General features: G+C 39.1%; 2 protein-coding genes across 2 annotated transcripts; both read left to right on the forward strand.

Moving 5' to 3' along the window:
• The first annotated feature begins 1,540 nt into the window (after positions 1–1,540).
• Positions 1,541–4,912, forward strand: LOC110874159. Its single transcript, XM_022123022.2, has 7 exons — positions 1,541–1,585; positions 2,088–2,153; positions 2,355–2,576; positions 2,685–3,401; positions 3,505–4,102; positions 4,195–4,271; positions 4,694–4,912. The coding sequence occupies exons 1-7, from the start codon at positions 1,541–1,543 to the stop codon at positions 4,910–4,912; spliced, it is 1,944 nt and encodes a 647-aa protein (XP_021978714.2).
• Positions 4,913–21,579: 16,667 nt separating this feature from the next.
• On the forward strand, positions 21,580–23,377 carry LOC110875468 (disease resistance protein RUN1-like). The gene is made up of 2 exons (XM_022123666.1): positions 21,580–21,731; positions 22,255–23,377. The coding sequence occupies exons 1-2, from the start codon at positions 21,580–21,582 to the stop codon at positions 23,375–23,377; spliced, it is 1,275 nt and encodes a 424-aa protein (XP_021979358.1).
• Positions 23,378–72,089: the final 48,712 nt, after the last annotated feature.

A 72,089-nucleotide genomic window follows, 5' to 3' on the forward strand; every position in this document is an offset into this window, starting at 1 on the left:
CTTTTTAATTCCACCCTTGAGACTCACAATCCGGTACAAAAGAAGTAAATTCACATCCCTTCCGTCTATCAACTTGGGTGGCATTTCTCTCGGTTTAACAATACCGAGGAAGCTTGGCAGAAACCATATCAACACTTCATCAAAATTTGCATCATAAAACTTAACATATCCGGCCAATTCCTCGTGCATCAAGAGCAAATCCAACGGCTCTAAACAACTATCCATAATCAAGCCGTTCTCGATCACGTCATCTTCATCTTGGGAAAGGACCACCGCCCTCTCACGTAACTCTTGCTTCGATTGGCGAGGGTTATCCTTCATGCCCTCGTAGTAGATCATAAAACAAACCTTTTGCTTCCTTGAAAACACAAATTCATCCTTCTTGGTTCCCGATGTACCTTCACCGTTTGCTTTCTTCTTTTCTTCACGCTCCTTCTTAAATTCTTCTTCATAAAAATCTTCTATGTATTGTTTAAGTTTCTCCTTTTCCACCCGGTGACCGTTATCGACATCAAACCGATCATAGAATCGATTCAAGTACTCCTCTTCTAAATCAACATTTGATTTTTCTTCATACACATCGAAATTCTTAACTTGTGCACCGAACATTTTCTTCAACATACACTTGTCACCCGTGGTGACCGTCTCGATCCCTTGGAACAACAGTTGTTCCAAACTTAGAACATTCTTCTCCATTCTCGGTACGTAATTTACACACGAAATCGTTTTCTCTTTTCCATCGACCGGTATTCTCACTTCACCAATGCCATGAACAAACGAAAAATTCTTCTTTTTCTCGTTCGTGATTACCCCGAAATGCCTCTTGAACCGTTTGAACAGACTACGGTTCCCGGTCATGTGTGTCTTGAAACTTGGATCAACGACCCACATTTCGCTAAACAAACCACCGCTCGTACCATCGACTAAGTAATCATCTTCTTCCGGTAACGGGCCCAAATTGATGTATTTACTAGGGCAAATAGAGGCTATGTGCCCATATTGTTTACAAACAAAACATGTCACCCCGGCCTTCCTCGGCCGTCCAACCGGTGCCTTTCCTTTGCGGTTAACTTTCCTTCCAGCGGCTTTGTGAACCTTCTTCTTCGCATGATCCTTCCCGGACGACTTCACCGAACATTTGGTTGGCTTCCCCTGCGCAACTCTTTTCCCAAGGTTGCAGCCCCGGCCGCACTTTCCAATGTTCCCAACATTACTATTTCCGATATCTACCGCTTTTCCTTTACCGCGAGGACAAACATCATCACGATCACAACCCTTTCCGTTTCCCTGTGAGCCTTTGGCTCTGATACCAATGTTGGTATCAGAATCATCAGACACCCAGGACCATTCGGGACGGACCGGGTTGTTACCGCATACACAATCATACTTCGACCAACCGCAATAATCACAAGACTTCATCATACATAAACTAACAGAAAGAACTTGCTGAATAATAATAACTAACCGAAATAAACTTCTGAAATATGATAACAGAATTCAGCGTTACAAACAAACTAATCGTTCAAGGCTATTTATAACAATGAACCGGTACGTCTACTTGCAGTCGCGTCTTTCTGATGTAGGGGTACGAGGATGAACATAACCGCCATGTGAAACGTTGCGTCTGTTCTGCATGATAACCGCTGTCGGCGGTTATCCTTTTATCTCCTGCAACTTTCAACCAAATGGGCCTGCTGCACCAGGCTTGTTCTTGTGATCCAGATCCAACCCACATATTAACAATACCTAAGACTCTAAATGGTTCGACCCAACATAATGTTTCTGGCCTACGGCCCAACGAACATAAACAAATAAAATAGTTTTTGACCCACTACTAATTTAAACTAAACGTAAACGTAAATGCAGACCGAACAAGAAAGTCGTGATTATCTTCTTGGTCTTCAGTATAGTTTGTGAAGAGTCCAAAGATCCTACTAAACGTAGTAGAGTATGGAATGATACTGAATCTTATCATGTGTTGAGAAAAGGATATGTAAGATGCTTCTTATGTGTATCTTTAAGCTTATTATCGTTGCACAACCTCCCATTTCCACTAAAATTCTCAAATTTCATGTCTTTTCCATTAGGGTTCAGGTACAATTGAAGGTCTAGCACTCGATATGCGAAAGGTTGAGCAGGGGATGAGATCAAAGGTAAGACAAATAAAGTAAATTAGGAAGCATTAATGTCTCCTCTAATGGTTCTATTAAGCTAATGGTTATTCCCTTTACATGACATATAGGGAATTTCTCATCATGTCTTATTTCGATAGTTATGGAATTTACCTTCATTTTTAGCGCATTTAACTCAAGATCGAGGCTTCCTAATTATTTTACATCATACTAAACTTGCAGGCATTAGAGCTTAAAACAAGTTCCCTTGCAAATATGGACAAGCTGAAACTTCTCCAACTCAAAAACGTGAAACTCACTGGGTGCTACGAAAATTTTCCAGAGTTTATATGGTTGTGCTGGCATGGATGTCCTTTGCAAATAATGCCCCCTGGGTTATTGATGAGCAGCTTGGTCGCTATAGATATGAGTGATGGTCACTTGGAAAAGTTTGAAGCACCCACGGTATAAGTAATTCAATCTTTTGTTTATCACTTGGCCCTTTAGCTTCTCTGTTTAAGACCGTTCATTCAAATGTACAATCATAATTTGAACTTGTTATTCTTGGAATAGGGACTTAATTCACTCAAGTACCTAAGTCTTAAAGGTTGTGACAAACTTGTCAGCATCTGCAATCTCTACCGGCTCCCTAAACTTGACACTTTGATCCTCTGGAACTGTAGTAGTCTGACTCATCTTTGTAAATCCACAGGCGACCTTGAGTATCTTGATTTTTTGGATTTGACAGGGTGCACTAAACTTTTGAAATATGTAAAACAACCTGAAACCATGATGGTTCCACAAAAACCATTGCTTTCCTTACCCCGGTCACTAATGTTGTTGGATCTCATAAACTGTGACATGGATCATAACAATGATGTTTATGTTGCATTCCATGCCCGATCATTGTTTGTCCTGTGTTTAGCCGTTAATCCATTTGAGTACCTGCCCAGTAACATTAATCTTAAAATGCTCCGCATACTCAACTTGTATTCTTGTCCAAACCTGAAGTCTATCTCATGTATCCCAAGTACGCTATTGGAGTTGCATATAGATTGGTGTATATCACTGGAGAGAGTAACATTCCAATCGGGTCGTTTCACTCTACAGGGGTGTGCTTATGAGTGTTGTTTCAAACTGTCAGAAATTCAAGGCCTTTTTAAATTAGTGTCCGTAGCAGAAACTGAAGAAGCAGAACTTGGTCACATGCAATGGATCAAAGCATATGAAGATCATAAGGTGGAACTGGTCGGTGACGAGATTACTAAAGGCAAAATTTGGCATACTCAGGTTATCTCTCCTAAGTTCTATCAAATGAGCACACAAAAAAACAAGCCTATATCCTGCCTCCAATATTTTTAATATACAACTAACCAAATTTTATGCGATCTAGGTGTTGTATGAATATGGTATAATGAGCACCTATCTGCAAGGCATAGATTATCGAAGCATGATGACATCTGAGTATACGTCATCATCCTTATTCTTATTCTTTTGTGTGCCTTTTCATCATGAGAAGAACAGGATCCAAGGATTAAACGTAAGTTGCTTATACAGATTATCAGGATCCAAGGATAATGATGAGTTGGGTTTGTTGGCAAAAATCAGCAACAGAAGCAAGGGTCTTACATGGGTATACAACCCTCTAGTGTATTGCAAACCCAAAGTTGATGAAGATGTTGTGTGGTTAAGCTACTGGCCAATCGGAAACATATTAGATGCTGGTGATGCAGTCACTGTGGGTATAAACGCGGATGAAGCGGTGATGGTAAGCCAATGTGGTGCCAGCCTGGTGTATGTGGATGATAGTGAAGAAGATGAAGAAGAGAACTTTGGGACTAACACTATGAAAGAGGAAGAAGAGATTGGAGGAGATCTGTCTGAATTCGAGGTGACCACAGGAGGCTACTATCTTTCCCGCCGTGATTTATTTGGTCCGGAAACCTCTTATTGGTTAAAATGGTTGTTCGGTGATAACGTTCACTACACAGGTATGTTCCTCATTTAGATGTGTACGAATTTTTAGATGATATTAAACCAAAAATAGTGACAAAGACCCTAATGGCACAAATTCTCTTATCAGATTCACATGGATGGAGGAAAAGTCATCAGTCGAAGTTATCTTGGATGGTGAGAGATTTTGCAAACACCTTCCTCAGAGTATGTATATACCTTAATCTTTCTCTATGATACAAACAAAATTTATATGTTAAATCCCTTAACAAACAGTTCTCATTTGCAAAAACGTGACTAAAACATAAAGATAGGTAAAGTATGTTTACACATTACTTGGCTACTTGCATTAAGATTTTATGTTGATTTTTTTATAATATTAAAATAAATTTCTTAAGAGGTTTGGTAATATAAGTTTTAGATATACGATTTATTATAACTTTTGGTTCCATGTCACTTGATTATGCAAAACAAAAAGAAAAGGAAAAAAAAGAAAAAGATCGCATTGACCGTAAAAATAAGTATCGAGTATTTTGTTTGGTTTTTATGCATCAATGAAAGACAGAAATTATCAGTTAGCCATAATTCTACAAAACCATGGCTGTTCTAATGCCTTTGTTACATTTCAGATAATTGAGTTGGGAGTTAGCTTTAACAATCAAAGTGAAATCTACACTATAGAGAAGGCGGTATCTAGTCTTGTCGGCATTGAATCTGTGTCCACTCAAAAAGATACAGAAAGACTAATCGTCGTCGGATGCGTTGATCCTATTGAAGTTGTAAGCTGTGTGAGGGAACTTGGCAACATGGCGGTGAAGGTTTTATCTGTTAAATACAAAATTGAGTAAAATAAGTTACAAAGTCTAGTTTATAATATAACATGAATAAAGTTGGATAGATGTGGGTTCGTTCCTTATTCCGAAGAAAAGTTGTACATTTTGCATCACATGTATTAGGGAATGTGCTCAGAAACTTATATGTTTTGCTTTATGTTATGAGTGTTGACTTTCATCTTGACTCAAAGTAGTTGAGAACATTTGAAGAGTCTTACAATTTTGATTGCTACTGTAAGATTGTTAAGTTGCTTTTGAGATTGTAAAGACCTTTTAGTTGTATATAAGGTTATTGCAACTGATAATTAGGAAAATGACTAGAACTTTAACTTTTGTTATAAGATTTTACTTTTTGAATTTTGTGATCAGAAAATGCTAAAATAGTAACTTTCGCTATAATTCACATCCCTCATCATTTTTGCAGGTTTATTTTATATTATTTTTTACCTGATTCATTTTTACCTGTCACCATTTGCGATCGGTATAATCTATATAATTAGATTCTGAAAACTGGTATCGTACCATTTGCGACAAAAGTAATTAGAGCATCCTCATCGCTTAATTCTGGACTAGGTCCAGAATCCAGATTTCAACACTGGATGGCACGTGGGCATTGGAGGAGAAGGTGAGTTGCGGTCTGGTCTGGTGCACTTGACTCAATTCGAAGAGGGTGGTGGGTACCACTGGACCGTTGAGCATTTAAAAAATATCAACCGGCAAAATTTTAAAATAATAAAACAATTAATTTAAACTTTAACCAACCGGCTATATATACACACAATTTGATCGAGCACATTTGGACCCATATACATAGTTATTTGTAGTTGTGTTCTTTTTTTAAATTTAAATGTTGCATGTTGTTTTTATTAATTTTAAATGATATTTGTGTTTTTTCAACCTTTAATGTTTAATTTGTTTTATATAAAAGGATTTAATTATAACTGAAATACTAAAAGTATTATATTATGAAATAACTAAATTAGATATAGAGAGAAAAAAAATAGGTGATGAGGTACATGGTGAGGTGAATGTTTGGGTTGGGTTAGCATTTGAGGAAAAACATAGTTTTTTAGGTAAAGGTTTAGAATGTTATGGTGTGCTGAGGTAACAGGTCTGAAAATCAAACCCATCTTAGCATTAGAGATGCTCTAATAACCTTACATGTAACTTTAAACATATCCATCACTATGCCCCCCCCCCCCCCCCAAACCTCTTAATACAATTTAAACGTGTTTTGAAGACAATCAAGATTCATAACACTGACGCACAAATGTCAAGCAATTATATATAATTCACTTTGGTGGGGAAGGTGAGTTGGCAGGAGACCATGAATTCAACCCATCAATCAAGAACAAAATAACAATTGAACAAAGAACAAGAAGAGAGGGATAAACCCTAATATGCAATTGTATTAATAAATGAACAATAGAACCTGATTGTTACAAGATGCAAGATACAAGATTCCAGGATACAATAACAAATGAAAATCCTAAACTATTTATAGACTTCAATGGGTGCGAGTGTAGAGTCGTGTCCTTTCACGAATAGTCACGTCTCTAGAATATGTGGATGAGAATGAAACTTGAAGAGGTGTGTCTTTACATCCACAAGTCGCATCCCTTGATCCCTTGTATGCAGCCAATCGCGAACAAACATGTCCTCACGGACATACCCTTTCGATTAGAGGAGAAGTTGCCAACTTCCAGATTGTCAACTTTAGTCCCCATATTTTATAACTACCCTGTAACCGCCATCTAAATAACTTTAAACTAATTCATAATCAACCCTTGCACTTCTAGTCAAACTTTGATCACACAATTAAGTCCAACATTCACCCCCCCCCCCTAATTGTTGATCCAAGTTTGATTCTTGAACTTTGCATGCTTCTTCCTGGGCAAGCTTTAATCCTGGTGTCATGCGTCACACACTACACCAAAAACTTTGCGGCCTCATCCATGTCTACATATGACTGTGCAAACCATTATGTTCCCGCTATGATTCCATCAACAATCTTCAACCCTGCAAGTCCTTAGGGAATTCTAACACGAACAACGTCTCTTGCGATTGATCTTTGTGATGGCATCCTCTCTTCCTTCTCAAACCGATCCATGCACACCCCTAGTATGTATTCCTCCTTCCTGGGCAATCTCTGAACCCAATATTTTAACTGTATGCGAATCTGGGATCAACTTCTTGGGAGACTTTTAAATTGGTGATTTCCATGAACGAAGGATGGCTTCCCCTGCGCGTACTGTTCACCTTTTCCGCTGCCCGGCTGCTCTTTCCTCCATTCAGACCCGTACCAACATGCTCGGTTCCCCCGACGATTTCCTTCCTTCCCTCAGATGATTCTTCGGAACGCGAAACCCTTGCCTTGATTGAAGAATTGAATCCATGATCTTGATTCTTTGAGCCTTGGCTCTGATACCAATATAGATCCCAGGAGACCATGAATTCAACCCATCAATCAAGAACAAAATAACAATCGAACAAAGAACAAGAAGAGAGGGATAAACCCTAATATGCAATTGTATTAATAAATGAACAATAGAACCTGATTGTTACAAGATGCAAGATACAAGATTCCAGGATACAATAACAAATGAAAATCCTAAACTATTTATAGACTTCAATGGGTGCGAGTGTAGAGTCGTGTCCTTTCACGAATAGTCACGTCTCTAGAATATGTGGATGAGAATGAAACTTGAAGAGGTGTGTCTTTACATCCACAAGTCGCATCCCTTGATCCCTTGTATGCAGCCAATCGCGAACAAACATGTCCTCAGGGACTTCGATTAGAGGAGAAGTTGCCAACTTCCAGATTGTCAACTTTAATCCCCATATTTTATAACTACCCTGTAACCGCCATCTAAATAACTTTAAACTAATTCATAATCAACCCTTGCACTTCTAGTCAAACTTTGATCACACAATTAAGTCCAACAGTGGTACCCACTGGACCGTTGAGCATTTAAAAAATATCAACCGGCAAAATTTTAAAATAATAAAACAATTAATTTAAACTTTAACCAACCGGCTATATATACACAATTTGATCGAGCACATTTGGACCTATATACATAGTTATTTGTAGTTGTGTTCTTTTTTTAAATTTAAATGTTGCGTGATGTTTTTATTAATTTTAAATGATATTTGTGTTTTTTCAACCTTTAATGTTTAATTTGTTTTATATAAAAGGATTTAATTATAACTGAAATACTAAAAGTATTATATTATGAAATAACTAAATTAGATATAGAGAGAAAAAAAATAGGTGATGAGGTACATGGTGAGGTGAATGTTTGGGTTGGGTTAGCATTTGAGGAAAAACATAGTTTTTTAGGTAAAGGTTTAGAATGTTATGGTGTGCTGAGGTAACAGGTCTGAAAATCAAACCCATCTTAGCATTAGAGATGCTCTAATAACCTTACATGTAACTTTAAACATATTCATCACTATGCCCCCCCCCCCCCTCTTAATACAATTTAAACGTGTTTTGAAGACAATCAAGATTCATAACACTGACGCACAAATGTCAAGCAATTATATATAATTCACTTTGGAAAATCACATATTACTATTTTTTAACCAAGGCCAACCCGGCAGGTTAGACGACATGTAAAAAATGATTCAGGTATAGAATGGGTCTGATCAAAATATGTTTTAAACGAAATAACTTTGGGTAAAAACAAGAAGTATTAAAAAGTGACAATTTGATTTGGGTCAAAATGAGCTATCACAAAAACGTGTCTTGGGTTGAAATCTGACGTTTTAGAAAAAAAAATATAGCCAAGTGACTAGAATATTAATTTTTCAGTTATTTAAACGAGTTAAAATCAATCGCCAAACCTTCAACCCATTGGGTTGTTCTGGTTTCTAATTTCAATCTCTTGAGTTCAATTGACTAGCATATTAAATTTCTTTTTTTGGAAAAACAAAATTTTATCCCAAGCTAGCAAGAAGCTAATAAAACAAGATTACAAATTGAAATTATTCTACATGTGCCGATATAAACTTTTCATCCTAGCCGTATGTTTGAGCTAGAGAAGCAAGTTGGACATAAAGTTATCTTACACCTCCTCCCAAGACATTATTCTCCCCGAGAAAGTTATAGCATTTTGAACCAACAACAGACACCAAGAGTAGTCATTTACACTAGCCGAATGATTTTCTTGATAGCAGCCAGCAAAGGGAGATCCGACGGCACCACTAGAGTCTCTTGAAAAGTCCCTGAAATGAATATACCTACCTTGCCCCATTGGTTTACTTTAGACCAAATGATTCCAGCCAACCTGCAATTTATCAAGATATGGTCCAAAGTTCTGGCAACTCGTCACAGTCTGTACAATGAACCTCCATTACCATCCCTCTTTTCAAGAGCTCAAACTTAGAAGGAAGCCGATTTTGCAAAGCCCTCCACACCAAAAAGTTATCTTCTTTGGAACCTTGTTTACGTATATCATGTCACAAATTTGAGACCATTTTTAATTCAATCTCCCATCTTAAATCCTTAACCAAGAACGGACCTTCAGCTGACCCCATCTCCACACAACTTTTCACATCGCCCGATCTCTACCTTTTCCAAGCAATTTAGGATTGCCTTCTTCCAGTTCCACCTAACCGAGATGCTATCTGTAACTTTACACTCCTTGAAAACTTCAAGAGCAAATAGATATGGAACTTTCACCTTTTAAGGAGTGACTTGAACATCCCGAAATTTTATTGAAACTCGAGACCAAGACAAGACCACCTATAACAGTGTACAATTCGTATATGTTGTAAGGCTTAGACTATTCACACACCTAGGCTGCCTATTTGCACACTTAGGGTTTATATACGCTCCGTATAGCTCTATACGCAGCATATAGGGTTATACCTATACGCTGCGTATGGAGCTATACGCAGCGTATAAACGGCATAGATTTCAGGACCTGTCCAACAATCATTGGCACAGACAACCAGGGTTTATATACGCTGCGTATAGAGCTATATGCAGCGTATATAACCCATCAGCATTTTGTTTACTTATTTTGATGTATTTGTGGTATAAATACATACCTGGTTCCAAGGTTATATCGCTTAAAATATATAATCGTTAATGTTTGTTGATGCACTTTTGTGTCTGTAACTAGTTTTGTATTTACGATGTATCTTTTACGGTCTTTTGTCGTTTATCGAGTCTGTATTTGCCGTCGACCAAGTCGGATATCCTCCTATCCGCTTGTGTCCGACTTGTTTGTCTCCTTTTGGTATGTAATGATATATGAACGATGCATGTTGCATATAAGGGTATTTCTGTCATTATGTTTGTGTTTGTTTGTGGTTTGCAGCAAACAGATCACAAAATGCAGCCTTCGACGAAACACTCTGTTTCGTCGAACACATAACGACGAAACGGAACTTGTCCATTTCACTTTGTTTCGTCGTCATCGATGACGAAACTGAGTTGTTTCGTCGTCTGATTGGGCTTCTTCAGGCCCAAGCCCAGTCTGTTTCGTCGAGCCCATGTTGGTTTCGTCGATGCTCTTTGCCCACGCTGCTATATAAACACCCTGTGTTTCACTTTGAAACCAGAGATGAGAGAATACCCTTAAAGTTACTCTGTCAAAAATGTGTTTGTATCAGCTGTGATTCTCATCCCGTTTAATCAATTGATTGCGTTTCGTTGGTTAAACCGTGTTGTTACTTTATTATATGTTTGATTTGGCATAGTTACGTGGATTCCGCACACGTAACTTTGTTTGCTATAAACAAGGATTTGGTTTTGTTATCGATCCTCCGATTTCGGGACCTACAAGTGGTATCAGAGCATTAGGCTCTTATCCTTGTTTAAAATCAAACATAGTTCGGTTTTTATCAAGTGTTTGTGGTTGATTTTCAGAAAAAGTGTTCTTGAAAACTTATATTTTCCGGAAAAGTTCTTTAAAATCTGCTTGAATATTGTTGTTTGCTAAAGAGTTTTATCAAAAACCTTGTTAGATTGATTGTTCTCGTGATAAACCGGGTTTTTAGTGAAAGTTTTGTGCAATTTCGCGTTTCGGAAAATTTGTCGGTGACCGGAAAACTCATATTTCTGGGTTTGTTCTTCATATATTCAAGAAACCTTCAAAGTGTTCTTGAATATTCATTGCATTTAAATTTAAAAGTTAAAACTAAAAAGAATTAACATGAATTAAAAAATTGTTTGCCATACTTGGTTGGTGGTCTAAGCATGGTGTGAGTTGAAAAAGTCGTGTGCATTGTCGGATTGAGGATAAGATTTGAACTACTTCACCAACTCTCTGATTACTTTTTCGACGAAACAGTCAAACGACGAAACCAAAGTGTTTCGCCGATAGCAATCTTCGACGAAACACATTGAGTTTCGCCATAAGCCATTGACGAAACACACTGAGTTTCGTCATAAGGCATTTCGACGCAACAGAAGTTGTTTCATGGAAAGCATTTCGTCGAGTGTGTTGTCATTTTTAAACAGAAGGTTTGTAAAAGTGTCATAACATTGTGTTTTCAAGTATTTGATCAGGTACTTACTTGTATACATCAAAGATTAGTTGCACAAGTCCGTGGGATTGGAGTATGGACCCACAACCAGGTCAAGATCAAAGTTCCACAGCCGTGTGGGCAAGAAGTATGTTTCCTCAACCATCCATAAGTGCAAGTCAATGGGCACTAGTATCGAATCAAAATCAAAGCATTCAGAATCTTTTGCTTAGCGAGAGTGAAACGGGAAGCAACAATCGCCCACCAAAGTTGAATCACATGAACGACTTTCCATCATGGAAAGGTCGTTTCCACACATACGTTCAAGGGCAAAGCACCGAACTTTGGACATGTTCACTAACGCATGCAACCCTGCCCTCGAAGTAGCAGCATGAATTGCAGCGGGTTTTTCTAACATGCTTGAAGATGACAAGAAAGCCTATGACTTAGAGAAAAAGGCGTTTGCTATTCTTACACAAGCGCTTAACAAATAAATCTATCATCAATTCTCTTACTGTAAAGACACGAAAACATTATGGGATGCCTTGGTAGCGAGAGGGGAAAGAAATGCAGCTACTAGAAAGTCACGCCATGATCTGTTAAAGAAAGAGTTTGAATCATTTCAGTTCTTGGAAAATGAAACCCTAAATGATATGACTACACGTTTTTATCATTTGATTAGTGAAATGTTTGCATATGGGGTTTTGGCAACTCAACAGGAAATGGTTGCTAGGTTTGCTAATGCTTTACCCCCAAAATGGAGTTCGTTCATTGAGTTGCTAAAGCATACGGGTACTCTAGATACTATCCATATCTATGAATTCATTCAGAAGCTGGAACACAAGAATGATGAAGAAATCCGGAAAGCTAAACGAGCTCCTGCTCCTCAAAATACTGAAATGTACCTTCCAGGTTTCGAATCTTTAGCCACATCCAGTGCAGCTCAGCAACCAAAACTGCAAACGGCGTTTATGTCCAATACAAGCTCCTTTCCATTTCCTCAGTCAGCTCTTCCTCCGGTTTTCGATCTGAGGGCTTATATTCTGTAACACCTCGAAAAATTTCGTCCAATAATGTCTTGACACGTGTCATAAGGTTCCGTTATGTGAAAACATACTTTAGAGGGACTAAAAGTGACAAACAGTGAAAACTATGGAACGTAAGGGTCCAAAGTGTCAACAATGGATAAATAGACTCTATGATAACCCTACATAATGTTTATAACCTTAAACGGATGGTTCATGGATCATACGACGCGGAAATTGCACAAAAGTGAAGTATTGCAAACTATAGGGGCCAAAAGTGTCAACATGTTTAATTTATACCTCTGAGTGAACTTTTGGCAGACCCGAAGCTTTGTATAGCTAAAATATACTCACTAGAATATGTGGTAAAAATTTCATGAAGTTTTGTCAACGTATGAGAAAGTTATGGCCAAAACCGTACTTGAAGGACTAAAAGCGTCAACGTCGAATTTCAGGGCTTTTCGGTTGAGCGCAAATTGTTCCGAGGACATTTCCATGTTGGTAAAAGTCCTAAGGTTCTTAGAAACCAAGTTTGGGGGTTTACGGGTCGAGAAAAGTAGCCGAAACGTCGCGTACAAGCTCAGGGACCAATTCTGCCAAAACTGAAACTTGTTTGGCTGAACCAGGGGTCAGGCGACCCGCCTGGTAAAGCCCAAGCGGGCCGCGTGGGTCTGCCAGCGACAGAAATCGTATTTGGGGCTGATTTAGGTCCGAAATTGAGTTGTAAACAGCTGGTCTTGCCTCCCAAATGCTCCAATACGTGCCCTTGCATGCCTACATCAACAGTAGCCTACCCCAACCATCTAATTACACCATAAATCAGATCAAACATCATTGTTCTTGGCACTTGAAGTTGTGAACAAGGAGCTCTCTACATTCAAGAACTCTCTCAAGCTTTCTGGAGTTAATCTGATCATCAAGGACGAATTCTAGTGTTCACTAAACACCTATAGGACCTTTGTAAGCTTCCAATTCGTTCTCTAATCCGTTCTTGCTTTGATTATTGCTAAAAGTCAAACTGTTTGTTCATAAGCTTTGACTTTCTGATTAAACGGATTTCTTTCAGTCATTTCTCGAATTGAAACCTGATATATGTTGGTATTCATGTGGGAAACAAACCCTCAAAAGGGTACTCTCTGATTCCCACTACATGCATGCTAAATGTCGAGTCAAACCTATTTCTAAAAAGTCAACAGAAGCGATTTTGTGAAAAATGACATGAATAATGATATAGATAACATGCAATCTGTTTGATCTTCATAGAAAGCTTTATTATGAATATAAGAATGTATTTTACCACGATCAACTCGACAATCCTTAGTGTAAACCCGGATTGGAACCGAAAGTCTTAATAAACGACCTTTTCGTAAACTACCGGTTCGGATCCGTACATGCATGTGTGAGATCTGTATTTTAGAGCATTTTTGACCATTGGCATTTTAGTTAAACTTTCTGGAAATTTTATGTCATAAGTCTATGCTTAGCCGATTCGAATGCATGTTTCCAATTTATGCATAAAGTTGACTATTTTGCCCTTTTTGATTTAAAACGTGATTTTTAGAAAAGTGAAAGAGTAGAAATCTTTATTTTTATTATATAAACTTGCACCGAAAATTTCGGATCAGTTGGTGGTCCAGATTGTGAGTTATGGCCATTAGCGTAAAACTATATTATAAATTTACATAAACGGTCCTTTTCGCGTAGAACCCGTTTCTGGCCACGTTTTGATACAAAACTTTTTACCAACAGATGTAATATAATATTCTGGGAATTTTGATGATTTTTAATTAATTTTTGGCTGAACGGATCCTAGATCGCCTAGTCATTTCGGCTTATGTCGGTTTTGACCGTTTTAGCCATAAAATGAGTTTTACACATCCTTTTGACCCGAAACCTTTTCCTACTGATCTTATATGTTAAATAAATTATTTTGAGCCTTCTGGAAATATAAAAATCTCAGATTTAAATTGAAAACCCGAAAACGCCCTTAAATCGCATATTTAGCGTTTTAAGCGCATAGTAAGCGTTATATTTGTTTAAACATATAAGACCTATACCTACTGTTGTGTTTAGCATATTTTCATATAAAAACAGTAAGTATAAGTATATGAACTCAGACTTCCAGTTTTGGCACTTTTAGCCCTTGTGAAATTACTAAAATACCCCTACGGTGCATAGTTTGGTTTTAAATGATAAATTTGGTATATGGGTCATACCCTACTGATATAATATGTTATATTAAGTATATTTACTGTATGAACCAGACCCGAAACTCAGATTTCTAATTTTACTCTTTTATTATCTCTTAAAAAGACCAAAATGCCCTTCTAAGGCATAAATTGAGTTTAAAATTATTCCGGGCAATATAGAACATAACTTACTGATATTATATCATATTTAAAGCATATTATATCAGGGAACTTGCATTTGAATCATTTGTCTACCCGTATCGCCCTTTTCGCGTTCGGTTCGGTTTACGTAACTAGTTTGTGTAAATTGACCGAAACGGGTCAAACGTTATCATTTTTGTCTCAAAATCCAGAATGTATTTTGTATACCCATATTATACAAGTATTCAAACTTGTCGGGTCTAAATAACGTTCTATCCGGTCTTCGCTTAATCGTGCGCTTGAACCGTATATTTCCTTAAAACTAACCGGTCTAAGCTTATGCTTAATTAAAGACCCGTTAGTATTCTAATTGGTTATTTATACCCTCGTTCCAGACTAGAGCCTTCCGGTAAATTGTACCTACGCTTACTTAAGTGAATACGGCTGAGTTATTATAATTCTTGCTATTTAAGACAGGAGCTAGCTCAGGTAAATACTCTTAACTTATTTTCCCTATTACGGGCTTGGGATACGGTAATATAAATACCGCATGGTCAGGTATGGGATTCGAAGACCAATGTGTCGGGAGATCCAAATAACCTGTTTTAATTCGTATTGCTTGACTGAAACATTGGGGATTAATGCGACCGTGTCCTGGATATCCTTGACTCATTAAATGCAATGGCCACGACCTAAGCACGGGGTGTAGGCATACACCTGACAGATGCTTGATGCTATTAATTGATTATACCCAATAAGGGATTCCCAATAAGGGAATAGTGGTGTGTCGGTTAATCTTGAACCGGCATAGGACCGGGCCCCGCATGTAGAGCAAGTTATGTAAAACTGATAACATGAGATATAGTTTGTCCCAAGTATAAAAGATTAATCTTGCCTTGTGCAACTTAATCGAGTGTCAAAATAGTTTTGTGCCTTGTGCGCCTAAACCAATTTTCATAAACTCTTTTCAAATGAGTCAGTTGAGTGTATTTACCAGTGAAAACTGACGTATTTTCCAAAGTCTAAGTGACAGGTACAAGTACGTAATAGGCTGGAAGCTGCTCAGGGCGTTAGTAAGGAATCTTGCAAGTTCTAGGCGTCTAAAGTCTGTTGAACATTTATCTTATTTTATTTGATCCGCCTGTGGATCCGTTTCAACTACTTGTGATATTAAATATTACGTTTATGTAAAGTTGAAATGAATCTATTTCTGCTTCCGCTGTGCATTTATATATTGTGTTGTTTGACTATGATGTTATCAACTACGTCACGTTACCCCCACCGGGCCCACCGGTGACACGTGGAAATTCGGGGTGTGACAGGTTGGTATCAGAGCCAACATTGAGTGAATTAAACACTAGCCCTTAGTGTTTAATCTCAATGACACAATAGCACATTCCTTAACCTTCTGAGTCTAGACTTAACATAGGAATACTCCCGATCCTAATCTGGAATTTATTGCTTCCAATTATTTTATATATTGGATACGTCGCCAAGCGAAGGAGCCGTAATAGGAGTTCTCCACACCTGGAGCCCCGAGATGCTGAGCTTCGTACCGCGGCTAAAGTGAAATAAACACCCAAGGAGAAAGCATTCAGAAATAAAATGAAGAAGAAACTCCTTTTACTGAAGATCGTTTCCTTATTAGTCCTTATAAGGACATATTTATCTTTCAGTCCCTGCGAGGACGACATTATTCCTTCCAAGTCCCGCTTAGGGCAACTTTATACTTTTACTTTTATATAATGGAATGATTACGTTTGGACTTTCATTCTAAATAAGGAATATTAAATAAATGGAAAATATCAATTTTTATTTGATTTGCCATTTAACAAGAATCTTAGTAAGGTAAAACCTAGCTCGAATGTCTTAATAAAGGCCTGGCCAATATGGTAAAACCTGGTTGAAAAGATTCAAATCTCTGTTAACATCTGTAAACATGTTAACACTCCTGGCTAAGCGTGACCGTAAAATCACACAAGCCACTCTTTTTATAAACTATCTACAGATTATATCTGTATACAAGTCTGATAATGACTTGATGCCTACGGGTAATAAATTTGAAAATTGGGATTTATTTAAAATTCCCTGTAAGTAAAATAATCATCCCTTAAGGATGAAGTGCCACGAGCGATAATACACTGTCCGATTGCGACATCGACAGTTGTGAATCTTTTTGAGATTCCCTGTCCTAAGGGGGTGAGCTATGCTCAAACGCCCTCTAGACGATAATCTGGTCGTCATGTCATTATTATGACCGCTGAATGACATTTGATTTAAATTAAGTACTAATCCTGTCGTTATGTCATTATTATGACCGCTGAATGACAGTTGATATAAATTAAGTGCTAATCCTGCCGTCATGTCATCATTATGACCACTGAACGACAGTTGATTAAATTAATGACACTGATCATGGCGTCATGTCATTACTTTGACCGCTGAACGTATCATCAGTACAATGACTATATGTCTTAACATCTTACGAGATGTTAATTGATAGGCCCACGGGCCAGAAATTTTAATAAATACAGGGGTAGCTATGACTCCCTGTCAGAAAAAGGTAATGAACTAGGTTCAAACCTCAAGGCTTTGATTCTCTGAAATCCTAGCTTATAATTTATAAATGTCCTTGTGACTAGGCCTTTGTGCCACCTCAATATCCGTAATGTTTTATAACTAGGATAAATTGTAATGCCTCGATTCTCAGAAATCATGGGTTATAAATTAAACTTGTCCACGTGACTAAGCCTTTTGTGCTATTACTAAATGCCTCGATCCCAGACGATCATGGCTCATAAATTAAACTTGTCTTCTCGACTAGGCCATTTGTGCCATTACTATCTTATAAATTAGGATTCTTAATAAAAATCCTGAATAAAATAAACTTTATTCCTTTTCTGTTAAGTGTATGTATTAAAGGAGAATCTTAAAAGGTTTGACCTAGCTTGAATGTCATTGAAGACCTTGCTAAGATGGTAAAACCTGTTTAGAAGAGACTCAGGTCCTTGTTAAAACACCTGAAAACTTGTTAACACTCCCGACAACAGTGATGCGATAAAATCACGATGGTCACCTCTATATTAGGAACTTCCAAATTCCTTAATTAGCCTATATGATGGATAGGAATCATGGCTAATAAACGTCGAACATGATATACACATCTAAACATCCACCTGGGATGTATACCTATGGGCAAAGATGCATACATGAAAACGATAGTTTTATTTCATACCTATGGGCTAGCTTGGTTGACGGCATATGAAATATCATGTCGGGTGATGGTTAGGTATTGAAGAGCACCGACTAGCGAGCGATAGAGGGTAGGATCATGAAAGGGAGAACCGGTGGAGTTGAAGATGTCTTTGGTTGTGAGTAGAGTGGAGACGGGTTTTGAGTCCAAGAGGCCGGCTTTGGTTAAAATATCAAAGGCATATTTTGATTGAGTTAAGAACAAACCGATTTTGGTGTGGGTGGCCTCTAGACCGAGGAAAAAATTTAGTGGACCAAGGTCTTTAATTTGGAACTCCTTGTGAAGGTCTTCGGTAAAAGAGTGAATGAAAGTTTCATTGTTACCGGTGACGTTTATGTCATCAACATAAACAAGAAGGTAAACAAGGGTGCCATTGTGATGATATATGAACAAAGAGGGGTCTGCCCTGCTACATTGAAAGCCGAGAGTGATGAGAAAAGCACTTAGTCGATGAAACCAAGCGCGTGGAGCTTGTTTTAGGCCGTAGAGGGCACGATTCAGTTTACACACATGGGATGGATGGGTGGTACTTACAAAGCCGGGAGGTTGTTCCATGAAAACAACTTCATTGAGATGACCATTTAAAAAAGCATTGTTCACATCTAGTTGCCTTAGAGTCCATTGTTGAGAAGTGGCAAGACTTAGGACCACTCGAATTGTTGATGATTTAACTACCGGGCTGAATGTATGTGAGAGTCGATACCCGGTACTTGAGGGAATCCTTGTGCCACTAGACGGGCTTTGTACCGGTCAACTGAACCATCAGATTTGTATTTGACACGATAGATCCACTTTGAACCGATAACATTTGTGTTTGATGGACGGGTAACAAGGCTCCAAGTGTTGTTGTTATGCAACGCTTTTAATTCTTCATGCATCGCATGATTCCATTTGGGATCTTTGAGAGCGGTTTTGATGCCTTTGGGTGGATGAGATGTGTGAAGAGATTTTTGAAGTTTGTTTGTGGAGAGGTGAGAGAGATTAGCATAATGCTTAGGTTTAAAAATGTTATTTTTGGATCGAGTCATCATAGGATGCTGATTTTTGGGCTGAGGTGAAGGAGGAATAGATGTCGAGTGGTGTGTGGCGGATTGGGTGGGATTTGGGCTCGGGGGTGGACTGGGAAGTTCCGAAGAGTTGGACAGGTTTGGTGTCAGTGGAGGAGTGGAAGGGAGTGGGGTCGATGATGGGCTGGAGACTGGAATGGGTTGGTTAGCGGCTGTTTCAGAGGTGGTGTTTGCAGTGGGCTGGACGGGTAATGGGCTTGGGATGGTTTGGTCAATGGGCTGGACTGTTTGAGGAAGGAAGGTGGGACAGTGGCTACACGGTTGGTGGGAGGGAGATGTGGAAGAATTGTGTTGTGGTGTAGTTGATGAGATGATGGGTGGTGTCGGTAAAGTGTCATCAAAATTGGTCATTGGAAGGATGTTTGTGTCGGATGAAGAAAGACTTTCTTTGAAGGGAAGAATGTCTTCATCAAATTTTGCATGGCGAGTAGTGTAGATGCGCCCATTTGTTGGATCTAGACACCTAAAACCTTTGTATTTAGGATATCTCCAAGAAAAATGCAAGGTGTACTACGCGGGAGGAGTTTATTTTTATTGTAGTCCCGAAGGTATGGGAAAACTCGACATCCAAAAATTCGTAGGTTTGAGTAAATTGGTGGTTGATGAAATAAAATTTCATATGGTGATTTGTTGTTAAGTATGGTAGTGGGAAGGCGGTTTATGATATAGATAGCAGAAGTGAAAGCATCGACCCAAAGTTTTGGTGGGGCATTGGCGTCGAACATCATGGCTAAACCGGTTTCGGTTAGATGCCGATGTTTGCGCTCCGTTCTACTGTTTTGTTCCGGTGTGTAAGGGCCAGACAAACGGCGATGTATGCCATGTTGTAAAAAAAATTGTTGCACCCATTGATTTGTGAACTCGGTGCCACCATCGGTTTGGAAAACTTCAACTTTGCACGAAAATTGATTTTGTACAAAATTTAGAAAAGCGATTAGGGTATTATAAAAATCCGATTTGGCTTTCAAGGGGTAGAATCAAGTAAAACGGGAATGGTCATCGACAAATATTGCATAATATAGATAACCATCCGTTGACGTTGACATGACGGGTGCGGGTCCCCAAAGGTCACAATGGATGAGGTCTAAGACATGTTGGTCACGTTTTGTGCTTTCATGAAAAGGTAAATGCTTCTCTTTAGACATTTCACAAGAAGTACATAAACCGTGTTTAGGCAATAATGAGGTAACAAAAACATGACCTCGTTTATTTAGGTTCGAAATAGTATCGAAAGACACATGTCCTAAACGACTTTGCCATTTATTAAAGGAGGCACGAAGGTGTGAAGCGGAAAGAGCGGCAACGAGCGACTTGTGACCTTGGGTGAGAATGTAGAAGCCATTCTCACAGATGCCTCTAGCTAGAACTTGACTCGTTTTTCGTCCTGTATATAAAAATAATTATTAGAAAATAATACGTCAACAGGTGAGTCGTTTGTAAGTCTACTAATTGAAAGTAGATTTTTGGTGAGATTAGGAACAACAATGACGTTTTGTAAAGTTATATCATTGTTTAAGTTTGAGTTACCGACATGTGTAACGGGTAATGATTGACTATTACAAAATGTTACATGTAAGTTACCATATTGTGGTTGAAAATTATTTAAACCGTTTTCATGACGAAGCATGTAGGTCGTGGCACCTGAGTCGGCAGTTCAATCCGGGATGTCCGAGCCAATGGTGCATTGAGCATTGAAGATGTGGGCTAGATTGGCATGAAGAGGAAGTTGTTTTTGAGCAAAAGAAACAAGGCTCGGACATGTGGTGGCATCATGCCCTTCTTTTCGGCATAATTGGCACATAGGAGGTCTTTTAGTATAGCTTCTTCCTCGGCCCCGAGATGACGAAAACCTGCCACATCCACGAGAGGAGCTGGTGGAACGGCTGCGAGTGGACTGATTGGCATAGAAAGCAGCTTCAGGAGGAGTGTTTCCATGGAGTTGTTGGACAAAAATCTCCTGATTTTCAGCATTTGCGAGAAGGTCACGGAAAGTCGGGGCTGGATGAATTGTTCTTTTGGAGGTAGAAAAGTTCTCATAGGAGGCACCAAGACCACATAGGAACCAGTGGCCTTTATCCTCGTCGCTTACGGGGTGCCCGATAGCGGCGAGTTGATCCGCAATGGCTTTAAATTTTTGGCCAAATTCGGATACGGTTGAGGTTCCATTTTGAAGGGTTCGAAGAGCATCTTTAAGATTGTGAATTCGCTCAACGGAACAGTGGCTGTATGCGTTGGCTAGGGCTTTCCAGACGGAGTGAGCCGTGGTGTGTCCGATGGTTTCGGACATTGCTTCTTCGGTAAGTGTTGAGTTTATCAGCAATAGAGCTTTCTGATCAGCAGCTTTCCAGATCGTGTATGCAGGGTTCACGACTTTTTGGTCATCTTTTGTGATTGTTTCGGCTGGACAGGAAGTTGTGCCATCGACATGGCTGAGGAGATCGACATGGCAACGATCTGTTTTTCCCAGGTTAGGTAATTTTGAGAGGAGAGTTTTATGTTGACAAGGTGGGTCAAGGAGTGAAGAGGAATGGCAGATGAGTCTGTAGCCATGGTGCTGATCAGAAGAAAAAGAGAAAGAGGAATGGCAGATGACTCGGACAGAGAAGAAAAAAAAGAAAGAATAGAGAAGGATGCGGACAGAATGAAGGAAGAAAGAGGAGGGGTGGGTGAGGATCTCAGGCTGATCCCATGAGTTTGATGAGTAATTAATAATTATGGCTTAAAGTTTGCATTTGAGGGGTCTAAGTAATAAAGTGTCATGTGATCATGCACAGTACACATAACTTTGATCATGCACACATTTGCCATAATAGACTAATAGATGTCTCTTGTTATAGTTTAATAATAAACATTCCATCTTTCACTTGTTAGGAAGAAATAGCTTAATATGTTATTTAGCCATTTTCTCTCTTATGCATATAATTTGATATATATTTTTCCTTTAACATGGTGTCTAAACTTGCTCCAAAGTTGTATTTGATTCGGTTTTGTTGTAATTGAAATTTTTTTAGTAAGAGTAGAGGACAATACCCTGACAAATCTAATTGATTTTAGGACTTAATCATACTCTAGTACATTTTTTAAGTGTAGTACTAGGGATTTTTAGTGCTCTAAATACAGTTACATGGATATAATATTACTGCATTTGCTACAATTTCTTTTTTAGTTTACTGAATGTGCTATAATTTTGCGTTTTCTTCAGTTCCAGGTCTGAGACAAACTTTATCGCAGAAGTGGTTGAGACAGTTGAGTGTAAACTAAATTTGAGACAACAGAGTACTCCTGCCCATTTAACTGGAATGGAGGCTCGTGTTGAAGTCATAAATTTGTGGTTGAAAAATGAGCAATACAATGCTATAGCAATTTGTGGTATGGGAGGTAGTGGGAAGACAACAGTTGCCCAATATATTTATAACTTAAATAAGAAAGATTTTGAAAGCAGCAGTTTTATTCCAGAGATTGGAAAACAAGCTGATGGGTTGCTTGTGGTACAGAAACAACTACTCAAAGATGTTTCGGGTGGAAAGAAAATAAGGATATCCAACACTTATGAGGGTACACATAAGATGGAGTTGGTCCTACAAATGAAGCGGGTGCTTATTGTTCTTGATGACATTGATAAAAACGAACAGTTAAGCATTTTACTTGGCACAAAGGCGTTGCATACAAAAAGCAAGATCCTAATAACAACAAGGCTACTAGATATAACGCCGTTATTTGGGTCCATTTCTTGGAGGTGTCAGGTGCACAAAATTAAATTGTTAGATGATCTTGAATCATTAGAACTTTTAAGCTGGTATGCGTTTCGAACCAAAACACCCATGAAAGGTTTCAAGGAGCTTGCAAAACAACTAGCTCAGTATTGTGGAGGTAATCCGCTTGCTCTTAAAGTATTAGGTTCTTCTCTGTTTGTTAGTGATGAAGACCCATGGAGAAGAGATACCATGAAAGATATTTGGAGAAGTAGAATGAATTCACTTAATTCATCCAAAGGAGATCTTGATTGTAACATCCAAAGTGTATTACGGAGGAGCTTTGACTCCTTGCCACTTCGCAGTCACAAAGAGTTGTCTCTTCATATTGCTTGTTTCTTTGTCGGTGAAGACAACTTTGTCATAAAATTGATAATGGAGGATGAATTGTATGCTAAATCTGGGATCTTGACCCTTATTGATAGATGCCTTCTTACCGTTTCAGATGCATCAACTGCTTCAAGATATGGGAAGAAGTATATGTTGGTATCAGAATCATCAGACACCCAGGACCATTCGGGACGGACCGGGTTGTTACCGCATACACAATCATACTTCGACCAACCGCAATAATCACAAGACTTCATCATACATAAACTAACAGAAAGAACTTGCTGAATAATAATAACTAACCGAAATAAACTTCTGAAATATGATAACAGAATTCAGCGTTACAAACAAACTAATCGTTCAAGGCTATTTATAACAATGAACCGGTACGTCTACTTGCAGTCGCGTCTTTCTGATGTAGGGGTACGAGGATGAACATAACCGCCATGTGAAACGTTGCGTCTGTTCTGCATGATAACCGCTGTCGGCGGTTATCCTTTTATCTCCTGCAACTTTCAACCAAATGGGCCTGCTGCACCAGGCTTGTTCTTGTGATCCAGATCCAACCCACATATTAACAATACCTAAGACTCTAAATGGTTCGACCCAACATAATGTTTCTGGCCTACGGCCCAACGAACATAAACAAATAAAATAGTTTTTGACCCACTACTAATTTAAACTACACGTAAACGTAAATGCAGACCGAACAAGAAAGTCGTGATTATCTTCTTGGTCTTCAATCTCCCCCTTAAGCACGAGCTTTCTTGACCCGCAACATTCTTCAAGCATCTTCATCATCGGTGACCACGAACGTGATCACCAAATCCGCATCATCTTCCATCTTGGCCTCCTTGTCTTGAGCATCCTTGTTTCCATCTTTCTCTTTAGCCTTTGCGTTCGTATCACCCTTTTCCTTCATGTAATTAAAGTACCATTCAGATAGCTCGATGTAGTGAACATACGAGACCTTCATCTCAAACCCGTCATCCTTCTCGTATCCATACTCTAATGCAACTTCAGCCCACGAGTCATCTTCCATAACCTTTTTAATTCCACCCTTGAGACTCACAATCCGGTACAAAAGAAGTAAATTCACATCCCTTCCGTCTATCAACTTGGGTGGCATTTCTCTCGGTTTAACAATACCGAGGAAGCTTGGCAGAAACCATATCAACACTTCATCAAAATTTGCATCATAAAACTTAACATATCCGGCCAATTCCTCGTGCATCAAGAGCAAATCCAACGGCTCTAAACAACTATCCATAATCAAGCCGTTCTCGATCACGTCATCTTCATCTTGGGAAAGGACCACCGCCCTCTCACGTAACTCTTGCTTCGATTGGCGAGGGTTATCCTTCATGCCCTCGTAGTAGATCATAAAACAAACCTTTTGCTTCCTTGAAAACACAAATTCATCCTTCTTGGTTCCCGATGTACCTTCACCGTTTGCTTTCTTCTTTTCTTCACGCTCCTTCTTAAATTCTTCTTCATAAAAATCTTCTATGTATTGTTTAAGTTTCTCCTTTTCCACCCGGTGACCGTTATCGACATCAAACCGATCATAGAATCGATTCAAGTACTCCTCTTCTAAATCAACATTTGATTTTTCTTCATACACATCGAAATTCTTAACTTGTGCACCGAACATTTTCTTCAACATACACTTGTCACCCGTGGTGACCGTCTCGATCCCTTGGAACAACAGTTGTTCCAAACTTAGAACATTCTTCTCCATTCTCGGTACGTAATTTACACACGAAATCGTTTTCTCTTTTCCATCGACCGGTATTCTCACTTCACCAATGCCATGAACAAACGAAAAATTCTTCTTTTTCTCGTTCGTGATTACCCCGAAATGCCTCTTGAACCGTTTGAACAGACTACGGTTCCCGGTCATGTGTGTCTTGAAACTTGGATCAACGACCCACATTTCGCTAAACAAACCACCGCTCGTACCATCGACTAAGTAATCATCTTCTTCCGGTAACGGGCCCAAATTGATGTATTTACTAGGGCAAATAGAGGCTATGTGCCCATATTGTTTACAAACAAAACATGTCACCCCGGCCTTCCTCGGCCGTCCAACCGGTGCCTTTCCTTTGCGGTTAACTTTCCTTCCAGCGGCTTTGTGAACCTTCTTCTTCGCATGATCCTTCCCGGACGACTTCACCGAACATTTGGTTGGCTTCCCCTGCGCAACTCTTTTCCCAAGGTTGCAGCCCCGGCCGCACTTTCCAATGTTCCCAACATTACTATTTCCGATATCTACCGCTTTTCCTTTACCGCGAGGACAAACATCATCACGATCACAACCCTTTCCGTTTCCCTGTGAGCCTTTGGCTCTGATACCAATGTTGGTATCAGAATCATCAGACACCCAGGACCATTCGGGACGGACCGGGTTGTTACCGCATACACAATCATACTTCGACCAACCGCAATAATCACAAGACTTCATCATACATAAACTAACAGAAAGAACTTGCTGAATAATAATAACTAACCGAAATAAACTTCTGAAATATGATAACAGAATTCAGCGTTACAAACAAACTAATCGTTCAAGGCTATTTATAACAATGAACCGGTACGTCTACTTGCAGTCGCGTCTTTCTGATGTAGGGGTACGAGGATGAACATAACCGCCATGTGAAACGTTGCGTCTGTTCTGCATGATAACCGCTGTCGGCGGTTATCCTTTTATCTCCTGCAACTTTCAACCAAATGGGCCTGCTGCACCAGGCTTGTTCTTGTGATCCAGATCCAACCCACATATTAACAATACCTAAGACTCTAAATGGTTCGACCCAACATAATGTTTCTGGCCTACGGCCCAACGAACATAAACAAATAAAATAGTTTTTGACCCACTACTAATTTAAACTAAACGTAAACGTAAATGCAGACCGAACAAGAAAGTCGTGATTATCTTCTTGGTCTTCAGTATAGTTTGTGAAGAGTCCAAAGATCCTACTAAACGTAGTAGAGTATGGAATGATACTGAATCTTATCATGTGTTGAGAAAAGGATATGTAAGATGCTTCTTATGTGTATCTTTAAGCTTATTATCGTTGCACAACCTCCCATTTCCACTAAAATTCTCAAATTTCATGTCTTTTCCATTAGGGTTCAGATACAATTGAAGGTCTAGCACTCGATATGCGAAAGGTTGAGCAGGGGATGAGATCAAAGGTAAGACAAATAAAGTAAATTAGGAAGCATTAATGTCTCCTCTAATGGTTCTATTAAGCTAATGGTTATTCCCTTTACATGACATATAGGGAATTTCTCATCATGTCTTATTTCGATAGTTATGGAATTTACCTTCATTTTTAGCGCATTTAACTCAAGATCGAGGCTTCCTAATTATTTTACATCATACTAAACTTGCAGGCATTAGAGCTTAAAACAAGTTCCCTTGCAAATATGGACAAGCTGAAACTTCTCCAACTCAAAAACGTGAAACTCACTGGGTGCTACGAAAATTTTCCAGAGTTTATATGGTTGTGCTGGCATGGATGTCCTTTGCAAATAATGCCCCCTGGGTTATTGATGAGCAGCTTGGTCGCTATAGATATGAGTGATGGTCACTTGGAAAAGTTTGAAGCACCCACGGTATAAGTAATTCAATCTTTTGTTTATCACTTGGCCCTTTAGCTTCTCTGTTTAAGACCGTTCATTCAAATGTACAATCATAATTTGAACTTGTTATTCTTGGAATAGGGACTTAATTCACTCAAGTACCTAAGTCTTAAAGGTTGTGACAAACTTGTCAGCATCTGCAATCTCTACCTGTTGGTGCACTTGTGTCTGTACTTTGTCTGTATTCGGTCTGTATGTAACGATGTCCTGATTTGTGTTGTAAGTTGACCAAGTCAACCATCCTCCGGTTTGACTTGGACAACAGATTGTATGTTGAAAGATGTTCTGATCGAAGGATAGCTCCTCGAAGGATGGTGTTAATCCTTCGAGGTGCACGAAAGATATGGTTCGACTGATTAGACCTCGAAGGATGATCCTTCGAGGTCAATGCTCATCTTTCGAACATGTTGTGATCGATAGATGATCCTTCGGACCATCTATCGAATCCTTCGAGCAGACCTGCTGAGTTGGGTATATATACCCATGCATGTGTTGAGTGTGAGTTAGTTCTGTCATTTTTACACATCCGAGAGATAGAGAGCTTTGAGAGCATTCTGTCCAGAACTCACACACACACACTTTGAGAGTTTATAGAACATTTCTGTAAACATTGAGCTTGTAACCGAACCCTCATTGCATTAATACAAGTTGTGTTAATCGGTGAACTTGTGTGTTTGTTTCTCTACTTGCTACTAACTCGGTTTGCTTGCTAGCTTGGATTCCGCACTCGCTAGTAGGTTTGTATAACAAGGTTTAGGTTCGTAATCCTCCGCGAAAAGGGACCTACAAGTGGTATCAGAGCCTCGCTCTTTACCTTGTTTAAAACCGGGTTTTTACAAGTTTTGGTGTGTTGAAACACTTGGTTTTGCACCTGTTTTTACTTGTTTTCTTGCATTCTCTTTGAGTAAAAACGTGTCTAAACTAACCGGGAGTGTTTAAAGTTGGGTTGGGTAACTTGAAAACTTGTTTTTGAGTGATTTGGTGAATTCCGGCAATATTCCGGTTAAAGTTCCGGTCACCGGTTTCTGGGTTAAGTTTACCATTTTGGGTAAGTTCTTGTTTGAAAATCTTGGTTGGTGGGAAAGTTGTCAGCCTGCCATACCTTTTGCCGAAAGTTGACTTACCAACCCATCACCTTTTCACCAACCCGTCACATCTGTGTCAGTGTGTCAGTGCATATTCGAACGATATCCTTCGACTTCGAAAGATATCCTTCGACATCGAAAGACCATCCTTCGATCAGTGACAGCTCGATAGATAAACATCTTTCGAGTAGTCCTTCGAAGTTCGAAACACATCATTCGATTAGGGAATCTTTTCGAAAGATAGTTGTTTTGTCTCGAAAGATAAGGATCTTTCAAGTGTGAATCTTTCGAGATTTTGAGTCTTTCGAAGCCAGTGCTCGAAAGTCAACAGTGATCCTTCGAACACTGTTGATCATTCGAACAAGTGTGATCCTTCGGAAGTTAGCTATTCGAAAGATAAGGGTCCGAAAGATAGGGATTTGACTCGAAAGATAAGGATCTTTCAAAAGGGAATCCTTCGAGTTCTTGAATCTTTCGAAATTATTGTTCAAGACTCAACAGTAGTCTTTCGAGTACTGTTGATCCTTCGAACAATAGTTGATCTTTCGATTGTGGTCTGTTTATTGTTAACAAGTTTCTGTGATTTCAGATCTTTCGAACAGGATCGTTCGGCTGTGTGATCTCTCGGATTATTCACTTAGAATTTATTTTTCTTGTCAAAGATGAATCCGAGTTGGTGGAATCCTGCCCCAGACAATGGTAAATATACAAGTTCAGGAGTTACTCCTTCATGGTGGGGTACACCGGCTCCTGATAGTGGAAAATACACCTGTACAAGTCTATCACCATCATGGGCCGAATCTCCAGTATCTACATCTTCACAAGCAAATGCTTTACCATCAAATCAATGGGCATTAGTAACGGGTCAAACTCCGAGTGTACAAAGTATCTTATTAAGCGAAAGCGAAACAGGAAGTTTGAATCGACCCCCAAAACTGATGAGTCTGAATGAATATCCAGGATGGGCTGAGAGGTTTAAAACATATGTTCTTGGTCAAAATACGGAACTGTGGATACGTTTCACCACAGATTTCGATCAAGCCATAGAGGTTGCTGCTTCAGAGACTGCGTCATTTGCTGATCTTCCCGAAGATAAAAAGAAAACGTATGATCTGGAAAAGAAAGCATACGCCATTCTCACCCAGGCTTTGAGCAAGGATATTGATCACCAGTTTGTCAGCTTCAAGACAACTAAGAAGTTGTGGGACGGGTTGAAAACAAGAGGAGTAGGGAATGAAGCAACACGTCAGCTGCGTCATGACCTACTCAAGAAAGAATTTGACAGCTTCGCTTGCATGGATAAGGAGTCTCTGGGAGACATGACAAGTCGCTTCTATCACCTGCTTACTGAGTTGAACAATTTTGGAGTTACAACAACTCAAGCAGAGGTGGTGAAGAAGTTTGCTGATGCCTTACCTCCTCAATGGAGTAGTTTCTTGGAAATTCTTAAGTATAACGGAGCGTTGAGAACTACAACTTTTAACGACTTCGTGCAGCTTTTGGAAAACAAGGATCAGGAGGAAACCTTGAAGGCGAAGAGAGTTCCATTGCCACAGAATCCAGAAGTGTATTATGGAACTTCCAGCTCTTCGTCTGCAAGAACTGGTTCACATGCTCCAATTCAAACGGCGTTTGTCACAAGTACAGATTGTTTTGGCAATCCAATACAAGTCCCTGTTAAGCCGCCTCCCACCACAGACATATTTGGAAATCCAATCCAACCACCTCCACCTCCTCCTGCTCAACAACAACGTGCATGTTATGGAGGAACATCATCTGCTGGTCAACAATCAAAGCCAAATACAGTACAGCTCGACACTTCAAGCTTTTCCAAAGTCAGTGTAGAAGTAGCCAAGGAACACATGGAGCTACTTAACACAATAGTGAGCGCGTACTGTGGGTTGATAGAAGGTCAGATTGGTAACATTAATCTGACACAGGAAGACTATCGGCAGATAGATAAAGAAGAGATGGACTTGATGGATATCAAGTGGGCCTTTGCTAGTGCTGTGAGAAGAGCAAAGGATTGGATGGAAAGTACTGGCAGAACCAGCTTGGAAAGTAAGAGAGACACCAAGTATGGGTTCGATAAACAAGCAGTAAGGTGCTTCAACTGTGGTGAACGGGGTCACTTCAAGAGGGAATGTGCAAAGCCAGCACAGCATGGAAACCAGAACCCCTTCAGAAACCAGGGCAACCAGCAGAACCAGAACAGAAATAATGAACGTACATTAGTGCCTGTCAACAATCAAGCCAACCGGGCACTTGTAGTTCAGATGGATGAAGGTTGTGACTGGTCAATCCAGTTTGGTGGTGATGCTCCTAATGGTACAGCTTGCTTTGCTAGAGTTGTGAAGGATGTAGTTAACACCAGTGGTGGAGAATCTTCCGCCAGTGGTGGGGAATCTTCTGAGGATGAAGACTCTTCTGGGTACAGCAGGAGTGTTGATGAAGATTCATCTGGGTCAGGCGATGAGAATGTGGGTGAGACGTCTGGTGTCTCGAATGATGTTGACTTTGATGAACTTTTGGAGGAAGCTGCAGCAGAAACTCAAAGAAGATCTGTTCTGATGGATCAAGCTGCTTGTACTTCGTCTTCTCTCCATTCAGCCTTTATGGCTAATGTCGACAGTTCTTCAAGTCAGGTATGTGTCGATGAACCCATTGCTGTAAACTGTGATAACTGTGATAGCTTGCAGGCTAAATGTGCTGAGTTAGAGGCAAACATGTCTGAGTTGCAAGCCAAACATGATGCTATACAAGCTAGTTTGTTTGACTTGCAAGACAAACATGGTTCCTTGAATGCTGAGTGGTGTGCATTGCAAAGCAAACACGAGGCTTTGCAAGAAAAATATGATGTGACATTCATCCACAATCAGAAGTTGACTGTGGATCTTTCAAAATGCACAGAAGCCAATATGTTTTATGAAAACCATGAAAAAGAATTTAAGTCAATGATTGAGACTTTAAAGAAAGATAAAACTGAATTGACTAAAATGGTTTCCAGAAAACAAACGGACATTAATTTGTATATATCTCGCCTTGAGATGATGCAAAAGGAAATGGCTTGTGTCAAAACTGAAAGTGATGCGATCCAGCTTAAGCTAGACAGTTATTTGAGCTCTAGCTATGTGTTGGATCACATCATTGACGTTCAGAAAGAAAAACGGGATGTCACATGCATAGGATACAAAAAATGCCCACCACCAGTCAGACACAATTATGATGCCATGCCTGATGAGGAGGATAGAGTGTTCTTCGAACCATCTGTTCCTCTTGATGTGAAGGAGTTTGCAGCAGGACTCGGATACCAGAAAGAAGTATCCTCAGATTCGGATGTGTCAGCAGATACATCTGTAACTGCTGAACAGAAACAGGATCCTCCAGTTGAGGTTGAGGATGCTGATTCTTCAGATGATGAATCTGATGATGCTGCTCCAGCAAAGTCTGATGCGGTAGTCAAAAATGAGGACATACCTCTTGAGAATCACATTCTATGTGATCCCCCTGCCACACCCGCTAAGACTGTTGCAACTGAGTCCTCGTCTGAGAAGGAGTCGGAGAGTGTGACCTTGCTGTACACTTTGGTTGGTGATGATAAAATTTACTCAGACAAAGATTTTCCTATTAAGAACGTTAATCAATCCTTAATCGATAAAGTCTTTGAAAATTCGACAAGTAAGTTTTTGGGAAAGAAAGGACCACATGTTACAGTTACACAGTGTCCTCCAATCCCAAAGGCTGAAGTTCGAAAACAATTTGGCAACAAGAAATTACCAGCAATGCCAAAACAGCAAAATCACACCAAGCCCAAAGGAAAGGCACCGGCTCAAGTCCAGAAGAAGCCGAATCAAAAGAAGAAGAAAAATGTTAACTTTGTGAAATCGACGGGAACGGACAAAATTGAAACGTTTGAAAATAAATCTAACTTAGATTTTGTCAAGAAAGCTACTGTTTTGAAAAGAAATGAACAAAACAGTTCACAGCCTAGTACCTCGGGTTCACAAAGTTCAACATCATCGGCTAAGAGAACACATGATTCTTCGAGGTATGTTGAACGAAGATCATGTTTTGAGTGTGGAACCATTGGGCATATAATTCGGAATTGCCCTTATCTTCATAAGCAAAAAGGAAAGGTTGATGATCCCCGTGGCAAGACTGACCGTAAGCCATCTGCTTCCACAAAACAAGATCCCCGACTTGTAAAAGAAAGGGAGAAGAAGCAGAAACGCCAACAGGTCAAAAGGATTGAAAAAGCAATTAAAACCGATGCGGTTCAAAAACAATCTGTTGCTGTAAAACCAGAAAATTCTAAAACTTCAAACAATCAAGAAGTTAAAATTTTAAAGAAAAACACTGGTGAAACCAAACAGACATGGAAACCTAAATCGGTTACTGAATCAGGGGGACCATCACAATTTACAAACCATCAAAGACAAGAAGTTATTGTCATTGATGAAAATGGAAGACCCAAGACCACAATGGCTTGGGTCCCTCTCTCCAACTAATCTCTGAATGAGTGTGCAGGAAGTTCCAGGAGGAACTATTGATAGTCTTAGGATTGTTGATAGTGGGATGTCCTTGCACAAGATAGGCGACAAAAAAAAAAAATTGTTGCCTTTGATGGAGAGGGAGGAAAGAAAAAGAAAATGTGGCTGAATGAAGTTGCAAAATTCGACCAAATGAAGAACGTGCCGAAAATTTGGTCATTCTGGTTTTTGATCGGGTCCTCAGGAACGAATGAAGTGAAATGTGTGTCGATGCCTTGGAGTGCATTGAACATCCGCACACCATTTCTGAAAGAGAAAGTCAAAGACCTTCGCTGGTGAAATGTGGAAGACCAGCCGGACCCGGAGGTTTATGAGCTTGTTGCTGTCAAGAGACTTTTCAGTAGTTGCAAATTCGATCTTGAAGTCCACACCGTGTGGATATCCAGTTGGGAGAGTGCTTAGATTCCTTACAATGCACGGAACAGTTGCAGGATACGCCTTTAAATTCTTAATCTCTCCTATACTTGTCGATATTTTAACTGCTTTGTGAATTGTTATTATCTCGTACAGCACTCTTTGACCTGACACGTTGATCTCGGATATCACCTCACAAGTGATTGTTTCAATATGAAACTCATCAATGTTGTCATGGTCCGCACTGCTTACCGACATGCCAATTCACTTTTCCAAAATTTGTTAAATCTTTTCTGATAAAACTTAATTTTGGTAAACGGCATCAAGGTCAAGCACAAGAGTAAACCAACATCGGAAAGTCATTTTTGTAAATATCTTTGTGTTTTTAAATTTATCTTAGTTTATTGATTTTAGGGGGAGTAAATCCAAAAATCAGAAAATCCAAAAACATCGAAAAATTTCAAAAACACAAAAACAATAGAAAAACAAAAATGAGTTTCCTGGCGAGCAAAAGAGAAAGTGATAGTACATCAGTGGTCTATCCAACCTCTTTAAACCTTAAATGAAAAACGATAAGCAGCTCTATATAAGATGTATCGGTAGGCTCACAATCATTTTAAAGTGTGCAGGGTGATATAAATCTTAATCGACTGAAGACCAGGTGGGAACCATTCATTGGCATATGGTCTTAGTACCGAAATTTCGTTTGATAGATTGCCGAGGTTCTGAGATATTCGGTCTTTATGCTGCTTATCATCTGGGTATCATGGTTGTATCTTTTACCGATAAATAACGGGGACGCAAGTCTAGATCTTCCATGATACTATACATACGTGTACATATTGCATACTGCATTCGACCTCAATAAGTGATAAACAATCACATGTCCAAAACAAATAAGTGATAAAATATCACATTTATCCGGGTGTCAAGTTCGTCTCTCTGCTGTACGGAAGTACTGACCTGTTCACGGACTTGCACCTGTGCCCTCATGCATACGAAAATCAAGTTCCTCATCAATAAGTGATTATATCACAAAGGGCTTGTTTTCAAATCAAAATAAGTGAGTATCTCACAATTTATACGGTCAAACAGATGATAATCGGTATACTCACCGGTAAGATGAACTCTCGTGCATACCTTGATACGGGAATGTGTCGTGATGTGGATGAACACCGGTCGGTAAGTATAAATCATAAATTAACGTATCCTCTAAACATGATTACATCTGATAAGTTGAGCTTAAGTGGACAACAATACCGATAATTGTTATAGGATGCTTATCTTAATATTAACTAACTGAACAACAAGAGTGTTTTGGCATGACCGTACACTACACTGATATGATTCTCTTACCCTCGAAACTCGCAAAAAGAATGTTTGTATATATTCATTTATTTACTGCTTAACTTTTATTGTTTTCTTTTAAACAGTTTCGTCGTTTGGTGCATATCAGCACGACATTAGCGGTGATGTCGTTTGATAACACTCAAAGGATTTTAAATTGTTGTCTTTTACTTTCAAAAATACCAAAAAGATTTTAGGTGTGTTTTAATATAAACTTTATAAAAGCCAAAAAGATTTTCTTTCTACTTTATTTTCGATCGTACGATGTTGGAACTCGAGTCTTCGTTACCTGAAACCTGAACGAAAACCGAATTGACTAAATCTTCATAAACGGTCAAAAATTTGCAGATTTTGAAAGTTAGAATTTAAAATTGATAAATTTATTAAACTTTCAAACTGTCGGACGGTGTTTGATTGTGACATGGTCATTCGTGTGTCATTTGTTTATACTATATTCCAAGCAGTTGTTCTCATTATGCGTTTAGATTTCTTGCATGTGCAGATTCTAAAGGCTAGGAGAACATGGTCGATCACAAGCATTGGAATGAAGACACGACGAGAAGGCGCTCAAAAGATGAAGATGTTCGAGTTGCCGCTGGCCATCATCAACACCACAAGGATCTCACTTCATAAAGATAAAGTCTTTTCACGAGCATAACTCAAGGGGGAGCTTATGTTAAGGGGGAGTTTGTCAACACACTTCCTACATGATTCGGGTAGTTTGTTGATACACTCTCTGCTTTCAAGACATGAAGACTTTGAAGATCCTCCGACATTGAAGACTTGTAAGGACGTCAGAGTTTTGGGAACTCGAAGACCAAAGGCCGTCGAAGTTCAAGACGAGTCTACATTTATTGGAAGACAAAGACAAAGCTACAGCCAAGGGGGAGTTTGTTGGTGCACTTGTGTCTGTACTTTGTCTGTATTCGGTCTGTATGTAACGATGTCCTGATTTGTGTTGTAAGTTGACCAAGTCAACCATCCTCCGGTTTGACTTGGACAACAGATTGTATGTTGAAAGATGTTCTGATCGAAGGATAGCTCCTCGAAGGATGGTGTTAATCCTTCGAGGTGCACGAAAGATATGGTTCGACTGATTAGACCTCGAAGGATGATCCTTCGAGGTCAATGCTCATCTTTCGAACATGTTGTGATCGATAGATGATCCTTCGGACCATCTATCGAATCCTTCGAGCAGACCTGCTGAGTTGGGTATATATACCCATGCATGTGTTGAGTGTGAGTTAGTTCTGTCATTTTTACACATCCGAGAGATAGAGAGCTTTGAGAGCATTCTGTCCAGAACTCACACACACACACTTTGAGAGTTTATAGAACATTTCTGTAAACATTGAGCTTGTAACCGAACCCTCATTGCATTAATACAAGTTGTGTTAATCGGTGAACTTGTGTGTTTGTTTCTCTACTTGCTACTAACTCGGTTTGCTTGCTAGCTTGGATTCCGCACTCGCTAGTAGGTTTGTATAACAAGGTTTAGGTTCGTAATCCTCCGCGAAAAGGGACCTACACTACCGGCTCCCTAAACTTGACACTTTGATCCTCTGGAACTGTAGTAGTCTGACTCATCTTTGTAAATCCACAGGCGACCTTGAGTATCTTGATTTTTTGGATTTGACAGGGTGCACTAAACTTTTGAAATATGTAAAACAACCTGAAACCATGATGGTTCCACAAAAACCATTGCTTTCCTTACCCCGGTCACTAATGTTGTTGGATCTCATAAACTGTGACATGGATCATAACAATGATGTTTATGTTGCATTCCATGCCCGATCATTGTTTGTCCTGTGTTTAGCCGTTAATCCATTTGAGTACCTGCCCAGTAACATTAATCTTAAAATGCTCCGCATACTCAACTTGTATTCTTGTCCAAACCTGAAGTCTATCTCATGTATCCCAAGTACGCTATTGGAGTTGCATATAGATTGGTGTATATCACTGGAGAGAGTAACATTCCAATCGGGTCGTTTCACTCTACAGGGGTGTGCTTATGAGTGTTGTTTCAAACTGTCAGAAATTCAAGGCCTTTTTAAATTAGTGTCCGTAGCAGAAACTGAAGAAGCAGAACTTGGTCACATGCAATGGATCAAAGCATATGAAGATCATAAGGTGGAACTGGTCGGTGACGAGATTACTAAAGGCAAAATTTGGCATACTCAGGTTATCTCTCCTAAGTTCTATCAAATGAGCACACAAAAAAACAAGCCTATATCCTGCCTCCAATATTTTTAATATACAACTAACCAAATTTTATGCGATCTAGGTGTTGTATGAATATGGTATAATGAGCACCTATCTGCAAGGCATAGATTATCGAAGCATGATGACATCTGAGTATACGTCATCATCCTTATTCTTATTCTTTTGTGTGCCTTTTCATCATGAGAAGAACAGGATCCAAGGATTAAACGTAAGTTGCTTATACAGATTATCAGGATCCAAGGATAATGATGAGTTGGGTTTGTTGGCAAAAATCAGCAACAGAAGCAAGGGTCTTACATGGGTATACAACCCTCTAGTGTATTGCAAACCCAAAGTTGATGAAGATGTTGTGTGGTTAAGCTACTGGCCAATCGGAAACATATTAGATGCTGGTGATGCAGTCACTGTGGGTATAAACGCGGATGAAGCGGTGATGGTAAGCCAATGTGGTGCCAGCCTGGTGTATGTGGATGATAGTGAAGAAGATGAAGAAGAGAACTTTGGGACTAACACTATGAAAGAGGAAGAAGAGATTGGAGGAGATCTGTCTGAATTCGAGGTGACCACAGGAGGCTACTATCTTTCCCGCCGTGATTTATTTGGTCCGGAAACCTCTTATTGGTTAAAATGGTTGTTCGGTGATAACGTTCACTACACAGGTATGTTCCTCATTTAGATGTGTACGAATTTTTAGATGATATTAAACCAAAAATAGTGACAAAGACCCTAATGGCACAAATTCTCTTATCAGATTCACATGGATGGAGGAAAAGTCATCAGTCGAAGTTATCTTGGATGGTGAGAGATTTTGCAAACACCTTCCTCAGAGTATGTATATACCTTAATCTTTCTCTATGATACAAACAAAATTTATATGTTAAATCCCTTAACAAACAGTTCTCATTTGCAAAAACGTGACTAAAACATAAAGATAGGTAAAGTATGTTTACACATTACTTGGCTACTTGCATTAAGATTTTATGTTGATTTTTTTATAATATTAAAATAAATTTCTTAAGAGGTTTGGTAATATAAGTTTTAGATATACGATTTATTATAACTTTTGGTTCCATGTCACTTGATTATGCAAAACAAAAAGAAAAGGAAAAAAAAGAAAAAGATCGCATTGACCGTAAAAATAAGTATCGAGTATTTTGTTTGGTTTTTATGCATCAATGAAAGACAGAAATTATCAGTTAGCCATAATTCTACAAAACCATGGCTGTTCTAATGCCTTTGTTACATTTCAGATAATTGAGTTGGGAGTTAGCTTTAACAATCAAAGTGAAATCTACACTATAGAGAAGGCGGTATCTAGTCTTGTCGGCATTGAATCTGTGTCCACTCAAAAAGATACAGAAAGACTAATCGTCGTCGGATGCGTTGATCCTATTGAAGTTGTAAGCTGTGTGAGGGAACTTGGCAACATGGCGGTGAAGGTTTTATCTGTTAAATACAAAATTGAGTAAAATAAGTTACAAAGTCTAGTTTATAATATAACATGAATAAAGTTGGATAGATGTGGGTTCGTTCCTGATTCCGAAGAAAAGTTGTACATTTTGCATCACATGTATTAGGGAATGTGCTCAGAAACTTATATGTTTTGCTTTATGTTATGAGTGTTGACTTTCATCTTGACTCAAAGTAGTTGAGAACATTTGAAGAGTCTTACAATTTTGATTGCTACTGTAAGATTGTTAAGTTGCTTTTGAGATTGTAAAGACCTTTTAGTTGTATATAAGGTTATTGCAACTGATAATTAGGAAAATGACTAGAACTTTAACTTTTGTTATAAGATTTTACTTTTTGAATTTTGTGATCAGAAAATGCTAAAATAGTAACTTTCGCTATAATTCACATCCCTCATCATTTTTGCAGGTTTATTTTATATTATTTTTTACCTGATTCATTTTTACCTGTCACCATTTGCGATCGGTATAATCTATATAATTAGATTCTGAAAACTGGTATCGTACCATTTGCGACAAAAGTAATTAGAGCATCCTCATCGCTTAATTCTGGACTAGGTCCAGAATCCAGATTTCAACACTGGATGGCACGTGGGCATTGGAGGAGAAGGTGAGTTGCGGTCTGGTCTGGTGCACTTGACTCAATTCGAAGAGGGTGGTGGGTACCACTGGACCGTTGAGCATTTAAAAAATATCAACCGGCAAAATTTTAAAATAATAAAACAATTAATTTAAACTTTAACCAACCGGCTATATATACACACAATTTGATCGAGCACATTTGGACCCATATACATAGTTATTTGTAGTTGTGTTCTTTTTTTAAATTTAAATGTTGCATGTTGTTTTTATTAATTTTAAATGATATTTGTGTTTTTTCAACCTTTAATGTTTAATTTGTTTTATATAAAAGGATTTAATTATAACTGAAATACTAAAAGTATTATATTATGAAATAACTAAATTAGATATAGAGAGAAAAAAAATAGGTGATGAGGTACATGGTGAGGTGAATGTTTGGGTTGGGTTAGCATTTGAGGAAAAACATAGTTTTTTAGGTAAAGGTTTAGAATGTTATGGTGTGCTGAGGTAACAGGTCTGAAAATCAAACCCATCTTAGCATTAGAGATGCTCTAATAACCTTACATGTAACTTTAAACATATCCATCACTATGCCCCCCCCCCCCCCAAACCTCTTAATACAATTTAAACGTGTTTTGAAGACAATCAAGATTCATAACACTGACGCACAAATGTCAAGCAATTATATATAATTCACTTTGGTGGGGAAGGTGAGTTGGCAGGAGACCATGAATTCAACCCATCAATCAAGAACAAAATAACAATTGAACAAAGAACAAGAAGAGAGGGATAAACCCTAATATGCAATTGTATTAATAAATGAACAATAGAACCTGATTGTTACAAGATGCAAGATACAAGATTCCAGGATACAATAACAAATGAAAATCCTAAACTATTTATAGACTTCAATGGGTGCGAGTGTAGAGTCGTGTCCTTTCACGAATAGTCACATCCACAAGTCGCATCCCTTGATCCCTTGTATGCAGCCAATCGCGAACAAACATATCCTCACGGACATACCCTTTCGATTAGAGGAGAAGTTGCCAACTTCCAGATTGTCAACTTTAGTCCCCATATTTTATAACTACCCTGTAACCGCCATCTAAATAACTTTAAACTAATTCATAATCAACCCTTGCACTTCTACTCAAACTTTGATCACACAATTAAGTCCAACATTCACCCCCCCCCCTAATTGTTGATCCAAGTTTGATTCTTGAACTTTGCATGCTTCTTCCTGGGCAAGCTTTAATCCTGGTGTCATGCGTCACACACTACACCAAAAACTTTGCGGCCTCATCCATGTCTACATATGACTGTGCAAACCATTATGTTCCCGCTATGATTCCATCAACAATCTTCAACCCTGCAAGTCCTTAGGGAATTCTAACACGAACACCGTCTCTTGCGATTGATCTTTGTGATGGCATCCTCTCTTCCTTCTCAAACCGATCCATGCACACCCCTAGTATGTATTCCTCCTTCCTGGGCAATCTCTGAACCCAATATTTTAACTGTATGCGAATCTAGGATCAACTTCTTGGGAGACTTTTAAATTGGTGATTTCCATGAACGAAGGATGGCTTCCCCTGCGCGTACTGTTCACCTTTTCCGCTGCCCGGCTGCTCTTTCCTCCATTCAGACCCGTACCAACATGCTCGGTTCCCCCGACGATTTCCTTCCTTCCCTCAGATGATTCTTCGGAACGCGAAACCCTTGCCTTGATTGAAGAATTGAATCCATGATCTTGATTCTTTGAGCCTTGGCTCTGATACCAATATAGATCCCAGGAGACCATGAATTCAACCCATCAATCAAGAACAAAATAACAATCGAACAAAGAACAAGAAGAGAGGGATAAACCCTAATATGCAATTGTATTAATAAATGAACAATAGAACCTGATTGTTACAAGATGCAAGATACAAGATTCCAGGATACAATAACAAATGAAAATCCTAAACTATTTATAGACTTCAATGGGTGCGAGTGTAGAGTCGTGTCCTTTCACGAATAGTGTTGGTGCACTTGTGTCTGTACTTTGTCTGTATTCGGTCTGTATATAAACGATGTCCTAAGTCAGTCTGTAAGTTGACCAAGTCAACTATCCTCCTAGTTTGACTTGGACAACATGATGTTGTCTGGATCGAAGGATAGCCTCGAAGGACACAACTGATCCTTCGAGGTGCTCGAAAGATATGGTTCGACCATGGTTCGACCATTAGACCTCGAAGGATGATCCTTCGAGGTCCATACTGATCATTCGAGCTTGTTGTCATCGAAAGATGATCCTTCGGACCATCTTTCGGATCCTTCGACCCAGACCTGCTGAGCTGGGTATATATACCCATGCATGTGTTGAGTGTTAGATAGTTCAGACAGATGCACACTTAGAGAGTTAGAGAAACTCTGCTGGAAAACACACACACATACACACTTTAGAGAGTTTGCAAACAGATTGTAAACCTTGTGCTTGTAACCGTAAACCTTCATACGTATTAATACAGTGGTGTTAATCGGTGAACTTTGTGTGTTCTTGTGTTTGTTCTTGCTTCATCCCGGTTTGCCTACTAGCTTGGATTCCGCACTTGCTAGTGGGTTAGTATAACAAGGTTTAGGTTTGTTCTCGATCCTCCGAGAAAAAGGGACCTACAAGTGGTATCAGAGCCTCGCTCTTTACCTTGTTTAAAACCGGTTTGTTCAAGTTCTTTGGTGTGTTTGGACACTAGGTTTAGCACCCGTTTTGGTTGTTTTTCTTGCTTTTCTAAACTGAAAAACGGCTTCTAAACCTTCGGGAGTGTTCGGGGTCGGTTTGGGTAACATAAAAATAGTTTTTGCGAAACTTTGATTTTTCCGGCCGTGTTCCGATCATCTTTCCGGTGACTGGACTTGGGGATAAGGTTGCCATTTTGGGTAAACTTTTTGAAAGTCAAAAAGTTGGTGAAAAAGTTGTTGACAGAACCATCCTTTCTGCCGAAAGTTGGCTCACCAACCACATCAACTTTTCACCAACCTGTCGTACTTTGTGTCAGTGTGTCAGAGCTGTCGAAAGATATCCTTCGACATCGAAAGATATCCTTCGACATCTTTCGATCAAAGGCAGCTCGAAAGATAAGCATCCTTCGAGTAGTCTTTCGAAGTTTAAGGGTTATCCTTCGTTGTTGGAATCTTCTCGAAAGATAAGGATCGTTCGTGTTGGTGAATCTTTCGAGATTAGTGTTCGAAAGATAAGGATCTTTCATTGTGAATCTTTCGAGACCTGTGTTCGAAACATAAGGAGAATCTTTCGAAATCATCTTTCGAAAGATAAGGATCCTTCGTGTGATCAATCTTTCGAAGTCAATCCTTCGAAGTCTGTGTTCGAAACTCAACAAGGATCTTTCGAACCTTGTTGATCATTCGAACAAGTATTGATCTTTCGAACAGGTTGCATCTTTCGATTCTTGTCTGTTTTTAAACTTAACAGTTTGTGTTTGTGAAGGATCTCACTTATATTTGATCACAATGAGTTGCACAAGTCCTTGGGATTGGAGTACGGATCCACAACCAGATCTGAAACAGATGTCGATGGCTGAATATATGACGAGTGCCATACCTAAACAACAACAGTCAATAAGTTCATGTCAATGGGCTTTGGTATCCAATCAAAGTCAAAGTCTTCAAAATCTTCTGATTAGTGAGAGTGAAACAGGCAGTAACAATCGTCCACCAAAGCTGAACCACATGAACGATTTTCCGTCATGGAAAGGCCGCTTTCACACATATGTTCAAGGACAAAGCACCGACCTTTGGATGTGTTTTGTCAATGCATTCAATGAAAGTCTTGAAAGTAGAGCATCCACTTCAGAAGGTTACGCCAACATGCTTGAAAATGACAAGAAGGCTTATGAATTGGAGAAAAAGGCCTATGCCATACTTACTCAAGCACTCAACAAAGACATCTACCATCAGTTTTCATATTGCAAGACCACGAAAGCATTGTGGGATGCCTTAGTTGCTAGAGGAGAAGGCAATGCAGCTGCTCGAAAGTCTAGGCATGATTTGTTGAAGAAAGAATTCGAATCTTTCCAGTTTTTGGAAAACGAGACTCTGAATGATATGACCACACGTTTCTATCATTTGATTAGTGAAATGTGTGCTTATGGGGTGGCAGCTACTCAACAAGATATGGTGAATAGGTTTGCTGACGCCCTACCCCCAAAATGGAGTTCGTTTATTGAGTTGTTGAAGCATACTAAAGCTCTAGATGAGATTAACATCTATGAGTTCATTCAGAAGCTGGAACATAAAAATGATGAAGAAATTAGGAAAGCAAGGCGTGCTCCAGCTCCTCAGAATACAGAAATGTATTTGCCTGGTTTTGGTCCTTCAGCTAGTTCTAGTTCTGTTCAGCAACCGAAGCTTCAAACTGCTTTTGTGTCCAATACGAGTTCCTTTCCATTTCCACAATCAACAGCTGCTCCACCACAACCTCAATTCGATCCGAGGTCCTACATTCCTGTTCCAACACAGCCACAACCACAACCACAACCTCAACAACAGCAAGCTCACTATACAAGCAATCCTCAACCTCAACCTCAAAGTCATCACACAATCCGAGTCGACAACTCAAATCTTTCACACCTTAGTATTGAAGTTGCTAAGGAACATATGGAAATTATCAACACCATGGTCAGTGCTTACTGTGGTTTGGTAGCTGGTCAGCTTGGAAACATCAATATGACCAATGAAGATTATGATCAGATCGACAAGGAAGAAATGGAGTTGATGGATATTAAATGGGCTTTTGCTAGTGCGGTTAGAAGGGCAAAAGATTTCATGGCGAGAACTGGAAGAACTTCGTTGGAAGGAAAGAAAAACACGAAGTATGGGTTTGATATTAATGCCGTCACGTGCTTTAATTGTGGCGAGAAAGGGCACTTTAAACGTGAGTGCACTCGACCAACAAAACACGGCAATCATAACCCTTTCAGAAACCAGACAAATGTGAATGCCCAACAAGAAAACCGTGAGAGGAGGATGGTGGCAGTGAACAACAATCAGGGACAGCCTGGAGCTACCAATCACAATCGGGCTTTGGCTGTTCAAGCTGATGAAGGATGTGACTGGTCAGTGCAGTTTGGTGAAGGTGATCAAGGAAGTGGAACTGCATTGTATGCTAAGGTCATCGAGCAGGTTCATAAAGAAGAATCCTCTGGGAGCGATGACAGTTCTGGTTATTCTGGTAGTTCGGATGAAGAAGGCTCTGTTTCTGGGGATAATCACTCAGAGCCTGATCAGGAGGAAGAAGGTGAAGATATTCAGGATCTTCTGAATGAAGCTGATGAGCTTAAATGTCAGAAATCAATTCTGATTAGGAAGGCTGCTGCTACATCAACGGAAATGGAAAAGCTATTTTCTGAAGATGGAGCTTTTTCTTTTCAATCTGCCTTTATGGCAAACGGCTCAGCCTCTACTAGTCAGGTAACATCTGAACCTCCTGCTCCTAGTATTTGTAAATCATGTGCAGAGATGAAGCTTGAATCAGAAAAGCTTCATAGTCATAACCAGAATTTGGTTGTTGAACTGTCAAAATGCCAAGAGGCAAACATGGCTTTAACCCGGAATGAAAAAGAATTTAAATCTGTAATAGAAACATTAAAGAAAAATGTGTCCGAGGTTAACAAAGTAGTTTACCACAAACAAGTAAGTATAAATGAATACATTAACCTTGTGGAAGAAACTAAGAAGCAATTAGCCATTGCCCAATGCAAACATGATGCGATCAAACAGAAATTGGATAGTTATTCTAACTCCCGATTTGTGCTTGATCACATCATAGACGTTCAACAACTGAAAGGTAACGTGAAAGGTGTAGGATATAAGGCATGTCCACCTCCTGTGATGGACAACTATACCAAGATGCCCGATGAAGAGGAAATGCCTCGGTATGAACCCAGTGTGCCTTTGAACTTTGAGGAATTTTCTACTGGCCTAGGGTTCAAATCGGACAGTTCTTCAAACACAGCCCCTAAGGAACAAGAAACTTCACCATCCATGAAACAAAGTCCTCCAATTATCGAGGACTATGAGACATCGGATGATGAATCAGAAGTGGCTGTAAGTGATCAGGATAAATCACTTAGCAAGATGAAAGGAGTAGATATTCCACGAGAGAATCACATCCTTTGTGATCCTGATACTCCTGAGGCTTCATCAGTCGAGAAACAAGTGATAGATCCTGTCAAGGTTGAAAAGAAGGAGGTGTCTACTGTTAAAAGCAGTAATGTGTTGTATACCTTGGTTGGAGATAGTAAAATCTATTCAGATCACGTTTTTCCAATTAAAAATGTAAATAAATCTTTGATTGATAAAGTCTTTGAAGACAATACAAACAAATTTTTGGGAAAAACGCTACCAGGAATTGTGGTAACACAATGTGATCCAATTCCTAAGGCTGAGATTAGGAAACAGTTTGGCAATCAAAAATCTCCAACCACTCAACAACCGACTGCTTCTAAGGGTAAACAACAACAACGAGCTCCAAAGCCAAAGGCTAAGGTTGAATCAAAAGGAGCTCGTTACACGAAGAAAGGAAAAGATGTAAAATTTGTAGCATCAAGAGGTACAGATAAAATTGAGACTTTTGAAAACAAATCAAACACTGATTTTGTACAACAAGTCAAAATTTTGAAACGTAACAGTGATAACAATTACACCCAACATACAAACGGGTGTGATGAAAGAGCAAGTACCTCAGGTTCTACAAGTTCAACATCTGGTGGTCGATCAAGTTCTCCTAAGTCTGTTGAAAGGAGAACTTGTTTCAAATGTGGAGAAATTGGGCACATTATCAGAAATTGCCCAAATGCTCCAAAGAAGAAGTTGGTTGAAAAGGCTCCACCTGAAGCAGTTCACCCTCAACGTCGGTCAGTTTCACCTAAACTAGATAAACGAAATGTAAAAGAACAAGAAACTAAACAACAACGTAAAAACATGAAAACTGTTGAAAAAGCTTTAAAATCTGAAGTTAAAACAGTTCAAAAGGAACCAAGAGTGTCACAACCTGTAAAACCAGAATCTTCAAAAACTGGTAGGCAACGACAAACTTGGTTACCTAAGTCGGGTGACAATTCAGGGGGAGCAGTTGTTCTTGAAAACCATCAAGAGATAGAGCTTACGTATCGTGATGCCAAGGGACGACCCAAGACCACTAAGGCTTGGGTCCCCATTCTCAACTGATGTGTTTATTTGACATGTGCAGGATGTTCTAGGAGGAACTATTAATAGTCATTGGATTGTTGATAGTGGAGCATCCAGGCACATGACTGGCGACTTACGGCTCCTATATGACGTGAGAAATATTAGAGGAGGGTATGTTGCTTTTGCGGGTGATAAAGGCGGGTACATCACTGGAGAAGGAAGTATCTCCAATGGCATCGTGTGCTTTGATAAGATCAATTATGTGAAGCAAATTGATCACAATCTTCTCAGTGTGTCGCAAATCTGCGATAAAAAGTTCTCAGTGATTTTTGATGATGCTGGCTGTTATGTGCTGAAGCCTGGATTCAAAATTCCACAAGAATGGATTCTCTTATCGGCTCCGAGAGTTAATGATCTTTATATTCTCGACATGAGCCAAGCGATTACAACATCTGCACAAGTTACTTGTTTTGTCTCAAAAGCCACAGAAAAGGAGTCTATATCTTGGCACAGAAGAATGGGACACATTCACTTGAGAAAGATGAACCATTTGGTGAAAAATAATCTTGTGAATGGTGTGCCTGTAAGAAGTTTTCATTTGCAAGATATCTGTGTCTCGTGCCAAAAGGGGAAGCAAACAAAGAAGTCTCACCCCTTGAAGAAAATCAACACTGTCAGCATGCCTCTCGAACGTCTTCATATGGACCTTTTTGGACCTATGAAGCACAAGACAACGTTTGGTGATGCCTATTGTTTAGTAGTTACTGATGACTACTCTAGATTTTCTTGGGTATCCTTTATGGCACACAAGAGTGAAACTCCTGGCATCCTCAAGGATCTTCTTACAATGTTGGAGAATCTCTATACGTTGAAAGTGAAAAGGATCCGAAGCGACAATGGAACTGAATTTAAGAATCAAGTTATGGATGAGTTTTGTACTTCTAAAGGCATTCTTCATGAGTACAGTTCTCGTTATACTCCACAACAAAATGGTGTCGCTGAGAGGAAGAATCGGACTATTATTGAAACTGCAAGAACAATGTTAGTAGAGTCGGAACTCCATATTCAATTCTGGGGAGAGGCTGTATCGGCTGCTTGCTACACGTTGAACAGAGTTCTTACAGTTAAGAGACATGGCAAGACTTGTTTCGAACTCCTTCAGAGAAGGAAACCGGATCTTTCTTACCTTGAACCATTTGGTGCTCCTTGTACTATGATTGAACCGGATGGAAAGTTTGGTGCAAGAGCTATCGAGGGTTTCTTCCTTGGATATGCTACTCCGAATTTTCGTGTTTGGAATCTAGCTACTAAAAAGATTGAGCTATGGAGCGAAGTTAGGGTTCAAAGGTACACGAGTCCTGTTAGGGCTCCGGGTGATCCGTGGATGTTCGATTATGATGGGCTATTTGACTCCTTCAATCTGCCAACCTTTGACGAAGAATCAGCAGCGGCTCGGATGTTGTTGGAAAGTGACAACGCTGCTGTCTCGCCATTGGTTAGACCTATTGTTGTTGATCCTCAAGCTTCTACGTCAGTCAACAATATGGTTCAAAATGAGGTTTATGAAGATGCTGCTGATTATAATGACTCTTCTGAAGATGATGAATATCATGATGCAGCCGAAGGATCTTCAGCTCCAGTTGCTCCTGTTCAAGGTGCTTCTGTAGATACACCTCATACGCAGAATGTAGATACTGCTGAAGGAAATGCATCAACCTCTAGTCACATTCCTGGTGTGGAGTTGGTTGTTGATCTTAATCTGAACAATTTGGGTATCAATGCTCGTGTGCCAGATAATCCTGAAATGAGGATTCACGATACCCATCCCCAGCAGAATATCATAGGAGATGTCCATCGCGGTGTGCAGACGCGTAATCAGCTGAGAAACAACCGGAATGCTGGCTTGTATTCAGCTATAAGAGAATCTGGTCAATAGAATGACTGGTCCTTCGCGTGTTACGTGTCACAAGAAGAACCAAAGTCGTGGAAAGACGCTTTGAAAGATAGTGCCTGGGTGGAAGCCATGCAGGAAGAATTACAGCAATTTCACAAGCTTGGTGTTTGGAAGCTTGTTGAAAAGCCTGAGAATTACAAGAAGATTGGCACTCGATGGGTCTTCAAATGCAAGAAAGACGACCGTGGAGTGGTTATTCGGAACAAAGCTCGTTTAGTCGTTCAAGGTTTTCGTCAGATAGAAGGGATCGACTACAACGAAGTCTATGCACCAGTTGCACGTCTGGAAGCTATTCGGATCTTTCTGGCTTATGCCTCATTCAAAGGATTCAAGGTTTACCAGATGGACGTCAAAAGTGCATTTCTACATGGTGTGGTTGAAGAAGAGGTATATGTCGAACAGCCTCCAGGTTTTGAAGATCCTGTTCATCCCGATCGGGTTTGGTTGCTCAACAAAGCTCTCTATGGTCTTCATCAAGCGCCACGAGCTTGGTATGCAACCTTATCTACATATTTGCTGGAGAACGGTTTTCGAAGAGGTCTTATCGATTGTACTCTCTTCATCAAAGAACAAGATGGAGATCTTCTTCTGGTACAGGTATATGTTGATGATATTATTTTTGGTTCTACTAATGATGTTTTGTGTAGGAATTTCGAGCGCATCATGCAGGATAAGTTCGAGATGAGTGCTATGGGGGAAATGAATTTCTTTTTGGGCCTACAAGTGCAACAAACGGAGTCTGGGATATTCATCCATCAGACTAAATATGTTGGAGACATCTTGAGCCGGTTCCAGATGTCCGATGCAACGCCCATTGGTACCCCACTGCCAACTAATCACGGAATAACTCCTGACTTGAAGGGTGAACCAGTTAGCCCTTCATACTATCGCGCGATGATCGGATCCCTTATGTACCTCACAGCATCAAGGCCAGATATAATGTACCCAACGTGCCTGCTTGCCAGATACCAAGTTAATCCGAAGGCCTCACATCTTGCAGCTGTAAAAAGGATTTTTCGTTATTTGAAGGCTTACCCCGACACCGGTCTGTGGTATCCTAGGGATAATAACTTTGACTTGGTCGCATTCAGTGATTCTGATTTTGGCGGATGTAAAATCGACGGCAAATCCACAACGGCTGGATGTCAGTTTTTAGGAAATCGCCTAGTCACATGGCAGTGCAAGAAGCAGACGTGTGTAGCTACATCAACATGCGAAGCCGAATACATTGCTGCCTCAAGTTGTTGTTCACAAGTTCTTTGGATCCAACAACAATTGCGGGACTACGGTTTTGAATTTCTAACTACTCCTATATACGTTGATAATTCTGCTGCTTTAGATATCACTAGAAATCCTGTGCAGCATTCAAAGACCAAACACATCGAAATCAAATATCACTTTATACGTGATTGCTTTGAGAAAAGGCTAATCGATGTTGTTAAGGTCCACACCGATGACCAACGTGCCGACTTATTTACCAAAGCTTTTGACAAATCTAGATTTGACTTCTTATTATTGGTAAACGGCATTAAGGTCAAGCAAGAGTAAACCAACATCGGAAAATCATTTTTGTAAATATCTTTGTGTGTTTTTAAATTTATCTTAGTTTGTTGATTTTAGGGGGAGTAAATTCAAAAATCGGAAAATACAAAAACATTGAAAAATTTCAAAAACACATAAACAATAGAAAATCAAAAATGAGTTTCCTGGCGAGCAAAAGAGAAAATGATAGTACATCAGTGGTCTATCCAAACCTCTTTAAACCTTAAATGCAAAACGATAAGCAGCTCTATATAAGATGTATCGGTAGGCTCACAATCATTTTAAAGTGTGCAGGGTGATATAAATCTTAATCGACTGAAGATCAGGTGGGAACCATTCATTGGCATATGGTCTTAGTACCGAAATTTCGTTTGATAGATTGCCGAGGTTCTGAGATATTCGGTCTTTATGCTGCTTATCATCTGGGTATCATGGTAGTATCTTTTACCGAAAAATAACGGGGACGCAAGTCTAGATCTTCCATGATACTATACATACGTGTACATATTGCATACTGCATTCGACCTCAATAAGTGATAAACAATCACATGTCCAAAACAAATAAGTGATAATATATCACATTTATCCGGGTGTCAAGTTCGTCTCTCTGCTGTACGGAAGTACTGACCTGTTCACGGACTTGCATCTGTGCCCTCATGCATACGAAAATCAAGTACCTCATCAATAAGTGATTATATCACAAAGGGCTTGTTTTTAAATCAAAATAAGTGAGTATCTCACATTTTATACGGTCAAACAGATGATAATCGGTATACTCACCGGTAAGATGAACTCTCGTGCATACCTTGATACGGGAATGTGTCGTGATGTGGATGAACACCGGTCGGTAAGTATAAATCATACATTAACATATCCTCTAAACATGATTACATCTGATAAGTTGAGCTTAAGTGGACAACAATACCGATAATTGTTATAGGATGCTTATCTTAATATTAACTAACTGAACAACAAGAGTGTTTTGGCATGACCGTATACTGATATGATTCTTTTACCCTCGAAACTCACAAAAAGAATGTTTGTATATATTTATTTACTGCTTAACTTTTATTATTTCTTTTAAACAGTTTCGTCGTTTGGTGCATATCAGCACGACATTAGCGGTGATGTCGTTTGATAACACTCAAAGGATTTTAAATTGTTGTCTTTTACTTTCAAAAATACCAAAAAGATTTTAGGTGTGTTTTAATATAAACTTTATAAAAGCCAAAAAGATTTTATTTCTACTTTATTTTCGATCGTACGATGTTGGAGCTCGAGTCTTCGTTACCTGAAACCTGACTGAAAACCGAACTGACTAAATCTTCATAAACGGTCGAAATTTGCATGGTTTTGAAAGTTAAAGACTAAAATTGACAAATTTTATTAAACTTTCAAACTGTCGGACGGTGTTTGATTGTGACATGGTCATTCGTGTGTCATTTGCTTATACTATGTTCCAAGCAGTTGTTCTCATTACGCGTTAAGATTTCTTGCATGTGCAGATTCTAAAGGCTAGGAGAACATGGTCGATGACAAGCTTTGGAATGAAGACACGACGAGAAGGCGATCAAAAGATGAAGATGATCGAGTAGCCGCTGGCCATCATCAACACCACCAGGATCTCACTTCATAAAGTTAAAGTATTTCACGAGCATAACTCAAGGGGGAGCTTATGTTAAGGGGGAGTTTGTCAACACACTTCCTACACAATACGGGGAGTTTGTTGATACACTCTTTGCTTTCAAGACGTGAAGACTTTGAAGATCCTCCGACATTGAAGACTTGTAAGGACATCAGAGTTTTGGTAACTCGAAGACCAAAGACCGTCGAAGTTCAAGACGAGTCTGCAACTATAGAAGATAAAGACAAAGCTACAGCCAAGGGGGAGTTTGTTGGTGCACTTGTGTCTGTACTTTGTCTGTATTCGGTCTGTATATAAACGATGTCCTAAGTCAGTCTGTAAGTTGACCAAGTCAACTATCCTCCTAGTTTGACTTGGACAACATGATGTTGTCTGGATCGAAGGATAGCCTCGAAGGACACAACTGATCCTTCGAGGTGCTCGAAAGATATGGTTCGACCATGGTTCGACCATTAGACCTCGAAGGATGATCCTTCGAGGTCCATACTGATCATTCGAGCTTGTTGTCATCGAAAGATGATCCTTCGGACCATCTTTCGGATCCTTCGACCCAGACCTGCTGAGCTGGGTATATATACCCATGCATGTGTTGAGTGTTAGATAGTTCAGACAGATGCACACTTAGAGAGTTAGAGAAACTCTGCTGGAAAACACACACACATACACACTTTAGAGAGTTTGCAAACAGATTGTAAACCTTGTGCTTGTAACCGTAAACCTTCATACGTATTAATACAGTGGTGTTAATCGGTGAACTTTGTGTGTTCTTGTGTTTGTTCTTGCTTCATCCCGGTTTGCCTACTAGCTTGGATTCCGCACTTGCTAGTGGGTTAGTATAACAAGGTTTAGGTTTGTTCTCGATCCTCCGAGAAAAAGGGACCTACAAATAGTCACGTCTCTAGAATATGTGGATGAGAATGAAACTTGAAGAGGTGTGTCTTTACATCCACAAGTCGCATCCCTTGATCCCTTGTATGCAGCCAATCGCGAACAAACATGTCCTCAGGGACTTCGATTAGAGGAGAAGTTGCCAACTTCCAGATTGTCAATTTTAATCCCCATATTTTATAACTACCCTGTAACCGCCATCTAAATAACTTTAAACTAATTCATAATCAACCCTTGCACTTCTAGTCAAACTTTGATCACACAATTAAGTCCAACAGTGGTACCCACTGGACCGTTGAGCATTTAAAAAATATCAACCGGCAAAATTTTAAAATAATAAAACAATTAATTTAAACTTTAACCAACCGGCTATATATACACAATTTGATCGAGCACATTTGGACCTATATACATAGTTATTTGTAGTTGTGTTCTTTTTTTAAATTTAAATGTTGCGTGATGTTTTTATTAATTTTAAATGATATTTGTGTTTTTTCAACCTTTAATGTTTAATTTGTTTTATATAAAAGGATTTAATTATAACTGAAATACTAAAAGTATTATATTATGAAATAACTAAATTAGATATAGAGAGAAAAAAAATAGGTGATGAGGTACATGGTGAGGTGAATGTTTGGGTTGGGTTAGCATTTGAGGAAAAACATAGTTTTTTAGGTAAAGGTTTAGAATGTTATGGTGTGCTGAGGTAACAGGTCTGAAAATCAAACCCATCTTAGCATTAGAGATGCTCTAATAACCTTACATGTAACTTTAAACATATTCATCACTATGCCCCCCCCCCCCCCCCTCTTAATACAATTTAAACGTGTTTTGAAGACAATCAAGATTCATAACACTGACGCACAAATGTCAAGCAATTATATATAATTCACTTTGGAAAATCACATATTACTATTTTTTAACCAAGGCCAACCCGGCAGGTTAGACGACATGTAAAAAATGATTCAGGTATAGAATGGGTCTGATCAAAATATGTTTTAAACGAAATAACTTTGGGTAAAAACAAGAAGTATTAAAAAGTGACAATTTGATTTGGGTCAAAATGAGCTATCACAAAAACGTGTCTTGGGTTGAAATCTGACGTTTTAGAAAAAAAAATATAGCCAAGTGACTAGAATATTAATTTTTCAGTTATTTAAACGAGTTAAAATCAATCGCCAAACCTTCAACCCATTGGGTTGTTCTGGTTTCTAATTTCAATCTCTTGAGTTCAATTGACTAGCATATTAAATTTCTTTTTTTGGAAAAACAAAATTTTATCCCAAGCTAGCAAGAAGCTAATAAAACAAGATTACAAATTGAAATTATTCTACATGTGCCGATATAAACTTTTCATCCTAGCCGTATGTTTGAGCTAGAGAAGCAAGTTGGACATAAAGTTATCTTACACCTCCTCCCAAGACATTATTCTCCCCGAGAAAGTTATAGCATTTTGAACCAACAACAGACACCAAGAGTAGTCATTTACACTAGCCGAATGATTTTCTTGATAGCAGCCAGCAAAGGGAGATCCGACGGCACCACTAGAGTCTCTTGAAAAGTCCCTGAAATGAATATACCTACCTTGCCCCATTGGTTTACTTTAGACCAAATGATTCCAGCCAACCTGCAATTTATCAAGATATGGTCCAAAGTTCTGGCAACTCGTCACAGTCTGTACAATGAACCTCCATTACCATCCCTCTTTTCAAGAGCTCAAACTTAGAAGGAAGCCGATTTTGCAAAGCCCTCCACACCAAAAAGTTATCTTCTTTGGAACCTTGTTTACGTATATCATGTCACAAATTTGAGACCATTTTTAATTCAATCTCCCATCTTAAATCCTTAACCAAGAACGGACCTTCAGCTGACCCCATCTCCACACAACTTTTCACATCGCCCGATCTCTACCTTTTCCAAGCAATTTAGGATTGCCTTCTTCCAGTTCCACCTAACCGAGATGCTATCTGTAACTTTACACTCCTTGAAAACTTCAAGAGCAAATAGATATGGAACTTTCACCTTTTAAGGAGTGACTTGAACATCCCGAAATTTTATTGAAACTCGAGACCAAGACAAGACCACCTATAACAGTGTACAATTCGTATATGTTGTAAGGCTTAGACTATTCACACACCTAGGCTGCCTATTTGCACACTTAGGGTTTATATACGCTCCGTATAGCTCTATACGCAGCATATAGGGTTATACCTATACGCTGCGTATGGAGCTATACGCAGCGTATAAACGGCATAGATTTCAGGACCTGTCCAACAATCATTGGCACAGACAACCAGGGTTTATATACGCTGCGTATAGAGCTATATGCAGCGTATATAACCCATCAGCATTTTGTTTACTTATTTTGATGTATTTGTGGTATAAATACATACCTGGTTCCAAGGTTATATCGCTTAAAATATATAATCGTTAATGTTTGTTGATGCACTTTTGTGTCTGTAACTAGTTTTGTATTTACGATGTATCTTTTACGGTCTTTTGTCGTTTATCGAGTCTGTATTTGCCGTCGACCAAGTCGGATATCCTCCTATCCGCTTGTGTCCGACTTGTTTGTCTCCTTTTGGTATGTAATGATATATGAACGATGCATGTTGCATATAAGGGTATTTCTGTCATTATGTTTGTGTTTGTTTGTGGTTTGCAGCAAACAGATCACAAAATGCAGCCTTCGACGAAACACTCTGTTTCGTCGAACACATAACGACGAAACGGAACTTGTCCATTTCACTTTGTTTCGTCGTCATCGATGACGAAACTGAGTTGTTTCGTCGTCTGATTGGGCTTCTTCAGGCCCAAGCCCAGTCTGTTTCGTCGAGCCCATGTTGGTTTCGTCGATGCTCTTTGCCCACGCTGCTATATAAACACCCTGTGTTTCACTTTGAAACCAGAGATGAGAGAATACCCTTAAAGTTACTCTGTCAAAAATGTGTTTGTATCAGCTGTGATTCTCATCCCGTTTAATCAATTGATTGCGTTTCGTTGGTTAAACCGTGTTGTTACTTTATTATATGTTTGATTTGGCATAGTTACGTGGATTCCGCACACGTAACTTTGTTTGCTATAAACAAGGATTTGGTTTTGTTATCGATCCTCCGATTTCGGGACCTACAAGTGGTATCAGAGCATTAGGCTCTTATCCTTGTTTAAAATCAAACATAGTTCGGTTTTTATCAAGTGTTTGTGGTTGATTTTCAGAAAAAGTGTTCTTGAAAACTTATATTTTCCGGAAAAGTTCTTTAAAATCTGCTTGAATATTGTTGTTTGCTAAAGAGTTTTATCAAAAACCTTGTTAGATTGATTGTTCTCGTGATAAACCGGGTTTTTAGTGAAAGTTTTGTGCAATTTCGCGTTTCGGAAAATTTGTCGGTGACCGGAAAACTCATATTTCTGGGTTTGTTCTTCATATATTCAAGAAACCTTCAAAGTGTTCTTGAATATTCATTGCATTTAAATTTAAAAGTTAAAACTAAAAAGAATTAACATGAATTAAAAAATTGTTTGCCATACTTGGTTGGTGGTCTCAGCATGGTGTGAGTTGAAAAAGTCGTGTGCATTGTCGGATTGAGGATAAGATTTGAACTACTTCACCAACTCTCTGATTACTTTTTCGACGAAACAGTCAAACGACGAAACCAAAGTGTTTCGCCGATAGCAATCTTCGACGAAACACATTGAGTTTCGCCATAAGCCATTGACGAAACACACTGAGTTTCGTCATAAGGCATTTCGACGCAACAGAAGTTGTTTCATGGAAAGCATTTCGTCGAGTGTGTTGTCATTTTTAAACAGAAGGTTTGTAAAAGTGTCATAACATTGTGTTTTCAAGTATTTGATCAGGTACTTACTTGTATACATCAAAGATTAGTTGCACAAGTCCGTGGGATTGGAGTATGGACCCACAACCAGGTCAAGATCAAAGTTCCACAGCCGTGTGGGCAAGAAGTATGTTTCCTCAACCATCCATAAGTGCAAGTCAATGGGCACTAGTATCGAATCAAAATCAAAGCATTCAGAATCTTTTGCTTAGCGAGAGTGAAACGGGAAGCAACAATCGCCCACCAAAGTTGAATCACATGAACGACTTTCCATCATGGAAAGGTCATTTCCACACATACGTTCAAGGGCAAAACACCGAACTTTGGACATGTTCACTAACGCATGCAACCCTGCCCTCGAAGTAGCAGCATGAATTGCAGCGGGTTTTTCTAACATGCTTGAAGATGACAAGAAAGCCTATGACTTAGAGAAAAAGGCGTTTGCTATTCTTACACAAGCGCTTAACAAATAAATCTATCATCAATTCTCTTACTGTAAAGACACGAAAACATTATGGGATGCCTTGGTAGCGAGAGGGGAAAGAAATGCAGCTACTAGAAAGTCACGCCATGATCTGTTAAAGAAAGAGTTTGAATCATTTCAGTTCTTGGAAAATGAAACCCTAAATGATATGACTACACGTTTTTATCATTTGATTAGTGAAATGTTTGCATATGGGGTTTTGGCAACTCAACAGGAAATGGTTGCTAGGTTTGCTAATGCTTTACCCCCAAAATGGAGTTCGTTCATTGAGTTGCTAAAGCATACGGGTACTCTAGATACTATCCATATCTATGAATTCATTCAGAAGCTGGAACACAAGAATGATGAAGAAATCCGGAAAGCTAAACGAGCTCCTGCTCCTCAAAATACTGAAATGTACCTTCCAGGTTTCGAATCTTTAGCCACATCCAGTGCAGCTCAGCAACCAAAACTGCAAACGGCGTTTATGTCCAATACAAGCTCCTTTCCATTTCCTCAGTCAGCTCTTCCTCCGGTTTTCGATCTGAGGGCTTATATTCTGTAACACCTCGAAAAATTTCGTCCAATAATGTCTTGACACGTGTCATAAGGTTCCGTTATGTGAAAACATACTTTAGAGGGACTAAAAGTGACAAACAGTGAAAACTATGGAACGTAAGGGTCCAAAGTGTCAACAATGGATAAATAGACTCTATGATAACCCTACATAATGTTTATAACCTTAAACGGATGGTTCATGGATCATACGACGCGGAAATTGCACAAAAGTGAAGTATTGCAAACTATAGGGGCCAAAAGTGTCAACATGTTTAATTTATACCTCTGAGTGAACTTTTGGCAGACCCGAAGCTTTGTATAGCTAAAATATACTCACTAGAATATGTGGTAAAAATTTCATGAAGTTTTGTCAACGTATGAGAAAGTTATGGCCAAAACCGTACTTGAAGGACTAAAAGCGTCAACGTCGAATTTCAGGGCTTTTCGGTTGAGCGCAAATTGTTCCGAGGACATTTCCATGTTGGTAAAAGTCCTAAGGTTCTTAGAAACCAAGTTTGGGGGTTTACGGGTCGAGAAAAGTAGCCGAAACGTCGCGTACAAGCTCAGGGACCAATTCTGCCAAAACTGAAACTTGTTTGGCTGAACCAGGGGTCAGGCGACCCGCCTGGTAAAGCCCAAGCGGGCCGCGTGGGTCTGCCAGCGACAGAAATCGTATTTGGGGCTGATTTAGGTCCGAAATTGAGTTGTAAACAGCTGGTCTTGCCTCCCAAATGCTCCAATACGTGCCCTTGCATGCCTACATCAACAGTAGCCTACCCCAACCATCTAATTACACCATAAATCAGATCAAACATCATTGTTCTTGGCACTTGAAGTTGTGAACAAGGAGCTCTCTACATTCAAGAACTCTCTCAAGCTTTCTGGAGTTAATCTGGTCATCAAGGACGAATTCTAGTGTTCACTAAACACCTATAGGACCTTTGTAAGCTTCCAATTCGTTCTCTAATCCGTTCTTGCTTTGATTATTGCTAAAAGTCAAACTGTTTGTTCATAAGCTTTGACTTTCTGATTAAACGGATTTCTTTCAGTCATTTCTCGAATTGAAACCTGATATATGTTGGTATTCATGTGGGAAACAAACCCTCAAAAGGGTACTCTCTGATTCCCACTACATGCATGCTAAATGTCGAGTCAAACCTATTTCTAAAAAGTCAACAGAAGCGATTTTGTGAAAAATGACATGAATAATGATATAGATAACATGCAATCTGTTTGATCTTCATAGAAAGCTTTATTATGAATATAAGAATGTATTTTACCACGATCAACTCGACAATCCTTAGTGTAAACCCGGATTGGAACCGAAAGTCTTAATAAACGACCTTTTCGTAAACTACCGGTTCGGATCCGTACATGCATGTGTGAGATCTGTATTTTAGAGCATTTTTGACCATTGGCATTTTAGTTAAACTTTCTGGAAATTTTATGTCATAAGTCTATGCTTAGCCGATTCGAATGCATGTTTCCAATTTATGCATAAAGTTGACTATTTTGCCCTTTTTGATTTAAAACGTGATTTTTAGAAAAGTGAAAGAGTAGAAATCTTTATTTTTATTATATAAACTTGCACCGAAAATTTCGGATCAGTTGGTGGTCCAGATTGTGAGTTATGGCCATTAGCGTAAAACTATATTATAAATTTACATAAACGGTCCTTTTCGCGTAGAACCCGTTTCTGGCCACGTTTTGATACAAAACTTTTTACCAACAGATGTAATATAATATTCTGGGAATTTTGATGATTTTTAATTAATTTTTGGCTGAACGGATCCTAGATCGCCTAGTCATTTCGGCTTATGTCGGTTTTGACCGTTTTAGCCATAAAATGAGTTTTACACATCCTTTTGACCCGAAACCTTTTCCTACTGATCTTATATGTTAAATAAATTATTTTGAGCCTTCTGGAAATATAAAAATCTCAGATTTAAATTGAAAACCCGAAAACGCCCTTAAATCGCATATTTAGCGTTTTAAGCGCATAGTAAGCGTTATATTTGTTTAAACATATAAGACCTATACCTACTGTTGTGTTTAGCATATTTTCATATAAAAACAGTAAGTATAAGTATATGAACTCAGACTTCCAGTTTTGGCACTTTTAGCCCTTGTGAAATTACTAAAATACCCCTACGGTGCATAGTTTGGTTTTAAATGATAAATTTGGTATATGGGTCATACCCTACTGATATAATATGTTATATTAAGTATATTTACTGTATGAACCAGACCCGAAACTCAGATTTCTAATTTTACTCTTTTATTATCTCTTAAAAAGACCAAAATGCCCTTCTAAGGCATAAATTGAGTTTAAAATTATTCCGGGCAATATAGAACATAACTTACTGATATTATATCATATTTAAAGCATATTATATCAGGGAACTTGCATTTGAATCATTTGTCTACCCGTATCGCCCTTTTCGCGTTCGGTTCGGTTTACGTAACTAGTTTGTGTAAATTGACCGAAACGGGTCAAACGTTATCATTTTTGTCTCAAAATCCAGAATGTATTTTGTATACCCATATTATACAAGTATTCAAACTTGTCGGGTCTAAATAACGTTCTATCCGGTCTTCGCTTAATCGTGCGCTTGAACCGTATATTTCCTTAAAACTAACCGGTCTAAGCTTATGCTTAATTAAAGACCCGTTAGTATTCTAATTGGTTATTTATACCCTCGTTCCAGACTAGAGCCTTCCGGTAAATTGTACCTACGCTTACTTAAGTGAATACGGCTGAGTTATTATAATTCTTGCTATTTAAGACAGGAGCTAGCTCAGGTAAATACTCTTAACTTATTTTCCCTATTACGGGCTTGGGATACGGTAATATAAATACCGCATGGTCAGGTATGGGATTCGAAGACCAATGTGTCGGGAGATCCAAATAACCTGTTTTAATTCGTATTGCTTGACTGAAACATTGGGGATTAATGCGACCGTGTCCTGGATATCCTTGACTCATTAAATGCAATGGCCACGACCTAAGCACGGGGTGTAGGCATACACCTGACAGATGCTTGATGCTATTAATTGATTATACCCAATAAGGGATTCCCAATAAGGGAATAGTGGTGTGTCGGTTAATCTTGAACCGGCATAGGACCGGGCCCCGCATGTAGAGCAAGTTATGTAAAACTGATAACATGAGATATAGTTTGTCCCAAGTATAAAAGATTAATCTTGCCTTGTGCAACTTAATCGAGTGTCAAAATAGTTTTGTGCCTTGTGCGCCTAAACCAATTTTCATAAACTCTTTTCAAATGAGTCAGTTGAGTGTATTTACCAGTGAAAACTGACGTATTTTCCAAAGTCTAAGTGACAGGTACAAGTACGTAATAGGCTGGAAGCTGCTCAGGGCGTTAGTAAGGAATCTTGCAAGTTCTAGGCGTCTAAAGTCTGTTGAACATTTATCTTATTTTATTTGATCCGCCTGTGGATCCGTTTCAACTACTTGTGATATTAAATATTACGTTTATGTAAAGTTGAAATGAATCTATTTCTGCTTCCGCTGTGCATTTATATATTGTGTTGTTTGACTATGATGTTATCAACTACGTCACGTTACCCCCACCGGGCCCACCGGTGACACGTGGAAATTCGGGGTGTGACAGGTTGGTATCAGAGCCAACATTGAGTGAATTAAACACTAGCCCTTAGTGTTTAATCTCAATGACACAATAGCACATTCCTTAACCTTCTGAGTCTAGACTTAACATAGGAATACTCCCGATCCTAATCTGGAATTTATTGCTTCCAATTATTTTATATATTGGATACGTCGCCAAGCGAAGGAGCCGTAATAGGAGTTCTCCACACCTGGAGCCCCGAGATGCTGAGCTTCGTACCGCGGCTAAAGTGAAATAAACACCCAAGGAGAAAGCATTCAGAAATAAAATGAAGAAGAAACTCCTTTTACTGAAGATCGTTTCCTTATTAGTCCTTATAAGGACATATTTATCTTTCAGTCCCTGCGAGGACGACATTATTCCTTCCAAGTCCCGCTTAGGGCAACTTTATACTTTTACTTTTATATAATGGAATGATTACGTTTGGACTTTCATTCTAAATAAGGAATATTAAATAAATGGAAAATATCAATTTTTATTTGATTTGCCATTTAACAAGAATCTTAGTAAGGTAAAACCTAGCTCGAATGTCTTAATAAAGGCCTGGCCAATATGGTAAAACCTGGTTGAAAAGATTCAAATCTCTGTTAACATCTGTAAACATGTTAACACTCCTGGCTAAGCGTGACCGTAAAATCACACAAGCCACTCTTTTTATAAACTATCTACAGATTATATCTGTATACAAGTCTGATAATGACTTGATGCCTACGGGTAATAAATTTGAAAATTGGGATTTATTTAAAATTCCCTGTAAGTAAAATAATCATCCCTTAAGGATGAAGTGCCACGAGCGATAATACACTGTCCGATTGCGACATCGACAGTTGTGAATCTTTTTGAGATTCCCTGTCCTAAGGGGGTGAGCTATGCTCAAACGCCCTCTAGACGATAATCTGGTCGTCATGTCATTATTATGACCGCTGAATGACATTTGATTTAAATTAAGTACTAATCCTGTCGTTATGTCATTATTATGACCGCTGAATGACAGTTGATATAAATTAAGTGCTAATCCTGCCGTCATGTCATCATTATGACCACTGAACGACAGTTGATTAAATTAATGACACTGATCATGGCGTCATGTCATTACTTTGACCGCTGAACGTATCATCAGTACAATGACTATATGTCTTAACATCTTACGAGATGTTAATTGATAGGCCCACGGGCCAGAAATTTTAATAAATACAGGGGTAGCTATGACTCCCTGTCAGAAAAAGGTAATGAACTAGGTTCAAACCTCAAGGCTTTGATTCTCTGAAATCCTAGCTTATAATTTATAAATGTCCTTGTGACTAGGCCTTTGTGCCACCTCAATATCCGTAATGTTTTATAACTAGGATAAATTGTAATGCCTCGATTCTCAGAAATCATGGGTTATAAATTAAACTTGTCCACGTGACTAAGCCTTTTGTGCTATTACTAAATGCCTCGATCCCAGACGATCATGGCTTATAAATTAAACTTGTCTTCTCGACTAGGCCATTTGTGCCATTACTATCTTATAAATTAGGATTCTTAATAAAAATCCTGAATAAAATAAACTTTATTCCTTTTCTGTTAAGTGTATGTATTAAAGGAGAATCTTAAAAGGTTTGACCTAGCTTGAATGTCATTGAAGACCTTGCTAAGATGGTAAAACCTGTTTAGAAGAGACTCAGGTCCTTGTTAAAACACCTGAAAACTTGTTAACACTCCCGACAACAGTGATGCGATAAAATCACGATGGTCACCTCTATATTAGGAACTTCCAAATTCCTTAATTAGCCTATATGATCGATAGGAATCATGGCTAATAAACGTCGAACATGATATACACATCTAAACATCCACCTGGGATGTATACCTACGGGCAAAGATGCATACATGAAAACGATAGTTTTATTTCATAACTTCTTGTCAAGACAATGAATTATGAAATTTTCCGATCCAAGGGAATCATTGATTATGTTTTAAAATTTCCCTAGGGACAAGGCATCTGGGCCATTGAAAAGTCCTATATAAGATGTCGCTATGACATTGACAGTCGTGATTTATGTCCCCTGTCTAGTAAGTATAAAGGATTTATTCCATTTAAACGCCAAAGATGGTTTATTTAAAATCTAGGCAAAACATGATCAAATAAACTAAATACTATCTATTAGCCTATATGGTTTGTTTGCACCATGGCTATTTAAATTATCAAGTTCGACAATTCCCTATAATTAAGTAAGCTATTACATCATGGCTAGTTGGCCTTCAAAGCTTCACCATGGCTGACTCCTCCGGGGCTCACAATCATCTAGTTAGTCAGAATGATGTACATTGACTAACCTTTGTGGCAAAATTAAATTATCTCCCACAAGATGACGGTTGTAGTCTTTGACTCTCTGTCCAAAGGTGAAGAACTATGTTCGAACCTTAAGATCTCTGATCCAATAAGATTGCAGCTTATATATTAATACCTTAAGTGCCATATTTTGTATGTCCTTTGTGACAAGGCCTTCGGGCCTATGATTATTAATGTCCTTCATGACAAGCCTTCCAACTATCTAAAGAGTGTCGTTATGACAAAGACAGTTGTGACATTGTGACCCCAGTCAAAAGGTGATGGACTCGGTCCAAACCATAAACTCAATTGATGGTCCTTTTGACCTAGGCTAAATATAATTGACATACTTTCTAGTAGCATACTATAAGGAAGTTATAAACCAAACAGCCATTAAGGTTTAGTAATACCATGACTTTATAAATCATCCATTACGATGATCTCATAATAACTTGCATCTAAGCATACGTTATTTTTGGTGTTAGTACCAAAGCTCCAGAATGGAGGTTTCCGACGAAGCGCACAGCAGTGCAGCGGCTAAAAGCAAGAATGCAAGTATAAATATAAATGTTAATGGCACTACTCTTCAGGCCTTGATTAGCGCAGCAATTAGTGAAGTGGTGGATAAGGTACTTGAGAACAAAAAGGAACCGAGTGTCACTCACTCAAAGATCCATACGGAAACGAATACACCAGCTCGTAAGGAGAGCTCCGTTCACTTTTCAGATGAAAAGAGCAAACCTCAGGAGTTAGTACTCTATGATGAGCCCCGTTCAACTGAGGGCGGGTGCACCTACAAATATTTCGTCTCATGCAAACCCAGAGATTTTAATGGCGAAAAAGGAGCAATTGATGCTATGGAATGGCTTGAGGAAATGGAAACGGTTGTGGACATCAGCGATTGTGCTGATAAAGACGTAGTAAAATTTGTTTCACAATCTTTTAAAGGAGAGGCTCTTGTATGGTGGAAGGCCATGATGCAGTCCACGGGGAAAATTCCCCTATACCTTATGGGATGGTCCAAGTTTGCGGACCTTATCAAAGAGAACTACTGTCCACAACACGAAGTGGAAAAGGTGGAGACAGATTTTCTGAATCTCACAATGAAAAACCTAAATTGTCAGCAATATGTTACCGACTTCAACTCCCTATCTAGACTAGTACCCTATTTAATCACCCCGGAACCAAGACGCATTGCGCGTTTCATCGGTGGTTTGGCACCAGAAATAAAAGGGGATGTTAAGGCTTCAATGCCAACCAACTACAGATCAGCTGTAGATCTATCCTTGTCTCTCACTCTAGATGTAGTGAGACAAAAGTCGTACATGAATGAAACTAATGACAAAAGACAAAGGGAGGAGGATAACTCTCAGAATCCTAAGAAGAGCAAATCCAAGCTCAACAATAACCAACATGATTCCAACAAAAAGCCTACATGCAAAACCTGTAAAAGAAGACATTGGGGGCAGTGTCGATTAAGCCAAAAGATAAAGCAATGTGGCATCTGTAAAAGAACTGGCCACCAGTCCCACGAATGTAGGGACATGAAGGATGCAAACTGTTTCAGCTGTGGTGAAAAGGGGCACATCAGTACTAATTGCCCTATGGCTGCCAAGAGAGGAGCAGCTAGGTCTGGAAAGGATAAGAAAGGAACCGCCTAGACTACCGGTTGAATACCTGCGACAGTGCACATCGATAATAGCAATAGGTACGTCCTATACCATTTAGCATTGATAATGACTGCCAAGTATTTTTGCATTGATGCAAGGGATAATAAACCTTTAGCAAACCATAAGCTTAGCAAACTCTGAATTTCATTCATAAGGACTTCATATATTAAATATGAGGTATAATTTACCAATGGAATCTTTAATGACCTCTCTCCCATCCTCGGAGATAATCCTTTCATAAGAATCTGGAGTACTCTTCCCCAGAAAGAGTACGACAATATATACTAATTATTTTATTTTTTTTTTTCCTCATTGTTTTCTATCGTCTGCGAATGCCAAACTATGTTTGATAAGAGTACCATATGAGGATTTGCGTATCCTAGTGTGTCCCATAGATTGCTTCCATGCCTGATCAGTATGGAGGTTTAATGCATGGGATCCCCGAAGATATTCCAATGGTCATATTGTACTAAAGTCGACTAGTAGTATTCAAAGGAGATATCCAATATAAAATTGTCCTTATAAGTATCTCTACTTAGGGCATCCTTGTAATGGTAAAGGGAATATGTCATTTATCTGACACCGAAAGCGATAGATAAGCTAAAGCCTGAGATTTCGTAAATCTCTGACATCTCTATGTATCATAATTAGCTTCCTTATAAGAATTACCATGGTTACCTTCTGAGAGGCAAGAGGATGTTAGGACAAACATCCCGCTTAGGGCTGCAGTTATTGTAAGAATCTTATATCTGTTATTACCAGCGAAACAGGAAGAACTAAGAGCCAAATCCATAAGTTTTGGATAAGGTTTCGTAAAGCCAAAATTCAAAGTTCTAAGAACTCCGATTTTAGTAAATAAGAAAGACGGTTCATCTTGCTTATGCATTGATTACCGCAACCCTATTTAGGCAATATCTAGGAATCCCCAATTGCCGCCCAGGATCGTCGATTTATTCGACTGACTTAAAAGATTAGCTACCCCTTAAGGTTAGTTTTAAGCAGTGATTGGAATAACCATCTCACCTTAAGATTAGCTTGTCTATAACAGTTGTTATATAAGTATCAAGGCTGCTCCTTTGGGAGACCTTGTATAGATAAGATGTTAAACATCTATTGCTAGACAGAAAATTGGTAAGTCCAATTATCGGGATCTAAAAGTTGCCTTGGAAACAACGAATAAGATCGAGCAAATCCATAACCATCTATAAGTTGCCAGTATTCGGCAGAGAATCAAGGATTCATGGAAATAGCAAACCTTCTAGGTTCTTGCTAAGAAATAAGGTTCAACAAAAGATATCACCCTGGAAAGGTGTGCCAAGCTGTTAATTGTCAGGCTAGTAAGCTCTGAATATATGAAACCATTCGAAGTAAACGAATATATCGAGATCAAATAACTTATGAGCTAAAACCTATTTAAGGAGCTTGGTGGAGCTCGCAATGTATTACACCCTAAGGATTTAAGGATATGTTTCCCCAATGAGTCAAGGAGCATCATCACATAACGGTTGGCAGACGGACGGACAGAGTGAGCGTACCATCCAAACATTGGAAGACATGCTTCGAGCATGTGTGATTAATTTAGGTGGCAGTTGGGATAACCGCCTACCCTTGATAGAATTCTCCTATAAAAATAGCTACCATACTAGTATTAGGGTCGCGCCTTTGGAGGCCTTATACGGTAGAAAGTGTAGATCGCCCATTTGTTGGGCAGAAGTTGGAGATGTCCAATTGTCAGGACCAGATATCGTCTTTGAGACGACGGACAAGATCGTGCAGATTCGCGATCGTTTGAAAGCTGCCAGGGATAGGCAGAAAAGTTATGCGGATCCTAAGCGCAAGGAGGATGAATTGTATGCTAAATCTGGGATCTTGACCCTTATTGATAGATGCCTTCTTACCGTTTCAGATGCATCAACTGCTTCAAGATATGGGAAGAAGTATATGTTGGTATCAGAATCATCAGACACCCAGGACCATTCGGGACGGACCGGGTTGTTACCGCATACACAATCATACTTCGACCAACCGCAATAATCACAAGACTTCATCATACATAAACTAACAGAAAGAACTTGCTGAATAATAATAACTAACCGAAATAAACTTCTGAAATATGATAACAGAATTCAGCGTTACAAACAAACTAATCGTTCAAGGCTATTTATAACAATGAACCGGTACGTCTACTTGCAGTCGCGTCTTTCTGATGTAGGGGTACGAGGATGAACATAACCGCCATGTGAAACGTTGCGTCTGTTCTGCATGATAACCGCTGTCGGCGGTTATCCTTTTATCTCCTGCAACTTTCAACCAAATGGGCCTGCTGCACCAGGCTTGTTCTTGTGATCCAGATCCAACCCACATATTAACAATACCTAAGACTCTAAATGGTTCGACCCAACATAATGTTTCTGGCCTACGGCCCAACGAACATAAACAAATAAAATAGTTTTTGACCCACTACTAATTTAAACTAAACGTAAACGTAAATGCAGACCGAACAAGAAAGTCGTGATTATCTTCTTGGTCTTCAATCTCCCCCTTAAGCACGAGCTTTCTTGACCCGCAACATTCTTCAAGCATCTTCATCATCGGTGACCACGAACGTGATCACCAAATCCGCATCATCTTCCATCTTGGCCTCCTTGTCTTGAGCATCCTTGTTTCCATCTTTCTCTTTAGCCTTTGCGTTCGTATCACCCTTTTCCTTCATGTAATTAAAGTACCATTCAGATAGCTCGATGTAGTGAACATACGAGACCTTCATCTCAAACCCGTCATCCTTCTCGTATCCATACTCTAATGCAACTTCAGCCCACGAGTCATCTTCCATAACCTTTTTAATTCCACCCTTGAGACTCACAATCCGGTACAAAAGAAGTAAATTCACATCCCTTCCGTCTATCAACTTGGGTGGCATTTCTCTCGGTTTAACAATACCGAGGAAGCTTGGCAGAAACCATATCAACACTTCATCAAAATTTGCATCATAAAACTTAACATATCCGGCCAATTCCTCGTGCATCAAGAGCAAATCCAACGGCTCTAAACAACTATCCATAATCAAGCCGTTCTCGATCACGTCATCTTCATCTTGGGAAAGGACCACCGCCCTCTCACGTAACTCTTGCTTCGATTGGCGAGGGTTATCCTTCATGCCCTCGTAGTAGATCATAAAACAAACCTTTTGCTTCCTTGAAAACACAAATTCATCCTTCTTGGTTCCCGATGTACCTTCACCGTTTGCTTTCTTCTTTTCTTCACGCTCCTTCTTAAATTCTTCTTCATAAAAATCTTCTATGTATTGTTTAAGTTTCTCCTTTTCCACCCGGTGACCGTTATCGACATCAAACCGATCATAGAATCGATTCAAGTACTCCTCTTCTAAATCAACATTTGATTTTTCTTCATACACATCGAAATTCTTAACTTGTGCACCGAACATTTTCTTCAACATACACTTGTCACCCGTGGTGACCGTCTCGATCCCTTGGAACAACAGTTGTTCCAAACTTAGAACATTCTTCTCCATTCTCGGTACGTAATTTACACACGAAATCGTTTTCTCTTTTCCATCGACCGGTATTCTCACTTCACCAATGCCATGAACAAACGAAAAATTCTTCTTTTTCTCGTTCGTGATTACCCCGAAATGCCTCTTGAACCGTTTGAACAGACTACGGTTCCCGGTCATGTGTGTCTTGAAACTTGGATCAACGACCCACATTTCGCTAAACAAACCACCGCTCGTACCATCGACTAAGTAATCATCTTCTTCCGGTAACGGGCCCAAATTGATGTATTTACTAGGGCAAATAGAGGCTATGTGCCCATATTGTTTACAAACAAAACATGTCACCCCGGCCTTCCTCGGCCGTCCAACCGGTGCCTTTCCTTTGCGGTTAACTTTCCTTCCAGCGGCTTTGTGAACCTTCTTCTTCGCATGATCCTTCCCGGACGACTTCACCGAACATTTGGTTGGCTTCCCCTGCGCAACTCTTTTCCCAAGGTTGCAGCCCCGGCCGCACTTTCCAATGTTCCCAACATTACTATTTCCGATATCTACCGCTTTTCCTTTACCGCGAGGACAAACATCATCACGATCACAACCCTTTCCGTTTCCCTGTGAGCCTTTGGCTCTGATACCAATGTTGGTATCAGAATCATCAGACACCCAGGACCATTCGGGACGGACCGGGTTGTTACCGCATACACAATCATACTTCGACCAACCGCAATAATCACAAGACTTCATCATACATAAACTAACAGAAAGAACTTGCTGAATAATAATAACTAACCGAAATAAACTTCTGAAATATGATAACAGAATTCAGCGTTACAAACAAACTAATCGTTCAAGGCTATTTATAACAATGAACCGGTACGTCTACTTGCAGTCGCGTCTTTCTGATGTAGGGGTACGAGGATGAACATAACCGCCATGTGAAACGTTGCGTCTGTTCTGCATGATAACCGCTGTCGGTGGTTATCCTTTTATCTCCTGCAACTTTCAACCAAATGGGCCTGCTGCACCAGGCTTGTTCTTGTGATCCAGATCCAACCCACATATTAACAATACCTAAGACTCTAAATGGTTCGACCCAACATAATGTTTCTGGCCTACGGCCCAACGAACATAAACAAATAAAATAGTTTTTGACCCACTACTAATTTAAACTAAACGTAAACGTAAATGCAGACCGAACAAGAAAGTCGTGATTATCTTCTTGGTCTTCAGTATAGTTTGTGAAGAGTCCAAAGATCCTACTAAACGTAGTAGAGTATGGAATGATACTGAATCTTATCATGTGTTGAGAAAAGGATATGTAAGATGCTTCTTATGTGTATCTTTAAGCTTATTATCGTTGCACAACCTCCCATTTCCACTAAAATTCTCAAATTTCATGTCTTTTCCATTAGGGTTCAGATACAATTGAAGGTCTAGCACTCGATATGCGAAAGGTTGAGCAGGGGATGAGATCAAAGGTAAGACAAATAAAGTAAATTAGGAAGCATTAATGTCTCCTCTAATGGTTCTATTAAGCTAATGGTTATTCCCTTTACATGACATATAGGGAATTTCTCATCATGTCTTATTTCGATAGTTATGGAATTTACCTTCATTTTTAGCGCATTTAACTCAAGATCGAGGCTTCCTAATTATTTTACATCATACTAAACTTGCAGGCATTAGAGCTTAAAACAAGTTCCCTTGCAAATATGGACAAGCTGAAACTTCTCCAACTCAAAAACGTGAAACTCACTGGGTGCTACGAAAATTTTCCAGAGTTTATATGGTTGTGCTGGCATGGATGTCCTTTGCAAATAATGCCCCCTGGGTTATTGATGAGCAGCTTGGTCGCTATAGATATGAGTGATGGTCACTTGGAAAAGTTTGAAGCACCCACGGTATAAGTAATTCAATCTTTTGTTTATCACTTGGCCCTTTAGCTTCTCTGTTTAAGACCGTTCATTCAAATGTACAATCATAATTTGAACTTGTTATTCTTGGAATAGGGACTTAATTCACTCAAGTACCTAAGTCTTAAAGGTTGTGACAAACTTGTCAGCATCTGCAATCTCTACCGGCTCCCTAAACTTGACACTTTGATCCTCTGGAACTGTAGTAGTCTGACTCATCTTTGTAAATCCACAGGCGACCTTGAGTATCTTGATTTTTTGGATTTGACAGGGTGCACTAAACTTTTGAAATATGTAAAACAACCTGAAACCATGATGGTTCCACAAAAACCATTGCTTTCCTTACCCCGGTCACTAATGTTGTTGGATCTCATAAACTGTGACATGGATCATAACAATGATGTTTATGTTGCATTCCATGCCCGATCATTGTTTGTCCTGTGTTTAGCCGTTAATCCATTTGAGTACCTGCCCAGTAACATTAATCTTAAAATGCTCCGCATACTCAACTTGTATTCTTGTCCAAACCTGAAGTCTATCTCATGTATCCCAAGTACGCTATTGGAGTTGCATATAGATTGGTGTATATCACTGGAGAGAGTAACATTCCAATCGGGTCGTTTCACTCTACAGGGGTGTGCTTATGAGTGTTGTTTCAAACTGTCAGAAATTCAAGGCCTTTTTAAATTAGTGTCCGTAGCAGAAACTGAAGAAGCAGAACTTGGTCACATGCAATGGATCAAAGCATATGAAGATCATAAGGTGGAACTGGTCGGTGACGAGATTACTAAAGGCAAAATTTGGCATACTCAGGTTATCTCTCCTAAGTTCTATCAAATGAGCACACAAAAAAACAAGCCTATATCCTGCCTCCAATATTTTTAATATACAACTAACCAAATTTTATGCGATCTAGGTGTTGTATGAATATGGTATAATGAGCACCTATCTGCAAGGCATAGATTATCGAAGCATGATGACATCTGAGTATACGTCATCATCCTTATTCTTATTCTTTTGTGTGCCTTTTCATCATGAGAAGAACAGGATCCAAGGATTAAACGTAAGTTGCTTATACAGATTATCAGGATCCAAGGATAATGATGAGTTGGGTTTGTTGGCAAAAATCAGCAACAGAAGCAAGGGTCTTACATGGGTATACAACCCTCTAGTGTATTGCAAACCCAAAGTTGATGAAGATGTTGTGTGGTTAAGCTACTGGCCAATCGGAACATATTAGATGCTGGTGATGCAGTCACTGTGGGTATAAACGCGGATGAAGCGGTGATGGTAAGCCAATGTGGTGCCAGCCTGGTGTATGTGGATGATAGTGAAGAAGATGAAGAAGAGAACTTTGGGACTAACACTATGAAAGAGGAAGAAGAGATTGGAGGAGATCTGTCTGAATTCGAGGTGACCACAGGAGGCTACTATCTTTCCCGCCGTGATTTATTTGGTCCGGAAACCTCTTATTGGTTAAAATGGTTGTTCGGTGATAACGTTCACTACACAGGTATGTTCCTCATTTAGATGTGTACGAATTTTTAGATGATATTAAACCAAAAATAGTGACAAAGACCCTAATGGCACAAATTCTCTGATCAGATTCACATGGATGGAGGAAAAGTCATCAGTCGAAGTTATCTTGGATGGTGAGAGATTTTGCAAACACCTTCCTCAGAGTATGTATATACCTTAATCTTTCTCTATGATACAAACAAAATTTATATGTTAAATCCCTTAACAAACAGTTCTCATTTGCAAAAACGTGACTAAAACATAAAGATAGGTAAAGTATGTTTACACATTACTTGGCTACTTGCATTAAGATTTTATGTTGATTTTTTTATAATATTAAAATAAATTTCTTAAGAGGTTTGGTAATATAAGTTTTAGATATACGATTTATTATAACTTTTGGTTCCATGTCACTTGATTATGCAAAACAAAAAGAAAAGGAAAAAAAAGAAAAAGATCGCATTGACCATAAAAATAAGTATCGAGTATTTTGTTTGGTTTTTATGCATCAATGAAAGACAGAAATTATCAGTTAGCCATAATTCTACAAAACCATGGCTGTTCTAATGCCTTTGTTACATTTCAGATAATTGAGTTGGGAGTTAGCTTTAACAATCAAAGTGAAATCTACACTATAGAGAAGGCGGTATCTAGTCTTGTCGGCATTGAATCTGTGTCCACTCAAAAAGATACAGAAAGACTAATCGTCGTCGGATGCGTTGATCCTATTGAAGTTGTAAGCTGTGTGAGGGAACTAGGCAACATGGCGGTGAAGGTTTTATCTGTTAAATACAAAATTGAGTAAAATAAGTTACAAAGTCTAGTTTATAATATAACATGAATAAAGTTGGATAGATGTGGGTTCGTTCCTGATTCCGAAGAAAAGTTGTACATTTTGCATCACATGTATTAGGGAATGTGCTCAGAAACTTATATGTTTTGCTTTATGTTATGAGTGTTGACTTTCATCTTGACTCAAAGTAGTTGAGAACATTTGAAGAGTCTTACAATTTTGATTGCTACTGTAAGATTGTTAAGTTGCTTTTGAGA

Source organism: Helianthus annuus, chromosome 9 (assembly GCF_002127325.2).
Source record: "Helianthus annuus cultivar XRQ/B chromosome 9, HanXRQr2.0-SUNRISE, whole genome shotgun sequence".
Taxonomy (NCBI): Eukaryota; Viridiplantae; Streptophyta; class Magnoliopsida; order Asterales; family Asteraceae; genus Helianthus; species Helianthus annuus.

Excerpts from the sequence above, each read along its gene's own strand:
- LOC110874159 (XM_022123022.2), top strand. The coding sequence starts at position 1,541 with ATGAACCGGTACGTCTACTTGCAGTCGCGTCTTTCTGATGTAGGG. Across the intron at positions 2,154-2,354 it reads AGCAGGGGATGAGATCAAAG|GCATTAGAGCTTAAAACAAG; the intron begins GTAAGACAAATA and ends CTAAACTTGCAG. Across the intron at positions 4,103-4,194 it reads TGATAACGTTCACTACACAG|ATTCACATGGATGGAGGAAA; the intron begins GTATGTTCCTCA and ends TTCTCTTATCAG.
- LOC110875468 (XM_022123666.1), top strand. The coding sequence starts at position 21,580 with ATGGCAGATGAGTCTGTAGCCATGGTGCTGATCAGAAGAAAAAGAGAA. Across the intron at positions 21,732-22,254 it reads GGGGTGGGTGAGGATCTCAG|TTCCAGGTCTGAGACAAACT; the intron begins GCTGATCCCATG and ends CGTTTTCTTCAG.